Source organism: Phoca vitulina, unplaced genomic scaffold (genome assembly GCF_004348235.1).
Source record: "Phoca vitulina isolate PV1807 unplaced genomic scaffold, GSC_HSeal_1.0 scaffold47, whole genome shotgun sequence".
Taxonomy (NCBI): domain Eukaryota; kingdom Metazoa; phylum Chordata; class Mammalia; order Carnivora; family Phocidae; genus Phoca; species Phoca vitulina.
Genome location: NW_022589750.1, coordinates 12197022 through 12252345, shown reverse-complemented (window position 1 = coordinate 12252345; position 55324 = coordinate 12197022). Strand labels below are relative to the sequence as shown.

At 47.4% G+C, this 55324-nt stretch overlaps 1 protein-coding gene across 1 annotated transcript; it reads right to left on the bottom strand.

The window, feature by feature from the left end:
• Positions 1-13830: 13830 nt before the first annotated feature.
• Positions 13831-45878, bottom strand: TNFRSF13B (TNF receptor superfamily member 13B). The gene is made up of 6 exons (XM_032432157.1): positions 45827-45878; positions 26427-26563; positions 23605-23850; positions 14895-15071; positions 14111-14373; positions 13831-13919 (listed from the first exon to the last, which is right to left on the bottom strand). The coding sequence occupies exons 2-5, from the start codon at positions 26539-26541 to the stop codon at positions 14123-14125; spliced, it is 789 nt and encodes a 262-aa protein (XP_032288048.1). The 5' UTR covers positions 26542-26563; positions 45827-45878; the 3' UTR covers positions 13831-13919; positions 14111-14122.
• Between the last annotated feature and the right edge of the window lie 9446 nt (positions 45879-55324).

Here is a 55324-nt window from a genome sequence, read left to right as displayed (position 1 = left end):
TAAGATACCCTGCATGCATCTGTCTGTCCAAACCCAAACTTCGATTGTCTGTTTCTGTGGGGGAGGAAAAGCTGCTTGAATGTCGTTCACGGAACAGGCAGTGCTTGTCCTGGGAGCCCGGTCTGCATCGGAGCTGTGGAATGTTCGTTCCTGCAGAAGAGAACCCTCTGTTTGAGGTGCAGCGCTCTTTCTTTCTTTCTTTTTTTTTTTTCTAAAGAGCCAGGTAGTAAATATTTGAGGCTTTATTGGCCACGTGGTGTCTGCCATAGCTAATACAGAAACAGTTGAGCATGGCTGTGTTCCAGTAAAGCATCTTATGGATGCTGAAATGTGACAGTTTTCACATGTCATGGAATTTTTTTTCCTTCTATTTAAAAATGTGCAAACTATTCTGAGCTGGTAGGCCATGTAGACACAGTGGGCCAGATCTGGCTCATTAGCTAGTCAGGTTAGGAAATGGGTAGGAGCAGCAGAAGTTGAGTAGTTACTGCTCAGTGTGGAACGTGCTAGAATACACAAAACAACAATAGTATGCTGCAGCAGCTTCATACTCGACAAAGTCCTTAGTGATGCAGCTTTTAAAGCACTTGCTCAGTTCAGGCTCAGTGTATTTCGGCATTTTGGGACACACAGGAGTCATCAGAAATACGGGTGGGTGCAGATTTTCAGAAATGGCCCCACGTGCCTGGCTGTGTGTGTGTGTGTGTGTGTGTGTGTGTGTGTGTTGTGAAGATTTCTTTTTGGGAGAGCCGTTGCCTTTTAATCAGGAGCAAATCAAACGAGGAGCTGACTGAAGCAGGCCTGCAGAGTTCTGAGCCGTGAGCTTTGCTGCCTTGTGACCTGGCTTTACTGGATCGTCCTGGGTTTTCTGGCAGGTTCCCTGTGGTCTGGCCTGTCCTGCTTCCCACATCTGTGTCTGCTCATGTTCAGGAGAGCTCAGCTATTCCAAGAGTATGAGGTCTGGGGATAGACAGTGAGGCCACGTTTCTCTTTTCTAGACATGACTTTACATTTTTGTATCCAAATTAATTGTCGTTATTCCCTGTTGGTGGCGTTGCAAGTCGCCACCTGTCTCCGTGCCACTGGGAAGCTCCTGTGACCGCAAGCACCGTGGGCAGTGTTGGCCAGCAGGACATCCTGCCGCCGACGTGGTCGCTGGGATTCACCCTCTTACCCACAGAATACTCCATCCTGGGCCTGGGAATGTTTCTTTCCGCTCCCAGGCCAGCTGTTAAATTCAGGAACATGGCTTTCTTGTTTCCTCGTAACAACCCCCGTATCGGTGTTCAGGTCATTACCAAGGGCGTCTGACACTAACGGGATCATCGGGTGACCCCCACCAGCCTGCACATTTCCACCAGTGGTTTTAAAATAACCTGTGTCTTGGAGATGTTGGCCGTCCTTTGAGCGTGTCACAGGGAAACCGGGCTTTCCGTCTTCAGAGGTGGGCGGTGAGCTCCGAGCAGCGTCCGGCTGGGGGAGTGGGGGGCCCGGCAGGCAGCCCGAGCGGCCAGGCCTCCCCTCCAGGGCGCAGGACCGTCTGAGGCCTCCTTCCTGCGGCAGTGCCCCCAACCCCACAACACATAGCCCCGTGCTCTTGTCCTTTGGCTTGGTGTGTATGCTTTCCCTGGGTCAGATGGCCCTTCTTTTGACGATTCAAGTGACTGTTTCGTTGACTATAATCTTGAAAACAGAAATTGTAAGGAAAAGATTCCAATGATTGTGCTGTGGATTTTATTACCAAGATGTTTACACTTCCCTTTTACCTGTCATTCTGAGAAACTGTTGACCCTTCTCCCTTAATGGCTTGTAGTGTTTCCTATGTCATAATAAAGCTACGTTTTCTTCGGAACACTGGCCGGCTCTCCCCTTACTACTGACAGCAGCCAGAGAGGGCGCCGCGGAGGAGAGGTGGCGCCACAGGACTGTCAGGGTAAGGCTCGGCGCCACAGCAGCCCCGCTGGGCTCAGCGGCCAGAGCTCTCGGATGTGGTTTGGGCCAGTCCAGTGATGGCTCTGGGTGTTGGGAAGTCCGCGCACCCCGCATTTCCTCACTTTCCCTGATTAGCTCACTGCTTCTCGGACCCTCTTTCCCTCCTCTTGTGGGCAGTAGGGTGACGCATCCAGGCTTCAGGACAACCATCCACTCTCAGAGTTTGTCACCATCACAGTCACGTGCAGTATAGGAATCCTTACCAGCGTTTGGTGACGAGACCAGGGGTGTGGTATAACAATACGCATGTGTAGTAAGCTCCCCAAATGAGCAGTGAGCATACATGAATCAGGAGAAAGTGTGCACAGTTAGTACTGCCCTTGATCCTGTAATTGGTCACAGGACTGTAGTTGACATTTGTGACATCCTCCCCGCCTCCCTCCACACTTCCCTTGTCCTCAGAACCTCCCTTAACTGGTTTTTACCTGCTGGACCCAGAGCCTCATTGCCGAAGTGTTCTTTTTTTAGAAACCATTGTCGCAAGGTCCTTTACTTCCCTTACATGGAAACACCGAGAGAGACCAGAGAATCCCTCTGGATCCCAGGCTTAGTCCTCTGTCCCCACTGAGTAGCATTCTCCTCAGATTACCCAGAATCAGTGTTGTGTCCCTCAGGGGGAGCTTATCCCCCCTTAGGGTCCAAGACCGTCAAACCAACAAAGCCCAAATTTTCCAGGCCTGGAATAAAAAGATTCTGTGATTGGGTTGTTGAGTGTAATACTGAGACGTGCCAGCCCCCACTCCCACGCCTCGATCCTCAGACCCATGTATTCTGGCTGTGGGGGAGTCGGCACCAGGTAACGGCCTCTGGCTAATGGCATAAAAGTCATCCTGGAAGACAGAACCCCATTCCTTCCCCATAGCTGAGTCCTCAGGATGCCCAGCTGCTTCCTGGTGGGGGCTGATGTAGTAAGAACAGTTCCTTCCATGGATACAAGCCCATTGCTCGTGAATGTCCTTTGCTGTGATTTGGGTTCTGTGATCAACAGCTATTTGTAGAATGTGACCGTGGATGGTGGTGCTGACAGGCATGGTGGGTGTGTCCATCACTGGAATATGAGTTTATTCGAGTGAAGACCGATCTCTGCCCTCTCCATGATGCAGGAGGCCCAGTGTAGTCCACCTGCCACCGGGTGGCTAGCTGGTCCTCCTAGGAAATGCCATCCTAGGGACTCGGCGTTAGCGTCTGTTAGCTGGTTAGGCACTCAGCGGGTAGTTAGCTTGGTGAGCCTTGGGCAAGGCAGGTCTAAGAGTTGAGCCTGTTCTAGCCCCCACCCCTGTCTTGATGGCCCTTTGGTTCATGGGTCCACCAAGCAAGCATGGTGGCTGGGGAAGGAAGCTGACTACAAATACAAGGGATGCCATTTTGTCTCCCTGATCATTAAGAGCATCGCCATAGGGATTCTCGGGGGGGGCACCCGTGGATGCAGATATCTTCATAGTCGGTGCCCGTTTTGAGAGGTCTGTCCCCAACCAGACCTTGTCACTAATCCTTGAATCCTGTCCCAGATGTTCGACCATCCAACCAAACTGTTGGCAACTCACCACAGATCAACGTAGATCAGTACTTACGGCCCTACCTCATTCCAGACAAGTGGGTAACCAGAGGAGCAGCTCAGAGTTCCACTCAGGCCTGTCCTCCGTCACTACGTAGGTGTCCTCAGTCACTGGTCACAAAAAACACTTGATGCCATGCAGCAGGTGTCCGTTGAAAGAGCCACCTGTTGACACAGTTTACCTTCTGCACGTGCGTACACTCGCTCCTCCACGTGCCATTGCCGCAACATGATGGACGGCGGCTGCACACGGCCAACCTTAAGGCCGAGCGGGTCAGACCACTCTGTTGTGGGACGCTCAGGCTGCATGGTCGGCTCGGCCTGTGATACACGTTCAATCTGCTAAGTCCAAGCAACAAGTAGGAGCTGTTTCTAGAAAGGAGAATGACATCTGTGGAGGAGGACATAGATTGGAGTTGCTCTGAAATCCTGGAGCTCTGTGCTGTTTCTCTCCTATTGGCCCTTGCTAGAGTCTCTGTTAAGCATCCTTGTTTGCCACGGACACTTTGGATCATAGGATCTGAGTGGTAGTGCAGCGTGTGACAGCCCGAGCTTAGGTCCTCCTTGCAACCAGGAGCCGTATGGTGCTTCTGGAGGTGGGTCGAATTAACACACTCAGATGTGGTGTATGCTACTTCCCAAACCCAGCAAGACCTCTCAGGCATTGTGCCTCTTTTTACGTAGTAGGTGGTGTGACTTGCAGCCATTTGTCCTTCACCTTGAAGAGGATATCCTGACAAGCTTCAGATCCCTGAGCCCCCAGAAACTTCATCGAGTTGGGGGCCCGAGCTTCGGGGACTTTATTTCTCCTGCTTTGGTTCACTTGTCTTATTAAAGCCTCTGTAGAATTTACTGCTACCTGCTTACTGCATCGAGTCAGCAAAATGCCATCAATATAGTGGACCAGAGTGATGAATGATGGAATATCAGGAGTCAATATGTATATAGACTTATTATAGCAGAAAGCAGAATTAATGTAGCCCCTGAGATTGGACAGCCCCTGGTCCGCTTTGTAAAGTCGGCCATCATTCCCGCAGATCTGCACACGCCGGACAGGTGAATTACAAGGGGCTGTGATAGGAAGTATCACTGCTGTATCTTTTAATTCTTTGATGGGGGTCTTACTCTTTGAAATCCCCCAGGAGGGGAGCCTGGGTGGCTCAGTGGGTTGAGCTCAGGTCAGGATCCCAGGGTGCTGGGATCGAGTCCTGCATGGGGCTCTTTGCTCAGCAGGGAGTGTGCTTCTTCTGCCCCTCCTCCCTGCTCGTACTCTCTCTCAAATAAATTAAAATTTAAAAAAAAGGGGGGAGGGGGAGGAAGGAAGGTAGGAGAGAAGAGGAGAAGAGGAGGATGAAGAAGATGATAAAATAATCCCCCCAGGAACACGTATTGCTTCTGGTGTACTGTCATGGTAAGGGAGATGAAGTTCTAGGCATTTCCACATGGTCCTTCCAACCACAGTAGCCCTCACCTAGTGGATAAAAAGTCAATGTGGGGATCCTGCCAAGTGCCAGGTATGCCCACTATATATACTTAGGAACTGAGGGAATAACCACAGAATGGATCCAACATACTTCCATTAACAAAATAAGAAATTGTACATACATGTTCTGGGCAGACTCTCAGAGCCGGTGCATGTTGTCCTGTGCTCTCCCCCCTCAGCCACAACACCTGACCATGTGCAGTGAGTCTCCATCAGCCAGAATATCCCGGGTAGAGGGTCACATGGAGGAGAACCTATAGGTGACTGGATACACATGTGAGCAAGAAATAATTTGTTGTTGTTAAAGAAAAGCTATTGTCTTGGGCTGCATCAACAAAAGAATGATATCTAAAAATGGGGGTGGGCCAGATCTAGTCTTCTCATATCCACGGCACTGAACGTAGTGCCTGGTCCACAATATTCATTGCATAAATGACTCTCCTCAGCATGTGACTTCCATAACAAAAGCTCTCCAGCAGAATGTGATGGTGAGCAGAAAGGGGCCAGATCCTGTCCCCAAGGAACTTGCGGGAAGGGAAAGAAGCACTGACAAGTATCTGAGAAATGTGGACAAACACAGGTACAGTGCTCTGGCAATCTTACAGGGCAGTTGGGGGCCTGAGGAAGTGACATTTAGCAAGATAGGGGCCATGGTGGTGTGGGTGGGGTGGCCCTGTTGATTAGAGGATAGCGCTTCAGGCCTGGGGGGCCTGGGGTGCACACCACAGCATCCACCACACTCAGTGACTTCTCTGACACCTGGGACTCTCAGATTCATGCATTAGTACCGGCTCAAGGTCCCAACCTGCAACGGACACGATGACAGTGTAATTCAGAGCAAACCTGAAGCCCCAACCTGAACCAATCTCCCGGGCCTGCCCCAGATCCCCAGCTCCCTGTCTGCACACATAACTCTGCCAGTGAGGGAGGCATACGCCACCTTTTTCCTGGGGAGAAATGTATCCACTTGAAATCTTAACGCACTTTATCCCAACTTGGGAGCTCATGTACATTTGAGACACTCTTAATGCAACAAATTTGTGAAGACTAATAACAGACCGATCAAGAGCTCCATGAGCCCCCCTCCATTCTTTCTCGGTCGGTGGATTGGTCTGCTCCGGCAGAGAGCAGTTTCATGGAGCAGGAGAGTCTCTTTTCAAGGGACAAGAGATGAGCATTCTAGTTGGGGCTCGGTGCTCCCTGGCGGTGCTCCTGGGACTGGTGATTCTCTTGAGCACCCCTGGCCTCTTGTCTCTAAGATGAGAAGGGACAGAGCTTAAAAGGTCGGGAAACTCCATCCCAACCCTGATGTTTGCTAAGTCTAAAGAATTTTTTCTCCCTGCTTCTCCTGATGGTGATAGCAATCAGTCATGAAGGGATGTCAATGCCAGCCGCTAGGAGGGGGAGACGGAATGTAAATAGGTGGCATTTTTGTAGAATGTTCAAACTAGAAAAGACTTCAGCAGTGTTCTCGTTGGGCTCCTGAATTATTCATTTGGCAACTATTTGACACCCTGAATCGTGCAGGACTTATACTGTTCTGGGCACAAGGGAGCGAGAGACCTGTTCTCACGGAGGGGACACACATACGGCAGACTGTGGTAAGCACTATGTAGCTGAGAGAGGCTGGGAGCCAGAGCGTGACAGCAGGGGCCACGCTGTTCACCCAGGTGGTCAAATGGCTCTCCAGTGAGACCACCTCCGAGCAGAGACCTGAATGAAGTAAGACAGTGAGCACCGGCTGTCAGAGGTAGAACATTCCAGGTAAAAGGAACAGCGTGTCCTTGAAGATGGGGAAATTGAGGCTCAGAGGGACACCTTAGCGAGCTCCCTTCGGTCTGCTGTTGGGTCCAGCCCACGCTGGTTGTTTCCCATTGATTCAAAAAGCCGAGTCTCGCTGGGTATTTACCCCAAAGATACAAATGTAGTGATCCAAAGGGGTACGTGCACCCCAATATTTATAGCAGCAATGTCCACAAGAGCCAAACTATGGAGACTATAGACTCAGAACCAAACTGAGGGTTCTAGAGGGGAGGCGGGTGGGGGGATGGGTTAGCCCAGTGATGGGTATTAAGGAGGGCACGTTCTGCATGGAGCAGCCGCGGCCTGCTTCTCCCGAGGAGCCAGTGGAAAAATTCCTCCTGGTCTGCAGCCAGAACTTTTTGGGCTTTCCACACCAACGGGTTCATGTGGTTTCTCTGCCCTGTCAGGTGCATGACAGTGCATGCTAAAATGGCAGTTCCAGCTTCTCTAGTATTTTAAATTGTAAGTTTAACCTTCTCTGTGGTATATAGTCCAGTGATTAAGAGACAGGATAGTGAGCCGGACTGCCTGAGCATGAATCCTGGTTCTGGGTACCTCTGGGTAAGTTACTTAAACTCCTTAGTCTCCTCTATAAAATGTGGACACTAAGAGTATCCCCTCATAGGATGATTATAAGGGGGGAAAAATTGAGTTAATATATGGAAAGTGCTTAGGAAAATGCTTGGCATGGAGTAAGAATTATATAAATATTTTTTTAAAACCCCGAATCTGAGAGCCAAGCTTGGGGCTCTCTGGGATCTGTGGTGTGTCTTCTGACTCAAAGCCTGTACGTCCATTTCCTAGGATATGTTTGGGGGTTTTCCTTTGATTAGTCTATAAATGAGAGAGTGAACAAAAATTAGGAAGAAGAAACCAGGTATTTTGCTAAGCAGATGTGGGACCTGTCCCTGGCCTGTTGGAAAGAGACCGAATGTCAGGCTGGGTGACCTGTTCCGTTATAGGACCAGACCAGTTGGTTCTCCACCTGGAACCATCTGGGAGCCTAGAAAGCCTCCTGATGCTTGCCCCCCCCCCCCCCATCTTGAGAATCTGATTTAATTGGTCTGAGGTGTGACACAGGCATTGGGATTTTTTTTTACAGATTTTTCCCGCAGGGATTCTCGTGTTCAGCTACGGCTGAGAACAGCTAGGCAGATAGGCTGAGTAAAGAGCCAGAGAAACACAGCTGGAGAGAATCTCTCCTTTGTTCCAAAAAATAATTTGGGCAAGTTTCCAAAATCATATCTGTGAGATTTTTGAAATTTTAAGAAATCAGGGAGAAGGGAAATTGTGGGAGGGAAGGGCTTCTGAGAAGGTGGCATTTGAGCTGAGGTTTGCACGATAGGAGCACCCCCTCGAACCCAGGGGGAAGATGGAGGGAAGAGCATTCCTGGTAGAGGGAACAGCAATGGCAAAGGCCTCAGGGCAGGAGGATGCTGGTGAGAGGGGCTGGAGGGTGGTGGGTGACCTGGAGTGTGATATAGGCTGACTTTGGGAGGAGGCTCAGAGGCCCTTGGAAGAGGTTGACATTTTATTCTGTGTTGAGAACCCACTGGAGGGTTTTAAACAGTGAAAAGACATGATGTAATTGATATTTTTATAAGATCACCTTGGCTTCTGGGGCCGCCTAGGAAGGAGAAAGCCAGAGAGAAGACCACTCCTTCCCAAGTGATCAGAAAGCTGGATAATCCACAAAACTGTACCTTCCCTGAGCCTATCTGTGAGCTGAAGTTGAAGGGCAACCCACTGGCCTGAAGTCTAAGGAAGGCAGGTGCCCCCAAGGAGAGAGGGGACATGAGCAGGGCCACCTGTGGCCAAGCGCAGGGAAGAAGGCAGAGCCACCATGCACATGGGCAAGAGGTCCTCCAGTGCTTTAAAGGATTGCTGAAGGCTGAGCGTGGTTTGGCACAAGAGCACAGAACTTCTGGGAACGTCGAACAAGGGGAGTTGACACCCACTTGCAGGTTCTTCTCCACAGACTTCCACTGGATCTTATAAAACATGTCAGTCACAGAGTGGAGACCACAGGAAGCCTCAGAGGTGCCGGCCTGGGGCCCCAGCTGCTGGAAGTATTCACAGCCCCACCCAGACTCTTCTTCCCTAACAGACCAAAGCTGGGCAAAGGGCAGCAAACTCAGGATTCAGGTGATAAACCCCAGGAAAATACCGTCTAGTCCATCTGGGGGCAGGACACCGTCCCGGGCCTGATCCGTAAGAGAGGTTCCGTTCCTGGGGTGGGGGGAGGGAAGGATCACTGGAAAAGGCTTATGCCCTCTGCCCAGGAACATGGCCTGCCAGACACTGATACAGGATGGCAGACAGCTCCCCCCACCCCTCTGCTTGGCAAGCACCAAGTAACATCGCCTACCACGGACGGAAGGCAAAGAATGGAGAAAGACCCTCTTTAGGCAGAGGCACGCAGGGACGGAGGGCACAGTGGGAATATTACAAACCCTGCCACCCCCTGCCACCAAGAACATGGTGACCCCAGGGGCATTTGAAGCCAGCAAGGCACGAGAGGTGAGCATACAACAACTAGACGGAAACTCAGCTCCGCTCACAGCTTGGTCGGCTCGACCCCTCACACTGACTGCCTGGCAGGAGAGCCGGCGTACCTGTCCCCCCCACACCCTCCTTCCTTCAGCCTGCCTACTGTCCCACGCGGCTCTGGCATTCGTTAAAAAGATTACCACACACACGCGCGAGCAAGTAAAAACAACCCATTGCCAACAGACAAATCACTCCACAGAGCCAGAGTCAGAGGTGGTCTGGGTGTTGAAACTATTAGGCAGGAATTTTTAAATAATTAAGATTCAGATGTTGAATTCTCTCATGGAAACTGTGGGATACATGCCTGAATAGAAGGGGGGGGGCTTCAGCAGAGAGATGGAAACTATGAGAGTCAAATGGAAACTCTGGAAGAAAAGCCCATGTAATTGAGATGAAGGCCCATCAGTAAGCTCAGCACAGCTGAGGAGTGAAGCAGTGAACTTGAAGGTCAATAGAAATTACCCAGACTGAACCACAAAGAGAAAAAAAGAATGGGGGGAAAAACCCCAATAAAATAATAGGGCACCCGAGCTGTGGGATGATAGCAAACAGTTGGAAGAGATAATGAATGGCATGTATATATATATATTTAATAATGAAAGACACCAAGCTACAGATCAAAAAAATCTCGGAGAACCCCAAGCAGGCTAAGTAAAAAACAAACCTAACCCAGGGCACCGGGTGGCTCAGTTGGTTAAACGTCCAGCTCTTGTTTTTAGCTCATGTCATGATCTCAGGGTCGTGACATCGAGCCCCGTGACAGGCTCCATGCTGGGCGTGGAGCCTGCTTAGGGTGCTCTCTCTTCCTTTCCCTCTGCCCCTCCTCCCCTGCTCATGTGTGCTCTCTCTCTCTCTCTCAAAAAAACAAAAAAACCCTAACTCAAACAAAAAGTCCTAGATAGAACATATTCTAACTGCTAAAACGATAAGAAGGGCACCTGGGTGGCTCAGTTGGTTAAGCGACTGCCTTTGGCTCAGGTCATGATCCCGGAGTCCTGGGATCAAGTCCCACATCGGGCTCCCCCTGCTGGGGCTCTCTCTCTCTCTCTGTCAAATAAATAAATAAAATCTTTAGAATAAATAAAAAGGTAAGAAAAGGAGAAGGAAATGAGGGCACAGATTATAAAGGAACAAAGAGAGGAATCAGAGTAGATGTCAGAAACTATGCAAACCACGGATAATAGAATAATGTCTTTAAAATGCTGAAAGACCTGGCAACCCCAGTCTATACCCAGGAACAAAAACATCTTTCACAAACGCAAGAGAAATAAAGACTTTTCCAAACAAATAAAAATGGAGAGGATTCATGTCCTGCAAGGACAAGGAATAAAGGAAGTTCTTCAGACAGAAGGAACATGTTCCCAGACACTTGGCTCTACACCAAACAGTGAGGATTTCCAGAAATTAAGGTAAACATAAAAGGCATTGTTTTTCTTATTTTTAATTGCTCTGAAAGGTACTGAACTTCTAAAGCAAAAATAGTAGTGATGTATAGAGAGTTGATAGAACATGTAAGGAAAATGCGTGAGAACGGCAGCACAGAAGCTGGGGGGCATTGAGAGTATACTGTTGTAAGAGTCTTATGCTCTATGCAAAGTGGTATATTATTATTGGAGGGTTGACTGTGATGAACTAAAGACGTACCATTAAAAAGATTTTAAGAGGCATAGGGCGCCTGGGTGGCTCAGTCGGTTGAGCGTCTGCCTTTGGCTCAGGTCATGATCCCGGGGTCCTGGGATTGAGTCCTGCATGGGGCTCCCTGCTGTGCAGGGAGTCCGTTTCTCCCTCTGCCTCTGACCCTCCCCACTCGTTCTCTCAGTCTCTCTCTCAAATAAATAAATACAATCTTTAAAAAAATTTAAGAGGCATAAATGAAAAGATCAGGTTTCAGAGAAACAAAGAGTAGAATGGTGGTTAGCAGGGTGGAGGGGTGGAGGCGGGGAACGGGGTGGGGGAGAGATGCTGGTCAAGGGGCACAAACTTCCTGTTATAAGATAAACAAGTTCTGAGGACCTAATGTACCACATGGCAAACAGGGCAATAATACTGTATTATCTACTTCAAAGTTGCCAAGAGAGTAGATCTTCGATGTTCTCACCACCAAAAAGGCACGGTAATTCTGTGATGGGATGGAATGGTTCGCTAATGCTATGAGGTCATCGTTTTGCAATATGTAAATGTATCAAATCATCACATTTTACATCGTACACTCACACAATGTTATATGTCAACTATATCTCAATAGAGCTTAAAAGAAAAAAAAGATCGGTGTTGCCACGAATAGGGAAAGGGCTGGGTTGGCAAGGTACGGCCCGCGGTTCAAATCTGGCCCGCTACCTGTTTCTGGAAGCCATTTTATGGAGCACAGCCTTCCCTGCTGGCTACTGTGGTGGGGACCGGGTAACTGTCTGGCCAAAATGGTCCACAAAGCCCAAGATACTGACCCTCTGATCCTTTCCAGCAGAGCTGGCTGAGCCCCGGGCTAGGGGACAGGGTGGGGACAGATCGGCCAGGGGGCGCTGCGCACTCACCCGCGGGAGCCCTGGCAGGAGCCTGGCTCCGGGGCTGTGACGAGTGACAGGAATCAGAATATATGTTGGAGATACAACCAACAGAATTTTATCCGGAGCACGGATAAAATGGACAGTATTTAGAGTTTCTCATTTACGATCTACCAAAGGGATCCGTGTCTTAAAACACACACCCACACCCACACCCATACCCACACACACAACAAAGAACAATTGAAAAACTGACAAAAACCAAGATTATTTTTGTCTGATGGCTGCCAGGGTCGGGCGCTCAGCACCCTGCATTTTCCGCAGACCCGACTCCCCTAGCACTACCAGAAACATCCCCCAGAGTTCCCCGGGCTCGGATGGGCAGAGCTGGAACACTGCAGAAGAAATAGAAACCCGCACACCCTCCAGGCGAGCCTTCCCGTCTAAGCGGCACCCTGGCGGCTCCCAGATGTGCCCTTACCCTGTCAGCGTGCGGGACATCCACCCCAGTTACAGGCCTTTAGTGTCAATCCTGTCATCGGATAAGCTACTCGCATGGGCTTGGTGGCAGGAAACACTGCTGCCTGGGTGTTGCCATTTGCCATGTGGGGCTGACTGAGCGACAGATCGGACATGAGTCTTCAGCAGACACACTTTAGAAGCCCCAAATTCCCGTGTGAAGCCCTAACCCTCAGCTCCCTGGAATGTGACCTTGTTTGGACATGGAGTCTTTACAGAGGTGATTTGAGTTAAATGAGGCACGGGGGGCAGCCCTGATCCAATAGGACTGGTGTCCTTATCTAAAGGACATAATTAGGCCCCAGACTCAGAGGGAGAGAAGACGCAGGCCAGGCCGAGCCGAGCGGCCTGGAGCAGATCGATCCTCACGGCCCTCAGAAGGAGGCAGCTGCTCGCGCCTTGACTTCAGAGGGCACACCTTGAGAAGCAGGGGACAGTGACTTTCTGTCCTTTAAACCACCCTGTGTGTACTACTTTGTTACAGCAACCCCAGGAAAGCGAGACAGCCTGTTAGCCCGTGGAGGGTGGACAGATGATGCATCAGGCATCCCGTCTACACCTCCCAAAGTGTGTTGTGTGAACCTCTGGTATATGTCGCTGTGCAAGGTAATCTTGCATGGCACAGGATGACATCATTTTATTTCACTTACTCATGTATTTATCCTACTGTGTAAATGCTTCTAAGAATCATTATGCATTTTAAGTGCGACTAAAATATGGATTTCGATGCCACTAACAATAGAAATATCAAATAAAATGTGTGGATGCTCAGATATTACTGCTTAGTGTTACCACTCACAAAATTTAGCGTGCGCTTAGAGTAGGGCTAGAAGGAAAGGGGATTAATACAAAGAAGAATCTTAAGCCACTCACAGTGCAGGTTGGTGGCTAGATAGGACCAAAGGTGTGTGCAAAGAGCCTCGGGCTTTCAGAGCGGCTGGGTGCCCTGGGCTCAGCCTGCCCCTTCCTGTCCACGCCATGCCCCACCACACACACACACACACACACACACACACACACACAAACACACATGTGCGCACACACGCACGCGCAGAATTGCACTATGCTTCCCCGTGCGGCACCATGCCTAAGGAGGCTCGGTGGAGAAATTGTTTTGTCAAAGAAATGCAGGTGAGCCCAGCCCTCCTGGAGGACCCCCACTGGTGTCCCCCCACTCTGGCTGTCCCTCTTAAATGAAAGCGGGCCGCAGGGCCCCCGCTGTGTACCGCTGCTTCCCACCACGCACAGGTCAACAAGCTCAGTGGGTCCAGAGCCTGGTGGGGCGGTCAACTTGCAGGTCCTCGGAAAGCCAGCAGCTGCCTCGTGGTGGAGCCTCGAGCCCAGGGAGGCAGCGGGACAGGTGGGATGTCCAGAGGCATCACAGGGGAGACGCGACCAAAACCAGGGATAGGGAGGAGTGGGCAGCCGGGGAAGGTTTTATTTCTAAAGAAGGGCTCTTGGGGGCTGCGTCCAGCAGGCGTGATGACTTCACTGCAGGTGTGTAGGTGACCGTGACCTGCAGTGGGGACGTGGCAGAAAGACGTGACCGGCCTCCTTCCCCAGCACCTCTTTCCCTCCCTCCCTCCCCACCTCTCTTCCACCCTCCCCACTCTCCCTCCCTCTCCACCTCACTCCCTCCCTCCCACCCTTCCCACCTCTCCCCCTCCCTCTCCACCTCTCCACCCCCTATCCTTCTCCCCGTCTCACCCTTCCCCCAGGTCACGCGGCGGGGCCTCCCTCCTCGGCGGGCGCGCACAGGACCTCAAGGCCACCGTCGGGGGTGCGGGCGCAGGGCTGTGCGGTCGCAGTCGGGCCGAGGCGCCCCCACCTCCCCGAGGGCGCGGCGTCGGGGGTCCCGGGCGCACGCGCGCTCTCCTGGGTGGGCTGCCTGCGCTCCGGGAAGCAGAAGCTGCACGTCTCCACCGGCTCTGGCAGCGTGCCCGCGGCGCTTCCAGCTTCCATGCAGTGATCTGCGGGAAGGGGAGAGGGCGACGGCGTTGGCCTTGGCCCCGACCCCTCCTCAACCGCCCTGCACCGAGGGGACAGGCGGCCAGGTTGTCGGGTTCCCGCAGACGGTGAACTGCCCTGCCCGCCCGCGCCCCACGGGCAGCGCCCCCTCCTGGCGCCTCCCTTGTGCTAGGGAGCCTGCCTAGGAGCAGGCCTTCACACCTTGGCTGACCCCCCCCCCCCCGCAGCCCCCAGGGGGACCGCCTCCTCCAGGTTTCAGCCCTGGAAGCCCTGCGCCCCTGCCAAGCCCCTGGCCATCGCCCTACACGCAGCCTCGACAGGTGCTCCACCTCTGGTCCTGATGTTGAACCTCATTTCACCAAGACGGAAACAGTACCGCAGGGATGTGGCCCCCCCCCCCCCCGCTCCAGATAGGGCTGGCAATATGCTGTCCCTTTGGCAGCAGGACCAGTGCTGGGACAGGGGGATGGCCCGCAGCTTGTCCCGCAAGCCGTGGGAGTATGAGGGCCCGTTTCTCGCTCACCCTTGGAAGCCTTGGCCTGGGTCCCACATGGTGCTGCTGAGGGCTGGCAGGAGAATTGGTCCCCTCTCCTCTTGAGGAAGCAGGCCACGGCCAGGAGGAAGCAGCAGATGATTGCGCAGAGACAGAGGCCCAGTGTGCTGTAGACCAGGGCCAACTGGTCGGCACTCAGCTTCAGCCCTGGGGATGCCCCAAAACAGACGTGAGGCCCTGAGATCCGGAGGGGCCCTTCACTGTCCAGGGCCCTTCTCTGAAGCGTACCCTCCTCTTTCTTTTCCCTCATTGGGCCCAAGCAAGCCACGTGGCCATACCCATGCCCCCTGGGAGGGTGGAGCCCCCAGTCCCAGTGTACTGTCGAGCCAAGATGGTTCCCTTCCTCACCCTGAGGCTTGGCTGGTGTGGACTCTTCTTTGGACTTTGGAGGAAATCAGCCCCCTCTACCCCAGGCTGGTAGCAACGTCTCCCAAGAGCTCAGCGCTGGACACCTCTGGAGCTGGCCCTTGTTGCCGTCTGCTCTTGTCATAGGACGTAGGTTGGGACAGTACCAGAGGTGGATGGATGAATGAACAGACAGAAATCTTGGGAAGCTGTCTCTGTCCTGACCTGGGCCTTCCTTCAAGAGGGGGCCTTCCTGGGGAAGCATCCTTGGAGAGTGAGACGGCTCCAGTTGCTACTGAGTCTGGGAGAGCAAAGCAGGAGGGCCCTGGGGAACGGGAGTGCTGTTCACTCCACTTCTCAGGGCCTCGAGCTTCTGGTTTGGATGCGAGAGGAAGACTCAGCCCTGAGCCAAAGCCCTCCCCTTGACATTTTTCCTGGCCCCTAGAATCGGGGCACCCCCCCTAGGCTCCAGGTGGAAGGACAGAGGGGCCAGAGTTAATCCGCACATGCAATATACTGATGATGTGGACCACCCACGGAGCCTGTGTACGTGCACGCACTTTGGGGAGCATCTCCCATAATTCCCCTGCTCCTGTGAAGGCGGATTGACTACCCCGCCTTTAGATATTGAGGTGGAACTCATACGCCGTCACATTCCTCATTCTAAAGTGTGCAACTCAGTGGGTTTGCGTATATTCACAAGGTTGTGCAAACGTCACCGCCACCTGATTGGAAGACATTTCCATCACCCGTGTACTCACTAACAGTCACTCCGCATGTCCCCCCCCAGCCCCTAGCACCACTCCACTGATCCCCCTCTGTCTCTGTGGGTGGGCCTATTGGGGACCTTCCCTGTGAATGCGGTCATAGAGTATGTGGCCCTTTGCGTCTGGCTTCTTTCGCTGAGCGTGATTTCAAGGCTGATCCACACTGTCCTGCGGGTCAGGACTTTACTCCTTTCTGGGGCCGGATAATGTTCCATTGTAGGGTCATAACCCATGTTCCTCCGTTCATCTGCCCATGGACGTTTGGGCTGTTGCCACACTTTGCTGTCGTGCATAAGGCTGCCGTGACCATTTGCAGACAAGGTTTCGTGTGGACGCATGTTTTCGGTTTTCTGCTGAAGCCTAGGTGTGGAATCTCTGCGTCAGATGGTAATGGTCTGTGTCACTTTTTGAGAAACCTCCAGACTGTTTGCCACAGGGGCTGCACCATTGGACACTCCATTTTACAGGTGACAAAACAGATTCCAAGTCACCCTGTTCCCAGTCGCAACTGTCACGGGGAGCAGGTGTGATGGACTCCGGGCCAGTGCTCAGGGCTGGCCTCACAGAGGCGATGAGGGGGACGCCGCCCCTGACACGCTCCTCAGAGTCACGAGTTTTATAAAGTGACCGAGCTGGCAGGTGCCACCCTGATGTTTACAGAGGGAGACCGGGCGCTCTGGGTGGTGCTGTCCTTCGTGTCCCTTGCCCAGAGCTCAGGGAGGCCCAGAGAAGGGGGAAGCAAAGAACCCTCAGTGGGCACCATACGCTGGTGCTATAGATCTGATGACTGAGGCCCTCAGAGGGAAGAGGAGCAGGGCATAGGGCCAAGCCGGGCAACACTCCCCATTTCCCAACTGCCAGGCCTTTCCATCTGCCTACCTACTCCTACTCGCCTCTGGAATAAAACGACAACAATGTGCGGCTGGATCCACAGGGGAGAGGCCGGCGGCCTTCATTCACATCAGGGACGGAATGCCCGGTCGCCAGGTTGCTCAGTACAAATGAACTGCCGTGTAGATTCAAGGAGAGAGTCTAACCATCTGCACATTTCAGATGTTCTCGGTGCGAGTTCTACCAGCCAGACCTGGCAGCGAGTGTTCACGGCTGGTCCCCGAAGAGCCGCCTCCGCGCAGCCTGCCCCTCACATCAGGGCTGGGCCGGGCCTCCCTGACACCAGGAGGAGGCAGCAGAAGGCCTGAGAGCCCTTGCTTCTGCTTCGGGGAGCCCCGGGGCCACCGCGGGAGAAAGCCAGCTGAGAGGCCACGTGGGTGCCCACACAGAGAGGCCACGTGGAGGGGGTGGGCCTTGAGGCTGAGGGAGGAGCGAGGCCCAGCCATCCCCGCATCAGAGCCAAACCTCCAAGTGACCCCATCCCCCCCACGCCATCTGCCTGATGCTGTGCAGAGACCCCAAGCAGACACCAGACCTGCCCAGTGGAGCCCAGTAACCCAGAGAACCAAGCGAGATAACAAAGGGGTTATTTGTAGGCCACTAAGTTTTCGGTGGCTTTTGGAGACTACAGTGAACAACCAGACTGCACTCCTGAGGGGGTGAGGGGCTTGTCCCAGCTGCTCTTCGCCCCTCTGCCCAGACCAGCGACCTGACGTTTCCTGTGGGCAATGGAACTAGCTCGTGCTGGTGACCTGCCCCTGGTACCTGCTTTACAGAGCTCCTGAACCAGGAAGGGGAGTGCAGATTAAAGTACAGGGGTCCTCTCCCACCTGTCTCACGGGAGTACCTCGTTTGGGCTGGGGTGTGGGGAGAACAGTTTGAGGGCCATTTGGAACCAGCTCGCAACACGAAAACCACACTTTCCTGATGCCCGTGGATTCGCCGACTTCACGTCCAGGCCACGTCCCACCCACACAGACACGGGCGTTCACTGGAGCCTCGTTCAGAGCCGCAGAAGCTGGGTCGGCGTACGGCGGACCGAACCCCAGGAGATAGGCAGCAAAAGCGGGAGGTGCGCACTTTGGATGCCAGCCGTGGTGTGAACCACATAAGGAGCTGTAGATGTGCCTTAGGTAAGGAAAGGTGGAAAAGTAGGTTCTACGCCCGGCGCGGAGCCCAACGCGGGGCTCGATCTCACGACCCTGAGATCAACACCTGAGCTGAGACCAAGAGTCGGACGCTCAACCGACTGAGCCACCCAGGCGCCCCTCTTCTTTTTGTTTCTTAAATGATTTGTCTGTGTCATCTATTCAAAACAGGAAAACAGCTTGAAGCTGCTCTGCTCACGACACACACACGTCCAAAGAGCCTCGTAAAAGGCCCACCGGAAGGACCGGGGTGGGGGCGGGGGGGGGGTCATTGAGCCCCAGCAGCTGGCGTGCCCACTAACGGGACAGCCGTCCCCCGCTGCTTTCTGCACCACCCGAATGGGCCCTGCACGGGTCTGGCAGCAGTGAGCGCCAAGACTCCCCTGGGGGTGGAGGGCACGTGTGTGCCCTTCTCTGCTCTTCTTTGGTTGATCACGAAGGTCTCTTGGGTCACGACCTCAGAAGTCGCCTTCTGTGGGCCCTCGGTGACCCGGCCCCCGCAGATCAGAGAGGCCTTGCCCCATACTTCTCTGTCTGCTGACCCCGGGAGCAAAGGGGCACAGTCAAAAGGTTTTGTGAGAAAAAGGGACGCGTTCTCTGTGCTCCTCGGAAGATGAAGTCTTGGGAAGACCCCCCTGCAGGTGCAGTTCCCAAGAACCACCACCAGAGGACACCGCACATGGCTTCCGGCGGCTTGGGAGCGAGACTGGCCCCAGCCCTGGGACGGTTTGTTTCCAGGCTAGTTTTTGGTTTTGTTTTGTTTTACTGTCTTCAAAGCCATCTCACATCTAAAAATAGAATTTCCCCAGACTGCTGTGGTCCCCGGCTCAGACTCAGGCTGGCCAGGTGGTCAGGGTTATGACTCGTCACTTAGGGGCAGAGAAAGGGGCCTTTGCGGGCCAGGAATCCAGATGGCACCGCTCAGCTGGGGGCCCTGCAGCCACACTGCTTGGGTTGAAGGAGGCTTTGGACTTTGTACTCAGCTTCCTCCGCCCTCAGTCTCCTCATCTGTAAAATGGGGAATGAGATGCTTGTCAGCATTGTTTGGCATCCGCAGGGTAGTGCGTGTAAATGGATACGAGGCGGCTAGGCCCTGGGTGGGGGTGTGGGGGGACACTGATGCTGCAAGTCCCCAAGTGTCCCCACGCCTCCCCAGCTCAGCCTGTGGGGAGTCTGTCCGTAGGACGGAGGGAGGCTGGGGTGGCCTTTGTAGGACGCCACACCCAGGAGGATTTCTGTTCCTCCTCTTTCTCGGAAGACTCTGGTGCACCACTGGTGGGCCGCGTCCATGGGGACCACCTGGTCAGCATCCGGGACTCTGCATTTTTCCCTCCTTCCCTGTGCACGTGTGGTGACCCTGGGCCAAATGTTCACCTTGAGAAGGGGTTTCCTGCAGCGAGTGTGAGCCTCACTCTCCGGTCACCGGGGGGCCTGCACATGTCCGTAATGTGTGGGCCTTTCCTGCAGACAACCCCCCATGGGGTCCGTGTGTGCTTGTGTGTGTGACACTTGGCTGCCGTTTTGGGAGACGAGTTTGGGAAAGGATGGGGGGGCATCCCCTGCTCCACCCGCCACCCCCATCAGGGCCTGGGATCCTGATGTCCCCGTTCTGTCTGGTGCCACCTCTTCTGAGAGCAAACCTCCATCCTGCTGGTGGGAGGGCAGCGGGGCAGCAGGGCAGGGGGGATGACTCCTTCACAGCCTCACCCCTCCTCCCGTTCGGCCCCTCTCCCTGGCCCCGGATCAGACCCCTTGGCCTTCCCCTTTGCTCAAGCCGCTCCGGTTAACGAAGGAAGCCCCCTTCACCCTGGGGCCCCCTCCAGCCCCGGCCCGTCCCTCCCCTCCCTTCTCAGCCTGGTTTTGAAGACCAACGTCAGGGCTGCCGTGTCTAGCTTCAGCTCCCACACAAAAGGAAACCTTGAGCAACTCCCAAGACAGACGTGGTATCCGCCCTGACCCCGAAATGCTGACCGCTGGCTTCCATGGACGTGACCGCAGTGAGAACACGGCTGTTTCCCACCCTGCACACATGACCTGCAGATTGATTATCTCGGCCGCTGGGTTTCTCTTCCTTAAATGCCTGTCATGCTTCCCATTTGCCAAGCCAGTGCTTTTCTCCCTGGGTGCGTGTACCCCATAGCTCAGAGTTCCCCCACCATGCAGGACGCTGCTGCCCGCCGGCCCCTCCACACCCTCACCTCCTAGGCCTTCAGGCCCCCTGCCTGTGATCTTCATGGTGGGGCTCTGCGCCCCCGTCCCCAGCACCCTACACTGTTCAGTGAACACGGGGGGCCCTGGAGGGCAGTCTATGCTTCCGGGCCCCCCACTCTGCCACTGTGCCTTCTTCCCATCTGGTGCAATTAGGTTAAACCGGACTAGGGCAGGCTAAAGGCCTGATAAAGGATGAGGCTAAGCGGGAGATGGAGAAGGAGAGGCCTGGCTTCTTGGCCTCAGGAACAGTGAGAGAGGGGCTCCCTGCCTTACCCCTTGGCATTTCCTCAGGTCAGGGATGCCTCCACCTACTGACACCTGAAAATGGCCCTTCAAAGGGTCCTCTGGCCTCTTTGCATCTGCAGCCTTCTCTGCGCTGTGACCTACTCCTTCCAGAATGTTCCTCCTTATTTGCCTTTGTGGACACACAGCCCTCTGGGTTCTGCTCTGACCTCACCGACAGCTCCTTTCCAGTGTGTCTGTGGGACCCTCTATGACCCCTCAGAGGCACACTCCCCCTCTCCCCCCCATAGAGCTTCCCTCTCCGTCCTTTTCTGCACACACCTCCTGGGTCCCCGGGGCATCTTTTTCATTCTTGGAAACACAACTGCCACCCCGTAGGCCCACGAAATCCAGGTTCCCCAGTGAGATGCTCCCCAGAGCTCTGGACACCTGGATATCATCCTTCTGGCCTCCAGAGTGGTGAGCAAGGACACTTGTGTGGTTTTAGGCTCCCCAGTGTGGGGCATGGTGTTACAGCACCTGCAGGAAGCTAACATGGCCAACCCAGGAAAGGACCAAGGCTCAGAGAGGTTAAGTAACTTGCTCAAGGTCACACAGTTAGTGAGGGATGGAACCAGGGTCTGCCTCCACAGCCTGCACCATTACTCCAGTCTGCCTCAAAGGCCCCTCCTCGAGAAGACTGCCTTGCCCCCCCCATCGCACCCCTGGCTGCGTTATGTTGCCACCATGCCCGGAGACTGATTTGTCATTTGCTTGAGTCTTGTGCATCGTCTGTCTCTCCCACTAGACTGTGACTTCTATGGGGTCAGGGACAGGATTTGTCTGGTCTTGCCACCTCGCCCATGCACAGCAAACCCTCCCAGTTACGTGTCAGATGAAGGAATGACAGTCTGGAAGGACCGCAAGAAGAGCTGGAGTAGGGTTGAGGTGGGGCCTGGCAGGGATGCGGACTTCATAGGGGGATGGCAGGATCTGGGGAGCCCACAAGGGGGAAGGGATCACATCAGCTCCACCACTGGCCGCAGCTGGAGACAGCCTGGTCCCATGGCGTCCTCCAGTCCATGCTCTCAAACAGGTCCACCCCTGGCCCTCCCGGCGTGTAACCCTCGTACTTCCTGCTTATAATCCACACCAAGCACAGCTCTGGTCCCATCAGCACACCCAGGTGTCAGAGGAGAGAGCAGAATGGACCGAAACCCCAGACCTCTGGGGAGACTCAGGCCATAGCAAGACAGTCATTAAGCCACTGAGTTCCTGGGAGGGTGTGTGGTGTCCCCGGCTAGTGGGCCAGCTAATGCTACAGGGTCAGGCATGACCTGCATGTGGACCCCCCTGGCTCCCCACCATGTCCTTACATACCCCCATCCACACATCCTGAGGGATCTACTCCTGGAGCCAACATGAGGCTCCCAGATTCCACCCAGTGCCCTCCAGGGGTGAGGCTTGGCTGGGAGTCATAAGCAGGAATAGCTAATCTTGTCCCACGGGCAGCAGGTTACCCTCAGGAAGTGATAACAATCCCATGAATGCCACTCTGGGATTTTTGCTCTTGCAGAACGGATAAACTTTGGGACCCAGAGACTTGGCCTGAATCCCAGCTCCGCACTGCTCATGCACTCATTGTACAAGTCTCAGAAACTCACTCTAAATTTTGAGACTCAGTTTCTCGACCCATAAAACGGGTAGTATTGATCTGAAGGGGACCCTATTGCATTAAAGGTGAGAAAGTTCTGGGTTTGGCTAGAAGAATCCAAATACATCGCCAGCTGCAGGTTGGACATATGGGTCACTAGACACTGGAGGAGCAGGTGTGCCCCGCCCATCCCCACGTCATGTTCTGTGCCTCCCTCCCTCTGTATCCATGCCCCTCTGCATGTGAATCAGCATTTCTCATGAGAGAGAGACTGTGCTAGATTACAATCAGCCACAGACTCACCAACGCTACGAATTCTTTGTCTCTCCTCCCGCATCTGTTTCCCCATCCTTGAATCTGACTGGCTTTGCAACTTGAGTAATAGCCTGCAGCGGTGCGGATGTAGTGCGTGTCCCCAGCCTGGCAACACGAGGCCTTGTGTATCTCTACCTCTTACACTCCTGCCATCATCATGAGAGGGACATGCCTGGTCCCGGGAAGAGGAGGAGAGACACATGGAGCGGAACCACCTCTAGCTGGCCAGCAGAACACAGCTAACCCCAGGCAAAACCCAAATATGTAAGAATAATAAGCCACTGAGTTTTGGGACTATTTGTTACACAGCAACAGCTCACTGACAAGAGAACAAAAAAGACTAAAAGACAACAGTCTAACCAAGTAGAACTTGGGGCTGGGCAACCTCCATTATCAGGGCGCACAATGCCTGCCCTTTGGTATCTTGGCACTAGGATCTGGCGCCATGGAAATGATGTCATTGTGAGGAAAGTCACAACAGAGGAAAGAAACCAGTCAGGCCTCCAGGAGCTTCAGCCAATGTCTCTCCACTGACAGACCAAGGGCAGTGTAAGTATCTCAAGTGCTTATGGGTCCACATGGCATTTCTCCTCCACCCCATCCTTTCTGACACTGCAGAGTAGTGTAGGTAAGCCAAGAGGTGTTTTCTGGGAGGATAATTAGACACTTTCAATGGTTGGCACTTAGTAGATGACCAGGTCCAGGGACCCTTCTCACCATGTCCCAGGTGGCCAACCCCCACCATCAGTTGTTTTGTAATACTTTTTTCCTTTTCATTCTTTGGAAGTCCCCATTGTGTCTAAATGGAATCAGAGATCTTGCTCACATGGTTAGCTTTGCTGGTTACCTGCTGCTCTGTGTTTTAAGAACTCATTTAGCCTCCATTATAAGGCTCTCAATGATCAGATTTTTTTTCTTCTTTTCCTCCTGTGTCCTTCTCGCCCACAGACTTTTATGTATTTTGCCTAAAATTTCGTTCTATCCTGTGATAACCCTCCCCTGTCTTCTGGCCATTTGCCCAGACTCTGGACTTCCTGCTTTGTAGACCCTCCTTATCTAGGCCTGGCACCTGGCCCTCTGCCCACTGTGGCCCTCAGACACCATCAGGCCAACCTCAGAGGACTTACCTGGACCTGTCTCCGAGCCTCTGTGCTCTGTTCCCTGGTACCTTCCCAAGTCATCTGACCTGGTTTCAGCTTCCCCAGCCCGCTGTCTCCTGAGCTCTGGTGGGAGGTTCACATGGCTCCTGAACTTGTTCTCACAGAAGTATGTGCATTGCTTGGGGTGACGTCCACAGATGGAGGCACAGCTGATGCAATCCCTCAGGAGCTGATCATAGTACCTGCCTTGCTCTTTGCGGCAACTGAGTGCCTCTGGGAGACAGAAACGAGTGATGTTACTGGGTGACAGAGACCTGCAGGCCCTGTGAAGCTGGCCTTCAAGGGCATCACAGTTTTAAAAAAATCATAATTCAATTCCCCAAAAGCAATTCCATAGTAATGCAAGTCCTTTCCCAATATGTAAATGGAAGGCTATACATTGTCCTCTAAGTACTGTTTTAGCTGCAATATATACTTTGATATGTAGTATTTTTCCTATATCTACTTTACAATGTTTTTCACTTTTCATTATTACTTCTTCTTTGACCTATAGATTATTTGAAAGTGCATTTCTCACTTTCTAAACATATAAGAATTTTCTAGTTATCTTTTAAAATTGAAATCTAGGTTATTACATTATCACGTAAGTTCTTCACTTGTATTTTTCAAACTTCATAAAGGAAAAACATATTTCATATTAACATAAGGATTGGAGGAGGAAGCCAGCAACCACATTGGCAGGTTGAGGGAGGGGGTTGGAAGGAAGATGGGAAAGCTCAAACTAATAGTGTCTCTTCTGTCTTAATGAGAATTATAAGAGCTTAAGCAGGCATCAGTTCCAAGGAGCAGAAATCAAGTAAACTAAAGCCCAATCACACTTGCTTTAAGAGAGCAATTTTGAGTGCATAATAGAAATCTATACTTTCACAGGGCTTCCCTTATCTTTAAAACAAGATTTTATTTATATGAAAATGTGACTCACACAGGGTTATTTTAAGGGCACATTTCAGAGGCTGTGCAAGATAGAGGGTAAGAACACAGACTTCCAGATCAGAGAGATTTGAGAGCATCCCTAGTCTACCACTTGCAGGTTGTGGGGTCTTAGCCTCTCCATGCCTCAGTTCCCATATTTCCAAGACAAAGGTAACAATAATGTTGACTTCTTAAATTTGCTAGGAGGATTTGAAGTTCCTGGCACAGTGTCTGACACATAATAAATAAATGCTGGATTAATAGAAGGTTTAAGTAGAATATTCATTTGTGACTCTTTGCAACACACACACACACACACACACACCAACTCTTAAGTCCTTGAAAGAGTAAAGGAGAAGACCAGGAAGATGGTGGAACTGGGAACTCAGAGAAGACTCAGATGGGATCAGTGACCTCTTCTTTTTTTTTTTTTTTAAGATTTTATTTATTCATTTGAGACACAGAGATACAGAGAGAGAGAGAGAGCACGAGCAGGGGGAGTGGGAGAGGGAGAAGCAGGTTTCCCGCGGAGCAGGGAGCCCGATGCGGGGCTCGATCCCAGGACCCTGGGATCATGACCTGAGCCGAAGGCAGATGCTTAACCATCTGAGCCACCCAGGTGCCCCGAATCAGTGACCTCTTCTTGCCCTGGCTCTGCCCCGGGGTTCCAGTAATCCACATAAGACCACTGCCACTCATAAGAAGGAGTTGATGGGATGACAATGGTGTTCCCAGCATTTTATGTGTGACCTCCTCCCCTCCTCAGGCCCCCAATGTGGCTGTTGCAGGTGGTGTCTGAGCTTCCCAGACCACCAACCTTCACTGCCCAACCTCATAAACTTCCCTTCTGGACCTTGATATTTCCTGTTGTGTTTTTTTCACCTCCATGCCTTTGCCCACACTGGTCCTTCTTCCAGGAGTGCCCCCCCCCACAACACCACATCTACAAACTCTTAACAATTTATCTCAGGTGGCATTTACTCCAAGAATACCTCCCTGCTCCCCAACCCATCAGCCAGAGGTGGTCTCTCCCAACTGTAGCATTTTATGGTACTTTATCTTTCTCCCTTGAAATGTAGTTATTTCTTCCATTAGATGATAACCCCCTTGAAGGATCATGTCAGTTTCCTATTTTCAAGGAGCTAGAGAGTTCCATGAATATTTACGGAGTGATAAAATGAATATTCTACTTCATTAATGGATAGTGGAGATACTCTCAGTCAGTTAAGTGTCTGCCTTCGGCTCAGGTCATGATCCCGGGGTCCTGGGTCATGCCCCACCTGCATCAGGCTCTCTGCTCAGCAGGGGGTCTGCTTCTCCTTCTCCTACTCCCTCTGTGCTCTCTTGCTCTCTCTCAAAGAAATACAATCTTTAAAATAAAATAAAATACACAAGCAAAAAAATGCCTGGGGAATAAAAAGGCAGAATTTTTAATGCTAATGATGGGTAGATAGGAATTTATTATTTTATCCTCTCTGTGATAATTCCTATAATAAAAACTTTCAAAAGAAAATTAGAACAGAGAAGGACAAAGAAGGTCTTCATTTCTATTGGGTAGTCAGATAGGACCTCTGACATTTGGCCTCAGACCTGAAGGTTGAGTAGGAAGGAGCTGAGGGAACTATAACAGGAAAATGCATTCCAACCATAAAGTACAAATGTGCAAACACCTTGAGGCAGGAAAAAACAGCATGTTCAAGAAACTGCAAGGAGGCCAGCATGGCCAGAGCAGAAAGACTGAGGGGTAAAAGGGTGCCACATTGTACATCTCCTTTAACCACCTCCTTCTCAACCACCCAAGTGCAATGGAGCCTGAGGGACCTCTGGGGGGAAAGAAGGGGTGATCCAGCCCGTGGGGCTCAGGCCCCAGAACTCACTGCAGAATGCTGAGCAGGTGCGTGGAATCTGATGGCTGCAAATGGGTTTGCAGGAGAGGCAGACGTTCAGCAGGGGATCCCAGTACTGTTCTTCAGGGCAGGGCTCCATGGCCATCCCTTTCACAGGCGCTGTGGAGCTGAGAGGCAGGGAGCATGAGGGTAGCTGGCACCCTGCTGTAGGTCAGAACCCAGACAGTCACTCCCACTCACATTCCTACCCTCTGTCTCAGCAAGCAGAGGGGAACCAGACAAGCTAGCTTCCAACCCCAGCTGCACCTACTGGGAGACCTGCAGCAGCCATCTCACTTCCTTGAGCCTCAGTTTTCCCATTTGTGAAATGGCTGTTCTGAGGCTCCCTCTCTCACTTCTGTGCCCTTCTCAGCCTTGTTCTTTGCCCTCTTTAATGTGCCTCTTTCTACCACAGTACCTTTGCACAAAATGCTGTTCCTTTACATAAAATGTTCTTCTTCCCTGCTCCTCCACTGGTATTTTCTCCTGATCGTTTAAACCCCACTGTTTCAATTTCATTTCCTCAGAAAATCCTGATTCTCTTCTCAGATTACAACATGCCCTTTTTTCTGAGCAGTGATGTGCCCTTCACTTGTCACTGTTTTCACTTCACTTTTATAAGTGTGACTATTAGATACTGTCTCCCCCATTAACTGTGAGCATCCTTCAGGCAAGAACTCTAACTTTTTTCTTCACTCTGGGTCCTCAGAACCTAGAAAGTGTCCAGGACAGAGCTGGTGCTCATTAAGTGAATTAAAAAAAAAAAAAAAAAAAGCAGATCTAGCCAGTGCCTAGCATACAGCAAGCATTCAATAAATGTCTATTTCCTTCCTGTTTTCTTTTTTATTGAGATATGAGACACACACAATGATGTGTGTAAAGTGCACAAATCTGAAGTGTACAGCTTGATGAATTTTTCCATATGTATACACCTGTGTCACTACAACCCACATCAAGGTACAAGGTATAGATATTTCTTGCACCCTGAAGACTCCCTTGGATCTCCTCCCATCTGATACTTACTTCCAGAGGTAATTTCTACTCTGATTTTTATCACTGTAGCTTGTTAAAACAATATTGCCCATTCTTGAACTTTTGTGTCTGGTTTTGTTGGCTCCATGAGGTATCTGAGACACATCTCTGTCGAGGCTCTATCAGTCATTTGTTTTGTATTGCTGAGTCTTCCATTATATGAATGCATCACCTTTTCTACAATTTTCTGCCTGATTTCATGATATTAGCTTCACCAAAAACGTCTCCTTTTAAACATTTTTCAAGGCCGTTTGTTTACTCTTTGATGAAAGTAAAGCTGAGAAAAGACCAGTGGCTTCTGGTTTAATGTGACAGCTTAAACACATGGGCTTATCTTCCTTCCCTCTTGAAACCCTACTAAAAGGACAAGAAAAAGATATTTGTCCTCAAAGAGAAAGAGAATGGAAAAAAGTTACTGCAGCAGGGGACAGATGTGAGCAACATTTTGGGATATGGAAGGCATGTGAACTGGGACTGATTTCAGTTAAAGATCTCTCTCCTTCGATGCCCACAGGGAGAAGGACGTTGATTTGAGCCACAGAACCCTAGGAAGTCTCTGGAATTGAATGCACCAAGTATCTCTGACAGTGGGGGATGGGAAGGCAAAATGATGAAAGAGGGCTTGACCCCAGCCAAAGCCCATCCCCAGACAGGTAACGGCCTCTTGACAACCTAAGCAAAAGATTAGGGGCCTTCTCAGACATAGTTGAGGGTAGCCATAAAGTCCACTCTCTCCAAAACACAACCTAACGAGTGCTGTGGCCAGGTTTTAAAAAATGTGTCCTTCCCCATCCTGCAACTGGCAGGAAATCAGCAGAATCTGGGAAAACTGATCCAAAGGAAACAACCTAAAGACACTGACTGGGAGATTCTCTCAAGAAAATGACCACGTTTGCTGCTTGACCATCTGAGAGCCAAGCTTCTACATTAACAACCCCATTTGTTTACTCAGAACTTCCAATCAGCTGTTTCTGCCTCAGTCTAAGTTGTGAACCAAGAACCATGGGTCCCCTGATATTGGAGTACCCCCTCTACATGAAAGAGAATTCAAACAAAGTAAGCAGAAAGAACATGCCGGGAGCTAAGAGAGACAATGCAGAGAAGAGAAGAAAACTAAAAGGTGACACTAGCAACAATTGATATCCTCAGAAGGATTGGAGAATTTTTACATTTATGAAAAGGAATGGTGCCCTGTCTTTTAAAAAGAATATGCATAGAATACATAAGAATTATTAGAAATTAAAAATATAATAGCCAGAATAAAAACATCAGTAGGAGGGTTGCAAGATGTAATTGAAGAAAAGTCCCAGAAAATAAGGAGAGAAAAGATATGAAAATTATGGAATTATTTCGGGAGGTCCAAAGGTTGACTAATGGGAGCTCCAGAGAAAACAGATTTCTAGGATATAGCTTCCAGATTCAAAGAGCCAGTCAGGCATCTGGCACAATAAATTCTCACCAGCCATGACCCATCATCATAAAATTTAGGAGGACCAGAGATTAAGAGCACATTCTAAAACCTTCTTGAGAATAAGCAGGTTACCCATAGAGTTCTGTGGGGGAGCCAGTGGACATCTCAAATCAAAACTGGGATGTGAGAACAATGTCTGGGAAGATGGTAGAGTAGAAACTCCAGGAATCTGCCTTTCCACCTAACAGCTGTTGATGGCAGCAACCATCTGGAGGCACTGTTTTGAAACTCTGGACTTACCCAGGGGAAAGCTGGATGAAGAGACTGGTAAGGTTTTGGAATTTTGGTGCTTTTCAGCCTATTTCATGCTGGTGGCTGCCATTCCTCAGTCTCCACCCCATGTATGCAGCAGTGGGAACAGCTGCTCATATTGCTGGTGCAACTTGCTGGAACCTAGATGGGCAGTAAGGACCTTGTCCTCCAAATATTGGGATTGTAGGTTCTGACTGCTGTTTGCTGTTTTTGATCAGTGAGAGGCTAGCACACAATTTGGTGGCCATTGTTTCAACCCCCATCAGCTGAAGTGGCTTCCATGAAGATTTATTTATTTTTTTAAAGATTATTTATTTATTTATTTGAGAGAGAGGGGGGGAGAGGGAGAGCATGAGCAGGTGGGAGGAAGCAGAGGGAAAGGGAGAAGCAGACTCCCCACTGAACAGGGAGCCTGATGTAGGGCTCGATCTCAGGACCCTGAGATCATGACCTGAGCCCAAGGCACACACTTAACTGACTTAGCCACCCAGGCACCCCAAGCATTCCATGGAGATTTAAAGAGACAGTACTCTCCACCACTCTTGGGAGCCAGACTTTTAAGGAAACCTTTGTCAGGTCACTGGCTGACTGCAGAGATAAAAGAACAGAAACTTCAGTGACCACACACAATAAATACAAACTTTCAAAAATAGTTTGGAAAAGCCACAAATGGACTCCAGCCAGCAACAAGCAAGATACAGCAATCCCTGAGGAATGAGAGAACTAGAATGACCACAACATAATACTCAAAATGTCCAGTTCTCAAAAAACTTACAAAACATACAAAGAAACAGGAAAATATGACACATTCACAGAAAAAAAGAATTTGACAGAAATTATCCATGAAGAAGTCTAGACATTGGAAATATTAGTCAAAGATGCTAAATCAACTGTCTTAAATATGTTAAATGAGCTAAAGAAAACCATGGACAAAGAACTAAAGGAAGTCAGAAAAACAATGCATGAATGATGTATGAGAATATGAATAAAGAGATAGAAGTGGTAAAAGAAAGAACCAAAACTTGGAAGCAAGCAAGATTTCCTTCAGTAGGTACATGGATAAATAAACTATGGTACATCTAAACAATGGAATTTATTCAACACTAAAAAGAAATGAGTTATTAGCCATGAAAACACATGGAGGAATCTTAAATGCATATTAGTAACTGAAAGAAGCCAAACTGAAAAGTCTATTGTGTGAGTCCAGCTATATGACATTCTAGAAAAGGCAGGACTATAGAAACAGTAGAAAGATGCGTGGTTCTCAGGGGCTTGAGGAGGGAGAGATAAAGGTGGGACACAGGGGATTTTATAGGGCACTGAAACCATTCTGCTTGATACTATCCTGGTGGATACACGTCCTTACACATATTTGTGAAATCCCATAGAAGGTATAACACCAAAAGTAAATGTTAGTGTAAGCTTACGGACTTTGGGTGATAATGATGTATTAATGTAGATTCATCAATTGTAACAAATGTACCACTTTATTGCAGGACGCTGGTAGTATAGGAGGCTGTGCCTGTTTGGGAGTATGAGTCATAGGGGAACTCTCTGTACTTTCTACTCAATTTTTCTGTGAACCCAAAACTGCTCTAAACAATAGAAACAAACAGAAATTATGGAATTGAAAAGTCCAATAACTGAAATGAAAAAAAACTCACTAAAGGGGTTCAACAACAGATTTGGAGAAGGCAGAAGAAAGGATCAGTGAACCTGAAGATAAAACAATTATATTATTTAGTCTGAGAAGCAGAAATTTTTAAAAATGAGGACAAGTGAACAGAATCTGAGGCCTCATCAAACATGCCATCATAAATTTATAGGAGTTCCAGGAGGAGAGAGAGAGAAAGGGACATAAACAACATTTGAAGAAATAATGGCTGAACATTTCTCAAATCTTAGGAGACACATGAATATAGATGTTCAAAAATCTCAATGAACTCTGAATAAGATAAATCCAAAGAGCCCACACTGAGACACATTGTGGAAATGTGGAAACCCAAGGACAAAGAGAAAATTGTAAAATCTGCAACAGAGGAACAACTTGTCACATAGAGGTGATCTTCAATAAAATTAACAGCTAATTTTTCCTCAGAAACCATGGAGGCCAGGAGTCAGTGGGATGATATATGTAAAGTCCTGAAAGGAACAATTTGCCAACCAAGAATTATATAGCCAGCAAAACTATCCTTCAAGAATGAAGGGGAAATTAAGACATTTCCAGATAAACAGAAGCCAAGGGAATTCATTACCAGTTCATTAGACCTGCCCTACAAGGTATGCTAAAGGGAATCCTTTTTGCTGAAATGAAAGTACCCTAGACATAGACACATCATAAGAACAGATAAGGGACATTGGTAAAGGTAACTACACAGGTAAACATAAAAGCCAGTTTTACTGTACTTTTTGTGTGACTGTGACTCCTTTTTTTTTCTATATGATTTAATGAACCAATGCATGAAACAATGACTATGACTATAAACTTATGTTAATGGACATAAAATGTATAAAGAGGTTATCTGTGACAATAACAATGTAAATGGGAAGGGACAGAGATATAGGAAGAGAATGTTTGTATATTATTGAAACTAAGTTAGTCTTCAAATTAAGTTGCTATAAGTTTAAGATGTTAATTGTAATCCCCAAGATAACCACTAAGAAAATAACTTTAAAAAATACAAAAAAGGAAAGAAAAAGCAAATAAAATGTTACACACAAGTAAACAACTAGATACATAAGAGGGTAGTAATGGAGGAATGAGGAACAAAGAACATATAAGACATACAGAAAACAGATAAATGACAGAAATAAATCCTTTTTTTATCAGTAATCTCATCAAAGTAAATGGACTAAATTCCCCTATTAAAAGGCAGACGTTGGCAGATTGTATTAAAAAAGAAAACAGTATCCTTCTATATGCTGTCTACAAGAGACTTCCTTTAAATAAAAAGGACACAAAGAGATTGTAAGTAAAACAATGAATAAATATATTCCATGCACATAATAGCCAAAAGAGAGCTGAGGTGTTTATTATTGTCAGATGAAATAGTCCTTTAAGCGAAAGAGGTTATAAGAAACAAAGAAGGACAAAATATATGAATAAAAAGTTTGATACAGCAAGAAGGTTATAAACATACATGCACCTAAAAACAATATATGAAACAGAAATTGACAGAATTGAAGGGAGAAAAAGATAGTCTTACAATAATATTTGGATACTTCAATATCCCACTTTCAGTAATGGATAGAAGAACAAGGCAAAAGATTAATAATGAAATAGAGGACTTGAACAACACTATAAACCAATGACGTATAATGGACATAACACAGGGTGTTACACTCAACAACAGCAGAATACACGTTCTTCTCAAGTGTACATGGAATATTCTCTATGATTGACCATATATTAGATCATAGGGGCACCTGGGTGTCTCAGTTGGTTAAGTGTCCAACTCTTGATTTTGGCTCAGGTCATGATCTTGGGGTCGTGAGATCAAGACCCATGTCGGGCTCCACACTGGCTGTGGAGCCTGCTTAAGATTCTCTCTCTCCTCTGCCCCTCTGCCTCTTCCCCCCTCACTTCCCCCCCCAAAAAAGCCCAAAAAAACAAAACAAGCAAAAAAAACCATATATTAGGTCACAGAACAAATTTTAACAGGTTTTAAAAATCTGAAACCATTCAAAGTATCTTTTCTGATCAAAATGGAATGAAACTAACAATCAATAACAGAAGGAATACTGGGAAATTCACAGATATGTGGAAATTGAACAACATACTCTTAAACAACTGCTGTATCAAAGCAGAAATCACAAGGAAAATTAGAAAAATATTGAGATAAATGAACATGAAAACACAACTTACCAGAAGTTACGGGATACAGCAAAAGTAATGCTAAAGGGGAAATTTATAGCTGTAAACACATACACTAAAAAAGAAGAAATTCTCAAATCATAACCTAACTGTACACCATGAAGGACTGGAAAAAGAAGAGTGAACTAAACCCAAAGATGGTGGAGGGAAAGCAATAATAACGATGAGAGTGGAGATAAATAAAATAGGGAACAGAAAAACTGTACTAGAGAGAATCAACAAAACCAAAAGTTGGTTCTTTGAATAGATTAACAAAATTGACAGACCTTTAGCCAGACTGACTAAGAAAAACAGAAGACTCAAAGTACTAAAGTCAGAAATGAAAGTGGGACATGAAAAGATGTTCAGCATCACCCATCATCAGGGAAATGCAAATCAAGACTACAACGAAATTATCACCTTATACTTGTCAGAATGGATAAAATAAAAAATACAAGAAACAGCAACTGTTGGTGAGGATGTGGAGAAAAAGGAACCCTCTTGCATTATTGGTGGGAAGGAAAATTGGTGCAGCCACTGTGGAAAACAATATGGAGTTTCCTTAAAAAATTAAAAATAGAACTACCTTATGATCCAGGAATTGCCCTACTGGGTATTTACAAAAAAAAAAAAACAAAAACAAAAACCAAAAAAAAACACTAATGCAAAGGGATACATGCACCCCTATGTTTGTTGCAGCATTATTTACAATAGCCAAACTATGGAAGCAGCCCAAGTGTCCAAGGATAGATAAATGGATATTTGGTATATATCTGCAATGCAATATGACTCAGCCATAAAAAAGAATGAAATCTTGCCATTTGCAAAGACATGGATGGAGCTAGAGAATATTATGCTAAGGGAAATAAGTCAGTCAAAGAAAGACAAATACCTTATGATTTCACTCATATATGGAATTTAAGAAAAAACAAATGAGCAGAGGGGGAAAATAGAGAGAGAGGTAAACCAAGAAACAGACTTAACTATGGAAAACAAACTGATGGTCACGAGAGGGGAGGTGGGTGGGGGGATGGGTGAAATAGGTGATGGGGATTAAAGAGTACACTTATCATGATGAAAATAAAATAAAATGGAAAAAAGAGATTTAAAAAAATGAAAGTAGGGACATTACTACAGATTTTACAGATTATGAGAATATATGAACAATTATACATGAAACAAATTGGGTAACCTAGATAAACAGACAAATTCCTAGAAACGTACAATCTACAAAAACTGACACATGAAGAAGGAATATCTGAACAGGTCTATATATAACAAGTAAGGAGATTGAATCAGTAATCAGAAACCTCTCAGTGAAAAGCCCATGACCAGATGGTGTCACTGGTGAGTTCAACCAAACATTTAAAGAAGAATTAACACTAATACTTCTCAGACTCTTCTAAAAAATTGAAGAGGAGGGAATACCTCCTAACTCTTTCTATGAGGTCAGCATTACACTGATACCAAAGCCTAATAAAGACAACATAAGAAAAGAAAATTACAGACCAATATGCCTTATGAATATAGATGTAAAAATTCTCAACAAGATATTAGCAAATAAATTCCAACAGCTTTATTAAAAGGGTTCTATACCACAAAAAAAAAAAGTCGGATTTTCTTTTCCTGGAATGCAACTACGATTCATTACACAAAAATCAATCAGTGTAATACACCATATCAAAAGAGTGAAAAGAAAAACTATACGTTCATCACAATTGGTGCTGAAAAAGGATTTGACAAAATTCAACACCTTTCCATGATTAAAAAAATAAAACAGTAAAGTAATAATAGAAGAATTTCTCAATATGATAAAAGCCATATATGAAAACCTCACAGCTGACCTACTCAATGGTGAAAGACGGAAAGCTTCTCTCTTAAGATCAGCAACAAGACAAGAATGCCCACTTTTACTGCATCAATTGAACATAGTACTGAAAGTTCTAGCTAGAGCAATTAGACAAGAAAAAGAAATAAGACATCCAAATTGGAAAGAAGGAAGTAAAATTATCTCTGTTCACAGATGACATGATCTTATATGTAAAGTCCCTAAAAGTTACACACACACACACGTTGGAGCTAATGTTAAGTTGTAGGATACAAAATCAAAACACAAATATATGTATTTGCAACAAACAATTCTAAAAGGAAATTAAGAAAACAATTCCATTTACAAAGGCATAAAAAAAGAATAAAATGCTTAGGAATAAACTTAATCAAGATGGCAAAAAGTATACGCTGAAAAACTACAAAACATTGTTGAAATTAAAGAAGACTTAAATAAAGGACATCATATGTTCATGGACTGGAAGACTTAATATTAAGATGGCAATACTACCCCAAGTGATCTACAGATTCAATGTAATCCTGACAAAATCCCAATAACTTTTTTACACAAATACAAAAATTCATCCCAAAACTTCATATGGAATTGCAAGGGACCCTGAATAAGCCAAAACAACTTTGAAGAATAAGAACAGTTGGAGGACCAACACTTCCTGATTTCAAAACTTATTGCAAAGCTAAAGTAAACAGTTAAGTAGTGTAATACTGGAGTAAAGACAGACACACAGACCAGTGGAATGGTCCAGAAATGGACCAGAAATAAACTCTCACATAAATAGTCAATTGATTTTCAACAGGGCCCAAAATATTTCCACAGGGAAAGGACAATCTTCAATAAATGGTGCTGAGAAAACTGTATAGCCACATGTGAAAGAATGAAGTTGAACCCTTACAATACATACAAAAATTAACTTAAAATGCATCAAAACTTACACTTAAGGCTAAAACTATAAAACTTTTAGAAGAAAACATGGGAAAGTCTTCATGCATTGAATCTGGCCATGACACTTTTGATACAACACCTAAATAAATTGGATTTCATCAAAATTTAAAACTTCTGTGCATCAAAAGAGTGAAAAAGGGGAGCTCACAGAATGGGAGCAAGTATCTCTGATAACAAATTAATATGCAGAAGATACGAAGAACTACTGAGACTCAAGAACCAAAAATGAAACCAATCAAGTCAAAACTGGACAAAAGACTTGAATTGACATTTCCCCCAAAGAAGACATCCAAATGGCCTATAAGCATATAAAAATAGTCAACATCATTAGTCATTAGAGAAATTAAAATCAAAACTACAATGAGATATCACCTCATGCTCATTAGAATGGCTATTTTCAAAAAAGGGAAAAATAACAAGTGTTGGCAAGAACCTGAAGAAATTGGAGCCCTCATGTATTGATTATGGGACTCCAAAAGGCTGCGACCACGATAGAAAACAATTTGGCAGTTCCTCAAAAAGTTAAATACAGAGTTACCATTTGGCGCAGCAATTCCGCTCCTAGGAATATATCCAAAGGAACTGGAAGCAGAGATTCAAACAGATACTTGTACACCAACATTCACAGCAGCATTATTCACAATAGCCAAAAGGTGGAAAACCCAATTGTTCGTCACTAGATGAAAGGATAAGTAAAAAGTGCTATCTATACTGAAATATTATCCAGTTATTAAAATGAGTGAATTACTGACACGTGCAGCAACATAGAAGAACTTTCTAGACCTTATGCTAAGTGAAATAAGCCAGTCACAAAAGGACAAACGTATGATTCCACTTGCATGAGATACCCAGAATAGGCAAGTTCATAGAGGCAGAAAGCAGACTAGAGGTTACCAGGTACTAGGGGAGGGGAAACTGGAAGGATGAAAGTTTTGGGTATAGATAGTGGTGATGGTTGCAAAACACTGTGCATGTACTTAATGCCACTGAATTGTACACTTAAAAATGACTAAAATGGTAAATTTTATTCTGTATATTTTATAAACCAGAAGAAAGAACATAGTGGCATAATGCTCCAAATTTATGATAGAAATGTTTTCAGTCTAAAACGCCACATATTGTTAATTAAGTGTGGGGTCAAATAAAGATGTTATGAGACATACAAAGTATCAAAACTTTTATCTTCCATCCATGCACCATTTCTTGGTAAGTTACTGGGAGATATGCTCCATCAAAGGTAGGGAGTAAACAAAACAATGGGGAGTGGGGGAGAAACACAGGCTCCATCTCAGCAAAGAGGTGAAGGTAGAAATTCTCAGAATGTTGGTGAAGGAAGTCTCTGGGGACAGCTGCCTTCAGGCCTAGAGGGAATCCTATCCAGGCTAAAATAAGAGAAAAGAGGAAAGGAAGGTCTCCAATGAAAACATTGAAACAATAGACAAGTGAGTATGTTTGGCAAACTGACAGGCTGAGTTTGTCACAGAGCTGAGGATAAATTACTAATACGTGCAAAGAAAACTGAGGCGCTATCAAGCCCAGGGAAATCATAGTACATGTATGGCTCAGCTGTGAACAAAAGCCACATCATCATAAATGTGTGAGCAACTGTCTGAATAACTCAGAGACTTTGAATTATGTCTGCTATAAAATAGTTTACTCATTTGTGTGAGTGGAGACAGTCATTAGACCACTGTCAATGAACAAAGGCAATACCAGAACTTATAAGAGAGGACGAAGAAAACTGTAGAGGGTTTTACATTTGGGGGCAAACTGATTAGCTGGCAGCCAAGAGGGCAGTCTATCCTTGAACACCTGGGTTGGCTAAAGGGATCCAAAGGAATTTCCATTGTTGATGGATTCTCTGGAAACCCTGAGGGCATCAGAGTGGGCAAATGTGCCAGGCTGTCTGAGTACACTGCTGGTCCTGCCTTATCCCCATGGGGTCAGCCCCATTGTCTGTATCAGACTTGCTCACAGATTCTACTAACTAAACACAGCGCTCTGGGAGATCGGGTGGAGGAGAGGTTGTGTGTACACAGAGGGTGATGTAAGACTGGAGTTCTTATCTTAGAAAGTAGGAAGTTAATCCATAATGTATAAAATTGAAAAGTCGAGAACTAGCTGTGTATGCCTATTATATTCTGAGACTATTCAAGAGTGAGCCCAGTGAAGCAATGAGGTAGCAATGGCTGGGAGCCACTGGACTGTATATCCTAGGCCCAGCATTCCCTAGCTGTGTGACCTTGGGCAGAACTTCACCTCCTGGAAACCCAGTGTCCTCATCTGTAAAATAGGGATGTTATTGCTTACTTCATAAGCCATTGTGAGTATTACATGCATCGCAAGTGCTTTGCCTGGCATGGTACTGCACTATTAGTAAAAGGTTAACCCTCTGAGCTATTGCCCTTATTAATACTGCCATTCCTTGCAATATTGAGTACTGTACTGGCCAAGGCCTGGACCTGGGTCAAGGGAAGAATAAAAGGGCCAATTCCTGCCACAAGGGCCTAAGACAACTCCGTATCTCTCTCCATGGTGGGGAGAGGGTCCCGTCCCCATGAGAAAGGAGCAGGATGGGTGTAAATCTCAGCTCCTCCTTCTTACTCTTTACAATTTCGCCAAGAAAATCTGTCAATGTGACTTGGAAAGAAAGGACAATAAAGGCTTCAAGACAGGAGGAATTTCTCGTCCAATTTTTGAGTAAACACAGCATGAACTGGGGGGGCTTTGAGCTAGGCTGTCACTGGTGGGGTGGGGTCAGGAGGGGATTCCAACGTGAAGAAACCTGGTGTGTGCCCTGGAGGAGGTCAGAGCCTGACACCTGGGGCACCTGCAGGAAAACTGGCAATGACGACTTATGACCTCGCTTTTATTCACATAAAGAAGAAGGAAGAGGAGGTAGAGGGGTTAGGGTGGTGGGAGAAGTAAGAGGACAAGGGGAGGGGAGGAGACAAAGAAGGAAATGAGAAGGTGGGTTTTCATTTCAGTTAATTGTATGTGATTTCCTACGAGGCTCTTCTGAAATACTGAACACAAGTCAGAGACTGACCCGTGCCAGCCCCCACCCCAAACTACCTTTCAGAGATTCTCAGGGTGGTGAGCCCACCATCCCCATGCAGGATCTAAGTCAGAACTAAACTAGGTCCTGGGAATCCTAGTCAAGTCACTTTCTCAGTTTTGGTTTATAAGAGGGGGATAACCATTTCTACCTATTATAATCTTTGCCTCCTGTTAGCTCATTTTGGAAATTGATTTGCCACAGTTCAGGGGCAGAACAAGTGTGAGAGAACTAAAGTGCGTGTGGTGGGGAAAGTGCAGCTCTGGGTCACCACTGAATCACCTTGGAAAAGGCACCTTATTTGCAAAATGGAGGGTACACTTCTCTCAAGGACGTGTACGTGACATGCCTGAGATACAGCTGCCAAGTGGTAGTTACTTGTCTGATATAAGTGGTATAAAATATAATGGATTAATTATGGTCACAATTATAATCATTTTATGGTAATATAAAACCATAGACTCATTTATAATGATAGAATATTATTAATAATAATATAGTACCATCTAATTAGCCCTCCAGGCCTGGGAACTGCTCCCACAATCTCAACTTATGGCATAAGCAAAATAATTTTCTAAAAACACTTGCCCCCATAGCTGCCTTGTCCCCTTGCTTCTCCTCTGAGCTGTCTCACATGTGTCTTCCTGGATGACCATGTGGCCTGAGCATATCCACTTGGTGATATTTCTTGTTTTGTAATTTACATTTGAGGGTGTAGTCATTCTGCCTCCTTACACTGTCTCATTCATCTCTGAATCCAGTGCTTCCCATAACACCAGGACATAGTAGGTCCTTGATAAATGCTTATAAATGACCTTGGACATCATTGTCCTCAGTAAAGACTTGTGGAATGAAAAGCAGTCTCCATTTTTAAACTGTGTTACAGACAGCTGGACTGGGACAATATTTGAGTTTTACTCTGTCCTCTCTCTTGCCTGCATTTCCTCCATTCAAGTAAGACTCAGGACAGAGATGTCCTGGTGTGGAGAGAGAGGAAAGCAGAAATCTAGGCTTTTGATTTTAAAACTTAGGGGAGAGGATTCTTGGCAGAGACAAAGTAACTGGGCCAGAAACCAGCACAGAAAATAATTTCCCCTATATCAAAACAAAACAAAACAAAGCAAAAAAACAGAAGCTCAATCAAAGATTTAAGTGTGAAAAAGAATAAAATTACAAAAAGTTCTGGAGAAAAACGATCTAATATTTCTTTGTAACCTTGGAGTATGAAAGGCCTTTCTAACTATGACCCCATATCCAAAATCTGTAAAAGAAAAGACTGATAAAATAGACTACACAGAACAAGGAGACAAAAAAACCCCAAACATGGCCAAAAACATCTTTAGAAAACTCTAAAGGGTTTTCATTTAGAAAACTTCTAAATGAAAAATGGGAACAAATCATTGCAGTTCAAATCTATAAACAGAAGAGGAAAGGCCAGCTACCCAATAAAAAATTGGGCAAACACAGTGAACAGACAGTTCACAGAAGGAAAAAACATCATAAAGATGTCTGGTCTCATTCCGAAGTGATAGGTGAATTCAAACTATGCTGATACTATCTTCCCTCTAATAGACTGCCCTCTAAATCCAGAAGCTTAATAACACCTTCTACTGGCAAAGTCATGAGGAAACTGGCACTCTTATTCACTATGGAAGGCGGGGGGGGATAGGGATAACCCTCGTGGAGGGTAATTTGGCAACATTTGTCAAAATTACTGATGCGTGTACCAGTGATATAGTGATTAAACTCTGGGATTTATCCCAGAATGTGAAATAATAAATTACTTGCAGCAATGTTTGTAATAGCAAAGATTGGTAAAAACCCAAATGCCCATCAGTAGAGGACTGAATGAGTAAATTACAGTATGCTTATATACAGGACTATTGTGCATCTCTAAAAAAAGAATTAGGAAGCTGTTTATATATTGCTATGGAAAGAACTCCAAGATATATTGTGTGGAAAAACAAAAATAAAAATAAACAGGGCACATAACAGCATAGCTCATAGGATACCTCCCTTCCTCCTTCCCTGCCTCCCTCCCTCCCTCCCTGCCTTCCTTCCTTCTTTCCTTCCTTCCATCCTTTCTTCCTTTTTGCAAAAAGGGGGAAAGTTCAAATCTATAAGCATTGACATATACACAAAGAAACACTATAAAGAAACTTAAGAAACAAAAAAAATGGTGTTTTAAGTAAAAATCTTAGGAATAAATTTAACAAAAAAGTGCAAAACATGTACATGGAAAACTACAAAACATTGTTGACAGAAATCTTAAAAAGACCTAAATAAATGGAGAGACATCCCATGTTCATGGATTGAAAGACTTAATATTGTTAAAATGGCAATATTCCCCAAATTCTTCTACGGATTTAATGCAATCCTAATAAAAAAAAAATCCCAGCTGACTTTTCTGCAGAATTTGACAAGCTGATCCTAAAATCATATGGAAATGCAAGAGACCCAGAAGAGACAAAACAATCTCAAAAAAGAAAAACATAGTTGGAAGACTCACACTTTTCAACTTCAAAACTTACTACAAAGCAATAATAAATAAGATAGTGTGGTACTGGCATAAAGATAACCATAGACCAATGGAAGAGAAATGAGAGTCCACAAATAAAGCCCAACCTTTATGGTCAACTGATGTTCAATAAGGGTACCAAGACAACTCAATGGAGAAAGGAGAGTCTTTTCAACAAATAGTGCTGAGACAACAGGATAGCCATGAGTAAAAGAAAAAATTTGGACTCCTACCTCACACCACACACAAATAAAAAATTAACTCACAGTGATCATAGATCTAAACATAAGAGCTAAAATGACAAATTTAGAAGAAAACAAGAGTGAATCTTCAGGACTTGGGGTTAGGCAATGACACCAAATTCATAAATGCCTAAAGAGAAGATTGAGAGATTGGACTTCATCAAAATTAAACACATTTGTGCTTCACAGAATACCATCAAGAAAATAAAAGGACAATCCACAGACTGGGAGGAAATATTTGCAAGCCATATATATGTTAAGGGATCAGTATATATAAAGAATGCTTATAACTGAATAATGAAAACCAACCCAATTTAAAAATAGGTTAAGGAGTTAGACATTTTTCCAAAAAGATACGTGAATGGCTAATAAGCACATGAAAAGATGCTCAACATCATTTGTCATTAGGGAAATGCAAATCAAAACCACACTGACATACCTACTAAAAGGGCTATAATGAAAAAAGGGATAATGACAAGTGATCATGAGGATGTGGAGAAATTGGAACCCTCATAAATGAAGCAGGATTATCAAATGGTACAGCTACTGTGGAAAACAGTTTGGTAGTTCCTCAAAATGTTAAGCATAGAATTACCATAAGACCCAGCAATTCCACTCCCAAGAGAAATGAAAACATATCCACCCAAATACTTGAACAGGAATGTTCATGGCAGCATTATTCATAATAGCCAAAAAGTAGAAACAACCCAAATGTCCATCAACTGATGAATGGATAAATAAAATGTGGTATATCCAGTAAATGGAATATTATTGGGCCATAAAAAGGAACAAAGTGTTGATACATTCTACAACATGAATGAACCTTAAAAACATCGTGCTAAGGGGAAGAAGGCAGTTTGCTAAACACCACATTCAATTTTTATAAAATTGTTCAAAACAGACACCTAGGGGCTCCTTGGTGGCTCAGTTGGTCAAGTGGCCAACTTTTGATTTTGGCTCAGGCAGTGGTCTCAGGGTCATGGGATCGAGCCCTGCATCTGACTCTGTGCTTAGTGGGGAGTCTGCTTGAGATTCTCTCTCTCCCTCTTCCTCTGCCCCTCCCCCCTCAAATAAATCTTTAAAAAAAAAAACAGGCAAGGGACGCCTGGGTGGCTCAGTCATTAAGTGTCTACCTTCGGCTCGGGTCATGATCCCAGGGTCCTGGGATCGAGTCCTGCATTGGGCTCCCTGCTCCTCGGGAGGCCTGCTTCACTCTCCCACTCCACCTGCTTGTGTTCCCTCTCGCTCTGTGTCTCTCTTTGTCAAATAAATAAATAAAATCTTTAAAAAATAAAAATAAAAACAGGCAAATCTGTAGATACAGAAAGCAGATTAGTGGTAACCTAAGGCCTGGGGTGGGGAGGAATGGAGATTGCGGGGTGATGAAAATGATCTAAAATTAGATTATAGTGATGATTTCGCTACTCTGCAAGTACACTAAATAACATTGGCTCGTACACTTTAACGGGGTAAACTTTATGACATGTAAATGATATGTCAGGAAAGCTGTTTCTTCCAGGGGAGGCAGGGACTGGGCAGATGAAGGACGGAGATGGAAGGAAGACTTCATATTGTATACCTTTTTATACTTTCTGTGCTTCCAATGTGTGACCACTATCTACTCAGAAAACAAATTGAAAATACAAAAAGATCAAACAAAATTAAAGAGAACTCTGACCCTTCCCTCATTTGGGGAGAGGAGAGAGAGGGTGCTACTACCCACCCCAGCCCCCTGTGAAGTGGTGGCAGGGGGGCCCGTGGGTTAGATTGGACAGGGCAGCCCTAGAGAGCTTCCAAGACATATTCATGGTCTGGAGGCCACCAAGCTGTGGGACCTGATGGGAACATAGGACGTAGTTGGCCAGATGGCAGACACCCAACTGACCAGAGGGTGCCATGCCTGCTCCCCATTCCTCCACCACCACCTGGACCTACATAAAATCCCAGAACCATCATCCAGCCCCAAAGAGGGACTGGGAAAACCCCAAGATTGACACTGGCCAGGAAGAATAGAAGCTTGAGAAAGTTCTGTTGACATAGAGGGAAGGAGGGAAGAACTCCTCTTGCATGCCTGGTTTTGTGGACCAGGCTCACACCCGCAGCCTCCTGCACCCTGAGACCTGAGAGCACCAGGAGGGCTGATGGTTGGAGCCCTCTGCCTGTGGTTCCAAGTGTGCTTGGCTTAAGAGGTGCTGTACCAAGAAAGACCTCTGTGGTCAAATTAGTTTGAAAAATGCCAGATTAAAGAAAGGCAAAGCTTTTTTAGCTGCAGCCCTTCTCTGAGTCTTTGCTTGGGGACTCCTCAAGAGGGGTTCTGGCAGGTTCAAAGCCCTTTTGATGTTTTGAGGGACATCTGGTGGGGCAGAGACCCTTCTTCATGGTACAGCTGAGGAAACAGAGCCTGGAGAGGGGAAGGGCTCATCCAAGGTCACACAGTGAGTCCGTGAACACCGGGAGCGAGAACCCCTGATTCCAGGCCAGGGCGGATTCGGCTGCACCAGGCTGCCACACTCTGCGCCCCGTCACAGTTCTGAACGGTCCCCAGCCCGTGATACTGGCGGCCCGGGCAGTTTCACCCTGAGTCAACGTGGTCTCTGGTCCTTGCCTGCCCGAGTCTCTCAGAAATTTTATACGTTTGAGCCCTAAGCTAGGGACATGTCTGGGGACGTGGTCACTGGATTTAAAAAGGAATCAGAGAAAAGATATGCTCCCTGCCTGATGTGAGCCGGACAGAGTGGTAGCCAGCCGTGCGTGAACCCAGGCCGGGCCACCCAAGGCCCTGACAGCCCCTCAAATCCAGCCTTGGGGTCCCCTCTGCACAGTGACGGACTTGGACCCATCTGCTCCAGCAACCTATGCTTCCTGGTTTGTGCCTTCGAACGAACCTTTAAAACCCTCATAAAAATTCTACAGGGTAAGCTATCTAGCTTCTTCAATAAATAAATAGTTGGGGGGGGAAAGGAGACCAGATGGGAACAGTTCTAGATTAAAACATGTAATCAAAGGCATAACGTGGGCCATGTCAGATCCTGATTTGAACAAATCAACTGGAAAAGACGTTGATAAGACAGTTGGAAAATCTCAACACTGACAGGTTATTTAGTAATACTGGGGGGGGGGGTCATTCTACTTTTTTTTTAAGATTTTATTTATTTGTTTGACAGAGAGAGGGAGAGAAGGATCACAAGTACGTAGAGTGGCAGGCAGAGGGAGAGGGAGAAGCAAGCTCCCTGCTGAGCAGAGAGCCCTGCTCAGCAGGGAGCCCAAAGTGGGGCTTGATCCCAGGACCCTGGGATCATGAACTGAGCCGAAGGCAGAGGCTTAACCCACTGAGCCACCCGGGTGCCCCTGGGGGGAGGGTGTCATTCATTTTTGAATTGGTCAGGGCATGATGGTTATTTTTTTGGTTTTTGTTTTTTAAAGAGGCTTTTAGAGATCAATGCTGAGGTATCCACAAATCAAACAATACAATGTCTGCTATTAGCTTTAAAATGATCCAGTGGGGCTGGTGGGGGAACATGGCAGGCATGGAGGATGTAAGGTGGGCCATACGACGATAATTGTCAAAGCTGGGGGATGTATGCTGAAGGTGCATTAAACTCTCCTCTCCACTTTGGCTTCAAAATAAAATACTTTTTTTTTTTTAATATATATATTTTTTAAAGATTTTATTTATTTATTTGACAGAGAGAGACACAGCGAGAGAGGGAACACAAGCGAGCGGGAGAGGGAGAAGCAGGCTTCCCGCCGAGCAGGGAGCCCGATGCGGGACTCGATCCCAGGACCCTGAGATCATGACCTGAGCTGAAGGCAGACGCTTAACGACTGAGCCACCCAGGTGCCCCAAAATAAAATACTTTTTAAATGTCCTGGCCAACCTGGCTCAGGTGCCCTGGCCAGCTTGGGTTCGGGGGTGTCTCAGACGGAATTCCTGCCTATGTGCTGACCTTCCAACCTCCCGGCTCCTCTCCTGGAATGCAAGGTGCAGACCCCCAAAGCCCCCAAAATTGGGGCTCTCCATGTGCGGAGGCCTGGGGCGACCCCCAGACTGCCCGAGCTTGCCCGTCTGCTGTGGGTGCTGTCCCCACCAAACCTCACCGAACCCATGCGGGGTGCCCCTGGCCAAGCCCTCTCACCCCCACTCCCCCTCCCTCCGGCCGCCCACCTGGCTACTCACGCCACTCTTCCTGGCCCGCCCGGCTCCAGCCACCTCGCCTGCTCCGGCCCAAGCTGCTCATTACTCAGGAGGTTTATTATTAGACTGAGATTTGATTAGTGCCTGAGCTGCACTTCCTGGGTTTTCCCCCCCCCCCAACCTGTAGGATGTAAATCAGCGGCACCCCCTCCCGCCCTGCACCTGCGTGTTAGGAGCTGAGGTGGGTGGCCTGGGACTACTCCGGAGTCCCCACCAGTGCCATCTGTGGAGCTCCCCTGCACCCTGCCCACCAGCATCCGCAGGGCAGGGGAAGGACAGGACTGGCCTGGCCTGGCCTTGGGGTGAGGTATAAACTGGTATGACCGCAAGCCGGCCCTGACCCACCACTTGGACCTGGTTTTCTGCCCCATGGCACACGTCCCCAGGTACAGCCAGGGTGAACCCGCTCTCCAGCCTCCAAACATTGCTCAGCCCCTTCCCTCTTCCTTGACACCCATTTCCTATTTCATTGCTCGGTCGTCTCTTCTTGTTCTGCCTTCAGGCTCAAATGAGGGGCCAACTCCTCCGGGAAGCCATCCCTGACTGTCCTAGGCCTGGTTAAATGCCCATTCTCGGTGCCTCCTAAGCCCTATCAAAGCACTCAAGAGGCTGACAGCCTGGCTTTGAATCTCAGCTTGGCCATTTACCAGCAGGAAGCTTTTGGGGCAATTCACTTAACTTCTCTGTGCCTCCATTTTCTCTTCTCGTGAGCGGGTGTAGTAATCGTACCCAGCTCACAGGTTCTTAGGGGAATAAAAAAAGTTGCCACAGTTAAAGTCTTAGAGCAAGTTCTTGGCACCTAGCAAGTTCTCAATAAACGATATGGAGGATTAACACCATAGCCCCCATCACAGTCTTGTAACTCGTTTTCCACGCCTTCGCAACTCCCCTGAAACCTCCATGGGATTAAGACTGGATTGAGACAGATTTAGAAGCCCACATCATTTAGGAAGGAAACTTTGAGGGATGGGAAGGAATTGGGCAGGTGGAGGGGAAGTGGGATGGCATCCAGGGGACAATTAGGGCAGGAGTGAGGGCGGGGGAAGGAAAACAAAAGGCTGACTTGAATGACAACAAGCACAACAGGAGAGGAATTAAGGTTGGTCAACTAAGAACTGCTCAATCGCAGTGATCAGAGAAACACAACTTAAGCAATGAAAAATGAACTTTCACCCACCAGCATAGCAAAATCCTCAAGGTCAATAATACGTAGGGCTGGAGGTGACCCAGGGAAATGCGATCTTGCGCCCTGCTAGTGGGAGGGAGTTGGTACCACCATTTTGGAGGGCAACCTGCCAGGGTCCATTAAACTGTACAACACACGCCTAACTCACAACCTGGACATTATTCTCCACATGCTGCAGGTGCACGGGGATGTTCGCAGCGGCATGGTTAATAATAGGGAGCATCTGGAAACTACATACATGTCCATCCAACGGAGGATGGCTGAATGAGATGCACAAGTCATAACCAGGAACATTATGGTTACAAAGGTTACAAAGAAGGAGCTAGATGATTGTCCAGACAAATCATGATGCCTATAGTAAGACACCTTGTAGTAAAACAAAATCACAAATGGCCTTCTCCGTGGCCCCATGCATATGAATGTGATGCAGACGAAGTCTTGTGGGGTATATGTGGTAATGAGTTACCTCTGGGTAAGACAAGAGGGGACCAGGTTTGGGGGTGATGGTCAAAGGGGACTTTAGCCCTATTTGTAATGTTTTCATGTTTACACAGAGAAGATACTTATGTATTACTTGTGCCAATGAAAAGTAACAAAACCACATTGTAGGCTGGTGGGTGGGGGTGGATTTGTGAGCCAGAGGTGACCGTCGATTGTGTCCCCAGGAACTTCCTGCCTGTTGAGTCGGGACAAGCCCAGAGTCACTGTCGGATGCCCTCAGTACACCTCCTGCTTACCTTCCTACCCAGGGCTGGGGCTCTCCCCACCTCACAGAGCAGCTAGCTCCCAGGGGGTTAGTTCTGACCGTTAGAAAGCTGTCTCTGTCTACTGAGCGGACCGTGCCTTCCGGAAACAGACCTGCTGGACTGATTGCGGCTCTCTGAAGCCACACACGTTGCCCTGCTCAATGAGATCCCACTTTGGAGTTTTAAAGCCAGCATAGGTTAGGCGTGAAACGAAGTCAAACAAGATCCAATCTGACTTTTGGGGTGGCCAAGAATGGGATGGTAGTGTTTCTTAATGTCTCACTGCTGATCACAGCTTGTTAATGCTTTTGCTCAAACACCCTTTACAGATAATGGATTTTATTTGCTTTCTATTTTCTTTAATTACAAGTGTAATTTACATGCAGTGAAATGCATGAATTTTAAGTGTGCAGATCAACGAATAGTTTATGTATGTGCATACCCAGGTAACACTACCCAGATCAAGACTTAGAACATTTGGAACCTCCCCCAGAAGGCTCCCTCCCTGCCCCTTCCAGGCACCCCCACCACGCCAGAATTGCCACCATCCTGACGTCTATCCCCATAGATTCATTTCTCTTGGTCCTGACTGTATAAACAGGAACATACAGATGAGATCATCCACTTCTTTCTTCTGGCTTCTTTCTGCTGATATTAGATTTTATTAAACCAGACAGAGCAAAGCTGTGGGACATTTTTGGGGGGAGTTGTTTAACCTTCGTGGGCCTCCTTTTCTCCTGATCAAATGGATGAACGTGAAGCTCACACAGGACAGCACAGACCAAAACACGTGTGAGCTGTCCCCACCAGGGCCGCATGATTACAAGGAATTTTATTACTGTTACTGAACTCGAATTTCATGACCCATGCAAATAGAATCCCTTCCTCCCTGGGCTCCCTCAGAACAGGTGCTGGAGGTTTCTGAACCTCATTCTGAAACCAGCCCTCTCTCGGAGCTGTCTCCCCGGGGGGAGAGGGGGGACGCAGGATTCTAATTTTAAGCCCCACACTTAAAGGGGACAGAAGAGTCTGGATTCTAGAGTAAAGATACCTTGTATACCTCCAGGTTTTGGAGCTGATGCATTCAAATACACGTACCTAAACAGTTAAAACGAGCACATGGTAAAGAAAAATTCAAACAGTGTGAAAGGAAATAGAGCAAAAAAGAAATTTCCCTCCCATCTAGATACTCTCGACGGCCCCTTTCCCTGCTCAAAGGCAGCAACTGTGGCCAGATCTGGTTCACACACGCTTCCAAGCAAAGCCCTAGCATTTACATGCCTGTACCTGTCAATAGAGGATAGATTTTCGCCTCCATCCCCTGCCACCCCATACACATTTTTTTTTACGAAATTGCTTGTTTATACAGATTCAACGCACTATAAACATACGACCTTTCTTCACTCAATATATCCTATCAGTCAAGCCTTGTCTCTTTAAAGTTCTTTAAATGCTCATTAGAGATAATAACAACCGTGAGCATTTATGTAGCACTTACCATGTTCCAGACACTATTCTAAACCCCTTACATATGTTCACTTCATATATATTTTATCTCTGTGTCTCATCAAATGGCTTGAATTCCCTAAGTGGATTACTTGGTCAGAGGAAACATTGTCACGTTGATTAATATTTTCCAATGAGACTGTTCCACTCTACACAAGCGAGGTGGTGATATTTTGGCCCTGAGAACCTCTGCCCAAGCTGGGTGTCATGGTCTCTTTGAGGCAGTGGGTATATTTCTCATCCAAGCCTTGCCATCTGCCAACCCCCCCTCCCCCGGTCCCTGTGAGGCCATGCTGTGGAACCTTCTCTGAGAGAGTCCTAGAGGTAAGACAAAAGCAAGAGTATCCAAAAAAGGGCATTTCTTAGAAATGCAGTGAAAGCCCTGATTTTCATGATTGCAATTTACATATGCGACTCAGATGTGAATTTCCTATGTTGCTGATGTACCCTGTCCTTCGATTTGTGCTAATTTTTCGGAAATGCTAAATACTTTTAGCAGAACCTGTTTCAAAGAAGCAAACAGCAATATCTATACCAAGAGTCGCAAACTTTTGTGGGAAGACCTAGTTTCTCTTTCCATTTAAAAAATTTTTCCCCTCAAAACTTTTATTATGAAAAATTCAAAATTCAGAGAAAGGTTAAAGGTAGCATAGAATGAATACCCAAGGACCCTCCAGCAAGGTTTAACAAGTGTTCACATTGGTGTCTGTCTACCATCTACTTTCCCGCTGAGACGCTTGAAAGCCGTTTGCAGACTGACATTCACTCCTCAGCCCTCCAGCGGACATCTCCTAAGACACGGACATTCTCTTCCATAGATTTAGCATTTCCACACCTAAGAAAATCAATAATAATTCGAAACACCATCTAATATCTAGTCCATATTCAGATTTTCTTCCCCAGCTGTTGTCTGAAGCTTTTCTTGGCTGCCTCTTTTGAATCAGAAACCAGCGGGGGTGGGGGGGGGCCTGGGTAGCTCAGTCGGTTAAGCCTATGCCCTCAAGTCATGATCCTGGGGTCCTGGGATGGAGCCCATGCTCAGCGGGGAGCCTGCTTCTCCCTCTCCCTCTGCTGCTCCCCCTACTTGTGCTCTCTCGCTCTCTCTGTCAAATAAATAAATATCTTAAAAAAAAAAAAAAAAGAACCCAGCCAAGGGTCACATGTGGCTTGTGGTTGTTATGTCTCTTTAGTTATTTTTTGGTCTCTAATTGTCCCCTCCCTTTCGCTCTTTTCTCTCTCTCTCTTTTTTTATTTAAATTCAATTAGCCAACATATAGTACATCATTAGTTTTTGATGTAGTGTTCATTGATTCATTAGTTGCTTGTAACACCCAGTGCTCATCACATCACGTACCCTCCTTGATGCCCATCACCCAGTTACCCCATCTCCCCACCCACCTCCCCTCCAGCAACCCTCAGTTTGTTTCCTCGGAGTCAAGAGTGTCTCATGGTTTGTCTCCCGATCTGATTTCTTCCCACTCAGTTTTCCTTCCCATCCCCTATGATCCTCTGTGCTATTTCTTATATTCCACATATGAGTGAAACCATATGATAATTGTCTTCCTCTGATTGACTTATTTCACTTAGCATAATCCCCTCCAGTTCCATCCACGTCGATGCAAATGGTAGGTATTCATTTTTCTCTTTTCTTTATCTTCTTTTCCTTTCTTTGGTTTGTTTGACATGGACTCAGCCTCTGTCTTATAGAATGTCCCACATCTGCATCTCTGATGGTTTCCTCCTCTGTGCTTCAGCATGTTCTTCTATCCCTGTGAGTTCCTGGGAGGGGAACGGTACGTCTGCACACTCGCTTGGATTTGGGTTGCCCATCTTGGAGGAGAAGACATCCCAGGTGATGGGGTGAACTTCCTATTGATTCCCCTCAAGTGGTGCCTGGTGTCAACTATCCTCCACGAGGTGATGCCCAATTGGATCGCCTGTTGAGGTGGTGACACCAGATGTCTCCACGTAAAGGTGCCCTGCCCCCTCACAAGTGTCACCTGCGGGTGCTGCTTGGCGCCTTGCATATCCTGCTCCCCAGCCACCATTCACTGACGGTCCTTGTCTGAAATAACTGTAACACTTGGAAAATGGTGACTTTCTAACCCTATCGTTCCCTCTAATTTCTTAGCCAGTGTTTTCTCTGATGGATTCTCTTTTTATTTCCCTTGTTAAAAAATATACAGAATATAACTGTGCACGAGATAACAAAACACATATTTTCACCACCTAGAGTTACGTGTTAACAGGTTGGCATATTCACCCTCAAATTTTTCTTTTAAGAAAGAAAGCATTACAGCTCTGACCGCCCCCTCCCCCTCGCCCCTACTTCAACCTTCACCAGATGGACGGAACCACCATCATGAGTATGGCTCCATCTTCCAGGCTTATCTTTATACCTTTGTAAGGATGCGTTTATCTATGAACAACGCAGTATATATCACTATTTTGCGTGAGTGATTTAGAACTGTTTTATATACATGGTATTCTGAATCTATCATGACGCATTTCACCCAACATTGTTGAGATCGACTCATATTAATTCGTACATAGCTAGTTCATCTCTTTTAACGGCTGTCTGGTAGTCCACATTCCAGTTCTGTCCCTCCTGTGTTGAGGAATATTTAGGTTGTTTCTGACTCCTTGCTGTTATGAGCAAGGCCATCCCGGGCAGACGTGTGCATACTTCTTTGTGTAAATGTGAAAGTCTCTCTGGGGCGGTTGTTCTCAAACAGGACCTCTGAATTGTGGGGTGTGCACTTTCCCACCTTTAGTAGATATCACCAAACTGGCCACACTAAGAATCGTTCCCCCTGGCAGCGGATGACTATCCCCAGGCCCCCATCTCTTTATCTACACAGGGGAGTATCAGACTGTTTAATCTAGTATCAGATATTTTGGCAATCTAATAGGTAAGAGTTGGTGTCTTGTTGCTTTAATTTGCATTTCCTGATTACTCATGAGGCTGTGCACAGATGCTTACTGGCCCCTGGGAGAAGGAGCTGCGACCTACCTGAAGGCTTGCAGTCACTCACTGGGAAGGACAGGACAATGAGAGGCGTGGCGGGGGGCAGGGGGATGCGCTGCTCTGAGCGTCTGAGCTGTTAGCGAACACTCACTCTCCTAGACACGTCTCATGCCCCTGAAGCTCACCCTAAGCCCAGGAGGTGCTATATTAGCTAATAATCAGGTGGCTATCACAGAGGGAATGTAATTATTATCCATTCATAATGTCCCTATATTTGTATTAATAATCTTTGTCACCGATTATTGGCATGTGCGAGGCACTTTACAGATTTTATTTAATCCTCTCAGAAATATATTTATTCTTCTTCTTCCTATTTTACTGAAGAGGAGCCTGAGGGTCAGAGAGGTAAGTGATTTGCCTAAGGTCATAGAGCTGGTAAGTGATCTGCTTGAAGTGCCCAAACCCTTCCCTCCCCATACTCCTCCCACATGCCCAGATAGCTCCCAGAGAGAATAAAAGATGACTTCTTACTGAAAGAAGAAAGGTTCTGGTTGCCCTGCCCCTCCCCTTGGCTATGAGCAGAGAAATTTTTTGTTCGCCAAAAAGTGCAGCCTTGCAAATAGCTCCCAGCCCACTGACCCAGGTTCTGGATCAGGAGACAGAGAGGGCAGCTTAAAGTACTTCTTTCTTACTGCAGCTTAGGAAGGAGAGGTGAGTCAGTGATCTCTTCATCTTTTATCGTTTTTGGATCGGCTGGAGTCAGGGTGGGTGGGGAATGGAGCTACAAGGCTCAACAATGGGGGACCTTTTATATCTTAAGTTTGGGAGCAAAAAGAATCTCTCTCTCCAAGCCCTCTGTTGTACATGCGATGTTGGGCAGAGATATTTACAGACTTCTCCATTGTCATCCGGACTCTGGAAGAGAAGTATCTTACAGACACCAGTTCCAGCTGCCCATTTTATAGATGGGAAAGCTGAGGCAGTGAAATCTCTAGGCTCTGGGCTGCTTGAGGGCGCCAAGGTATGTGACTTATCCTCAGAGCCCAGCGAAGTATTCAGCCTACAACATACCTTTCACAAATATCTGTTGAGTGAATACACTAATGAATGAGAAGGTTGGAAATTGAAAACAAACAAGATTTTGGTTCCTTTGGGTTTCGCTGGGCGGTGACCAATTTAAGGAAGGAAAATCGGTGAACCAGGTCCTTCGTGAGAAGACGAGGCCAGGCCCCGCGGGGAGGTGGTGGTGAGTCAGCTAGCACTCACGTTCACAGCCCAGTGATTCACAGACCTGGGACTGAGGCTACAAGTACAAGGCCAGGAACAGAATCTGCACAAGGCCCCACACTACCTAGCTCCACCACCTCCCTCCTCTCCTTTCCCACCTCTCTCCCCGCTCCCTCCAAGAGCCCCGCCAGACCCATTCATTTGCACCTCAGGGGCCTTTGCCCCTGCCGTTCTCCCTTCTGGAATGCTCAGCCGTGGCTCTTCATGGGACTGAGCCTCAGCTCCTCAGAGGGGCACTCCTGACCACCCTAGCCAGACTTCTCAACCCCACCACTTGGATCTGGTTGATTTCCTTCTGAGCGCTGACACCTGCTTAGAATGAGCTAGCTTGTTCGTGGGCTTACCGGCAGCTCATCTGCTCCCCCTCTAGAATGTAAGCTCCAGCAGGCCAGAGCTCCATCTTGACAGCAGCAGGTCCCCAGAGCTGTGCCTGGCACCCAAAAGACAGTAGCTGCATGACTGAGAAAGAGAACGGGGTGAGCTGCTGACTTCTGGGCTGAGGTCTCTGGCATCCCTTATCTGTAAACAGTAGGAGACAAGCTGGAAAAGGGGTTTGGGCCCAACAGTGAAGGTGATGGTGTGTGTGGCGGGGCGTGAGGGGGTTGGGGGACATTAGAAGAATAATAAGTGACCGCAGTTAGTTGAACTACTACTAAGTGCCAGGCACAAGCTTTATTTTAAATTGTTGCACCCTCAGAATAAGGCGGATGCCACCAAGCCCCCCATTTTACAGGTAAGGGAGTTGAGGCTGAGAGAGATGGAGCATTTTGCCCATAGCCAAGGATGTGGTAGAGCTGAGATTTTCTCCCACCAGTATCTGACCCCGGGGCCCACGATCTTCCCAGTGGATGCTGGAACAGCTGGGGTTGTTATAAATTGTCATCAAGCTCCAAATAGGAGCCTGAACTCCTGCCAGACCCTGATATTCTTCTGCCCTGGGACCCCTGACCCTCTCAGGGAGGACATGCGGGACCAGAAGCAGAGTGGTGCACTGACTCAGGCCACAAGCATTAATTGAGCACCTACTGTGTGTAGGGGTGCTCCGGACATGGTAGTATGTAAGTCAAATTCCCGCGATCAGGGAGCTCAGGCGACGGAGGCGGAGAGATGCCAACATAATATGACAGGAACTCAGAAGCTGGTCTGTGCTAGGGTAAAGTGGAGAGGCAGGCTCTGGAGCGCCCAGGGTGTGTGTGTGTTGGCGGGGGGAGGGGTGGCAGGACAGGTCTACCCAGAACAGTGGATAGGCAGCTTGCAAAGGTCTAGGTGAAAGGCAGTTCAGACAATTGGTACAGTTATGAGTGAGTGAACTTGGCATATGAGTGTAATAAAGAAAAAGGCCTGTGGGGGTGGATGTGAGAAGGAAGAGAGAAAAACGTTTGCCAAACGAAGGAAAGATCGAAATAACGTGAGCTCCCCCAGCACCTGGCACGGAGAAGGTCTTCCAGAAATACCGGAATTCAACTGAACTGAATTGAACTGAATCAGATCAACGCTTGGAAAAAAACAAGAAACCACAGTTTCTGGTGCAGCCCACCTCACAGGAAAATTCCCTCCAGAAAGAATGAGGGTGAGTATTAATCTCCCAGTGGTTAGGAAACCAAAACAATACACACCGATGGTAGAAGGCAGATTAGCAACCATCAAGTTGCAGAAGCAGAATTTAGAAGTTTTGGGTAAAGGAGGGAAAAAAAAACAACTTAAGACCCTTTGTCTTGCAGGATTTGAGTTTAATCTCCTGCTACTATTGAAGGCTAATGGATTTTTCTCCTTTTTCCTGATAAGTT

What these genes read in the sequence shown, in the direction of transcription:
- TNFRSF13B (XM_032432157.1), bottom strand. Translation starts at nt 26,541, where the DNA reads ATGGCCATGGAGCCCTGCCCTGAAGAACAGTACTGGGATCCCCTGCTG. An exon ending in AGGCTCGGAGACAGGTCCAG is followed by an intron (nt 15,072 to 23,604) that starts GTAAGTCCTCTG and finishes GGGCATCCCCAG; the next exon opens with GGCTGAAGCTGAGTGCCGAC. An exon ending in CCAGGCCAAGGCTTCCAAGG is followed by an intron (nt 14,374 to 14,894) that starts GTGAGCGAGAAA and finishes CCCTTCCCGCAG; the next exon opens with ATCACTGCATGGAAGCTGGA.